Genomic DNA, 71,888 nt, shown 5'->3' with positions numbered 1-71,888 from the left:
AACTGAGATCTAGACTCTAGAGATTTGAAATCAAAGTTGATCTCTAAGTAAATGACTCATCTGCATTCACAAATCAACAAAGTTCCAACAGGAGCTATACGATCATTTAAGGATCGAAGTGAAACAAGATAAGCAATGAATGATCGATTGTTACTCAGCAAATAGCAGTAAGGGTGTCAATGGAGTGATTTATATAAGGAAACGAATACAAATGACTGAAAACAATGGATACTATGCTTCTAAGAAAGATCATTCAGATCAAAAGGAAAAAAAAATCAAGTGAATCTAATTACCCCAGAAAACAAAACGACATTTTAACTCCGAAACAAGCCTTCTGTTTTGTGCTAAAAATAGAAGCTCAACAAACTTAAACTATCCCAACACACCGTCTCCAACAAAGTAAATTAACTATCGCTCAGTAACAATATGCTTCGCATGACTAGTTGATAACATAGCCTTCTTCTCATCTTGCTAGTTGTTACTACATACACTCTACAGCAAGCAGCCGGTTCAATAGATACTAACATACTTGCCTATTAAGCAAGTAGAGGTACAAGTGACAGGACTCCTTTAGAGAGACGTCCTCATTCCAAAATCTCTCGCAAATCAAATATACGACATTGTAACTCAAAAAGAATATTGATAAAAGAGAAACAACTGAGACCTAGATTTCAGGCCTTACCATTCCACAACCAGGGTTATTTCTTTTCCCAAAGGCAAACCGTCCAAAGACAACTCGTCTCGTATTTTATTTGTTACTCTGATACAAATTGTTTAACTTGACATTTCTTCAAAGCAATCCAAGTACATCATCTAATTCATGAATCTTAAATTGAATTCACCATGTAACAAACAAGAAGAATTTCACGAGATGCCAAAGATTTCCTATTTAATTCAAAACAAGCATGTTCAGCAGTTAACCTCGAAAGACAAGCATTTTGACTTTCCAAGGGAACTTATCGGCAAATTCAAGAACAGTAGAAGAAGTCTTGATCTATGCATGCACACGCTCCTAGATGGGACTGATGTAATTCACAAATCTACCTGTTGCCCATGGGAAAATAGAACCATCAGGTAACTCCAATAACACCTATTAAATTTGTAAAAGAAGAAGTCCGAAAATTCAGCACATAAATCAGGTATCGTGGCTATCTCATTCTTTCCTCTTTTTTTATCATTTGGTTTTGACAACTGATGCTTGATAGCATAAACCACATAAATTTCAAACTTTTGAACAACAATACTTGTAAGTTGTAACATATTCATTATTCACCAAAGACATTTCTGACAAGTGCAAGTACATCCCACCTCTGCGAAAGATGTAGTCAGTAAATGCAGTGAATATAACAATACTACTAGGGAAGTGATTTCAGCACATCCCTTTTGGCTTTCTCTCCCCCTGCAGCCCCATGTTTATTTCTAGCATTTCGATTGAAGAAATGAAACGATAATCAAAGGACATAAGCAAACAATGGTGTGCAGAAGAAGAAAAGGGGTGTGTGGAAATCATTTCCCTACTGCAAACATTTACCCATTTGGCCAATTTAACGAATCAATGGTAAACGGTGCTAATTTATGATTATTGTATCCATAGAAATTTAACATGGTTAGAGCTTACCTTCTTAATCTATCAACTAACATTAGCATTTATAACGAAATAAAGGACAATAAAAGTGGCAAAAGTAAACAGATGAACATCATACTATATAACAAACCTATAGAACATTGAATAGCAATTAACAAACAACACGCCGGTAAAACGATAGGAAGACGTAAACATTGATGAAACAACACCAAATTAAGAGAAAATGAGGAGCGGTAGGAACCTTCGGAGGAGGTGGCCAGGGCGGGGAGCTTGGAGATAAGGCAAGCGGACGCAATGGCAGTGTGGAGCGGTTGAAGAGAGCTCAATTCACGCCGCAACAGCCTTCCAATGCAAGTATAAACAAGATTATTACATTCATATACATTTGAAAAGTAAGTATATTGCATCTATATCAAAGAAAGAAACTACCTTGAGGAAGGGGAGCGACGAGCCATGAAATTGGACGGAATCGAAGGGCATGGCGCTGCTGAAATTCTTGTTCTTGCTGTTGACGTCGCTGCTCGGAAAAACGCGCGCAGAATTGTCGATCTTCCAGCGATCGAAGCTGACATTTTTCTTATCTCTGTTAATCTCTGAATTTCGATTCCAAACCCTAAAACCTCTGTAAAACCCCCATTTCAGTCGCGGAGAGAGTGATGGGGACACAGCTCTAATTCACGTCCGGCTTCGTATTGGGTTGGGCTAGATGAAATGGTATCGTATACGGGCCCAATATATTTTGGGCTTTTAGCCTGAACTTTCAACCAACATGCCGAGTGGGTAGTTGTTGAAATATATTTCTTTTACAGAGCGATGTTCGATTATTCTGGTGAGGGGCTTTTAGATCACGGTCCAAAAAGTGTAGGTTGTTTTTTCTGACTAGGTAGAGTTATTTAATTACATATTTTTGTTTCAATTATTCAATTTTATATTTTTAGAAAGAAAAAAATCTTAATTCATTACCTTTTGTGATAAAGTATATATATAAAAAAAAATGCAATGCAATTAATCTGTGTTATAGGTAGACTAACATTAAAAACCTATGGCATAGGTAGACAATTAAATATATATTCTATCCATAAGCAAGATATGAAACATAACTACAAAATACAAAAATATAATACCTACAAGTAAGATACAACTATACATGTTTATTATAAATATAAATCTTTCATATAGTAGATAAATACAATCAACCTGTGATATAGGTTGATTATAAAAAAAAAATTTAAAAAATTATAAATGGGGTTTGGACAGAAGAACAAAAAATAACAAAAAAAATGAAATAATTAAAGAGATTACTAAAAAGAAATTAATTTTTATAATAAATCTTATCAACAAATAATACTTATTGATAATAAAATGATCCTAAATTTAAAAATTTGGACTTATTTTAAGAAACTGGATTATTTCTAATATTGGTTAAAAAATTGGACTTACATCAAGTTTTCCCTCCTAGTAATACGAGAGTATTGAGGGATTTGAATTCGATTGAAAGGTAGCAAGAGTGAGAGCACATTATTCAGATCAACTAAATTGTCATTTATCTATGTTGTATGGATATTATGTGTTATCTGTTGCACCATTTGATATGTTATAATCTACTCGTGAAACGGTGAAAAGGTTTTGTATAGCATTAGAGTAGGGAACTCTCCAACAAAAAAAATTGGGTAAATTGCATAAAACTATCTCAACTATTGGGCCATTAACAGTTTCATGCCTCGTTTTAAAAAGTTTCAATGTCATACCTTATCTTCGAATTTGTTGCAATGTCATACATTTCGTCAGTTGGCTTTCAATTACTCTGTTAAATGCTAACGTAGCATGAGGCAGGGCCTACTTTCTATTAAAAAAATTAATTAAATATTAAATAGTATAAAAAAACCTAGATCCCCTAACCCCCCTCCCCCGCGAAACACCATCCCATTCCCATCTTCCCCATCAGTCTCCCCCCCCCCCCCGACCGGCAGCCAAAACCTTCCTTCCAAACCCAAAACCCCACCCCCACCTCCCCTACAACCCCCCCCCCCCCCCAGTTCTCCCTCTCGAGCCTCCCAACCACCTCCCTCTCCTCCACTCTCTTCACCTCCCCTCCCATTCAAAACTTATAAAAAATTAAATTAAATTAAAAAAAGAAAAAAAAACAATCAGAAACAAATCTAAACCCGGATTGTCCAGATCTTCGCACCCCACCCAACCATTACTTCCCGTCGAAGTTGGACCACCTCATCCTTCCCGTCGAAGTTGGACCACCTCAACTGGTTGTTTTTTATTTTTTTTAAGTTTTGAATGGGAGAGGAGGTGAAGAGAGTTGAGGAGAGGGAGGTGGTTGGGAGGCTCAGGAGGGAGAAGAGGGGTGGGGGGGCTGCGGGGGAGGTGGGGGTGGGGTTCTGGGTTTGGAAGGAAGGTTTTGGGGGGCGGGGGAAGAGATCTGGGTTTTTTTTTTAATATTTAGTTAATATTTAATTAATTTTTTAATAGAAAGTGGGGCCCGTCTCATGCCACGTCAGCATTTAACAGAGCAATTGACAGACAACTGATGGAATGTATGACATTACAACAAATTCGAAGATAAGGTATGACATTGAAACTTTTTAAAGATAAGGTATGAAACTGTTAATGACCCAATAGTTGAGGTAGTTTTATGTAATTTACCTAAAAAAATTTAGCATGCGACTTGCTCATCTGTGAATTTGACATCATAATGCTCAAATCTTACTATTTTATAACCATCTAGTTTATTAGCATGTGCTTAAAATACCAATTGGCTTTCTCGTGTGTGCAGTCTCTGAATCGTTATTGGTGTTTTGTTTAATTTTACTACCTTTACCTTTAGAAATTTTGTATTGGATTCTTTTTAGGGAGTTTTAACGAAAATTGCTTGGCACTATTCATTCTTAATCAAAATGACATTTTGTGTATAAAAAGTCCATAATGGATCAGACTCTTTTCTTTATTTACTCTTATGTCATTACAGCGGGGTCCACAATGATTTTGATATTTATGTTTGGGAATACATCATCTTACATTATGCTATTAAACTTATGCTAATTTACAGCTAGCTCTTCAGGTTTCCATCATGTTGTCGATGTTATGCAGATCTTCTTCTGTCAAATTATTCCAATAATGTTCATCGCCTTCTACTAGCTCTACATCTCTTTCTCTATCTTCTTTCACCTTGTAATATATTTCTAATGTTTCTTCTTTGAAATTTTGGGACTTCCAGTAAGGCTGATGACTGATTCTTGTCTTGCTGTAAATATACATCTCTTCTTCTTCTGCTACTAGTACCATGTCATACCTAAAAATCTTCAAACTCATCTAAAGCAAACATTTGGATCCTTCTAAATTTTAAAATTTCTTTGTATGAAAGAGTCCACCTATGTGAGGAGATAGGGGATAGTCAAAATGACTCTTCATTAATCATGGCTATATGCTTAGCTTTCTCCTTATGCATATGTACATACCAGTCTGGATGACTACTAATAAAGCTTATGCAAATTTCTTTCCACTTTTCCAGGTAATCTTCTGCTACTTTTATAAGTTTTTCAGGAAATGATTCTAGTTGGGAAATACGGTTAATGAATATTTTATCAAGATAATCAAACTCTAATAGTAAGGCAGGGGTAACTTCTACCACGTTATGCTTTTTTTTATGCTCATAACTAAAATGTCATGGTTTACAAATCTATCATGTTAATCCTGGCCACAGCTATGCCAACCTCTGGTTTACAAATACAATTTTCTGTACTATCATAAAGACATGGTGGATAAATTTTTGTAATAATATCAATCCCTGATTTTGGATCAAAGATGGACTCATACAAAGCACATTGTAATTGTAATTGTAACTCCTTCATGGACTGTGATGCTCTACTCAGGATCTCATTTTGCTTATCTGGTGGCATTATTCTTAATTTTGCTTTTGAAATTTCTTCTAATAAAACATCATCTAATATTAAGTCTGAAGATATATTCATAAGAAAACTTTCATATTTTTCTTGTTTTTCTTTGTCACTCAGAACCTGATGCTGCTCATTATTTTGATGTTGTTCCATTTCAACATCTTCTTCTAAGAGCTCAATCTTAATTTCTTTTATGGGCTTATTAGCCTCTTGTTCTATAGGTTCAATAACCTATTTTCCTTTATTCTTATGCTGATCAATTTCTAAACCTATTTTCAACTCTCTTTTCAAGGTGTCACTTGCCTTTTGCTGCATTATAAGATATTGGAGTTCTTAGTTCATTTTGGTAAACTTATCAAGTAATGACTCATGGTCCCTAGAGATGACTTGAAGGTTGTGCTCAAGAGAATGAATATGCTGCTGGTTTTGGTGAAAATTAAAATTAAAGCTATCAAACTCTTGTTCCAAGGCTCTAATTAATTTTTCATGACCTAACCTCATACTTGGCTGCTTAATTTGGATATTCCAAAAATTATCTAACAGAACCTACTGCCTATCAGAAAGCTCTGGTATCCTTTACCTGTATCTCAAAGTTGGATTTCTGATTCCTTCAACAATATTGTCATTAAAGTTAAACGTAGATACTGGTGGTGATGCTAGTCTGCTCATGCTATTTTGAAATCCACTGAATGTTGGAGGTTAATGGTGCATCATCATGTCATTGAAAGAAACTCTTCTGCCTTACGGCCTTATGCTATTTGCTGATAATGGTCCACGATATTCCATACATGTTCAACAAATTAATCTTGATAAGATATCAGCTAATGTATTGTCATTACCTTTTATATGTTCAAAAATTTGTTTAAAACCATTTCCTGTAATTGAATCAACAAAATTAACCCATCTTCGGGCTGCCTGTTTATTAGTATGTATCTTGTTATAATGAAAAACTATATTTTGACAATCTGTCCTAATCGTAAATACTTCATTATATAAAAATAAAGAAAATGCTTCAAATGAATTAATTATCCCTAAAATTTCTAAATCTGTTGATGGTAATCTTGACTGTACATCACTAAACTTTCCTAAGGAATATCTACAAACTTGTTCGTCAGACTTTGGAGACTCCCTATGCTTTTTCTGGTATAGTATACATGCCCATCCTAATGATGAAGCATCTGTTTCAACTATCTTGTAATTATCATCTAATGGTAATGTTAATGGATTAAGTTTAGTAATTTCTTCTTTTATTTTTTGAACTCATTTAATATCTTCACTATTAAAATATTTTTGTCCTGTTTTGCTAGTTTTACTATGTAATACTGCTATTTTTCTTCCTAAATCAGGGATAAAATTTCTTGCATAATTTAGCAATCCTAAAAATGCTTGTAACTGTTTCTTATCTTCTAATTTGTCTGGAAATTCTAACACCTTTTTAGCTATATGATCTTGTAACTGTACCTGACTTGATATACATTCCTAAAAATTCTATATCTTGCTTTTCTAATGCTATTTTATTTTTGCTAATCACAATTCCATTATTGAAAAAATTCTTGTAATACTATCTCTACATGCTTCCTATGTTCATTTTTATTTTTACTATGTACTAAAATATCATCTACATAAACACTACAAAAATTATCATATTTCTTGAAAATTTGGTCCATCTTTCTTTGAAAGATCGATGGAGCATTTTTAAGTCCAAATGGCATAACGAGCCACTCAAAATGTCGTTCTGGACAAGTAAAAATTGTCCACTCAATTGATTCTTCTGCTAATCTTATTTGCCAAAAACCTGATTTACAATCAAATTTGCTAAAATATTTACTCTCTTGAATTTTATTTATAAGCTCATCCTTATTTGGTAATTTATTACTATCTTCATATGTATTGTCATTTAATCTCTTGTAATTATAAATTATTCTAGCCTTACCTCTCTTTAGTTCTGAATGTTTTCTTACAATAAATGTTGCTGATCTATGTCTAGACTTAAAGGGTCTAATTACTTTTAAATTTAACAACTCTTTTATTTGCTGCTCAAACTCTTGTTTATCTATTAGACTACAAGGCATATGAGCCGTCTTAATGGTTAAATCTGGGTTAATTATATCTAATTTTGCTAGTATTTTATTTTCACTCCAATGTAACTATGGGTCTTCTCCTATAATCCTAGTTTGTTCTACTAATTGTAACAATTCTTCTAAACTCTTTGGTCTATCTAACTGTAATATTTATATACAGGTTCCTTCTTCTAAAATCGGGTATTCATGTTCAAATATGTCTTCATCAAACTCTTCTATGTTATTATGCTCATCATTTTTTTTTTTTTGAGTTTTATAAATGATAACTATTTTGGCCACTAGACTCTTCTGTATTTATGCTTTTGTATGCTTCAACAGTATTACTTTGGTCAGTTATTGTAATGTCTCTTTTGAAAAATGTTATGTTAGGGTTCATAAATAAAAAACCTTGTAAACTTTTCAAAAAGTTTAAACCTAAAATGAATGGATATGATCCTACTGGTGAAACAAATGTTAATGGTAAATTAAATTGTTATTTTTCTACTTTAATAAACTCATCATTTATACAATGTGTTAAGTAAACTGATCTCTCATCAAATTGTGTTATTCTCACTTGTTTTGCTAATTTTTGTCTATATTTTTCTGCTACTAACTCTTCTCTTATGACACTCTTTGTACTCCCTGTATCTATCATAGATGTTGTTTGTATCTTACGTTCTTTTGCTAATTCTATTTCACAATTTATGGTAATTAAAGAACTATTTTTTGGTTTTTCTATACTATGAACAATATTTCTTAATATTTCAGTATTTTCTTGTGATTCTGCTGAATTAACTTCTAATTACCTATTACTATAACACTTTTCACATAATATTGAATATGTATTATAATATTTATTTGCAACTAATTTACCACACTTATGACATTTTTCTGGCCAACCTAAATTAATGTATTTCTTCATGCTGTTCTTCTATGAATGCATCCATATACTCTTCTATATCACTATTTGTGCTACTTGAATCATCCGAATCTGAATTTATCATGTTAATATTTTCTATACTATAAATACTCTCATTATCACTGAAATCATCTAAACTATATATTGATTGAATATCTTCATCTTCTTCTAACTTAAACAACTCCATCAAATGTATTTTTTCTTTCAACTGTTTACCTAATTTTGGACATTTAGGTCTAATATGTCTAGCTTCTCCACATGAATAACATTTACAACTACTCTTATCTTTTGGTGCTTTATATTTTCTAATCCAAGGTCTGCCACTTCTTTTTCTAAATTGTTTTGGAATATATTTTCTTTTCCTATATGTTCTTGAAGGTCTTATACTAAAATTCTTATGCTGTTTATAGGGTTTATATGACTTATATTTCTTTTTGTATATTTTCTTATGCTTATTTTTCTTATGGCAACCATATTGTTATGGTAAATATATATTTTTACAACTCATGTAAAATTATTTCCTAATTTGTCTTTTAGCTTTTATTTGACTACACTTGACACACCCCGACCAGGAATGTTTACTAGGACTCCAAATCAAGCTATGTTGGCCGACACCTGGAAGGTGACGAAGCCATAAAGTGTGATGATGTGAAAATATAATACTAGAGTGCATTGGTGAGCGGGAACGAACCCACTTCACACGTGATGTTAGAGCATAAGCAAGTACAAAAGAGTGAATTAAGAATTGTATCTTCGAAATAATCTCCAATACTAAGAATCGCCACAATTCCTCAACAATAAGAAAGCTCGACTAAGAAGACCTGGAGGGTGAAGACAAGATAAATGTGAGTGGCCTAGTAATTAAAATTTTAATAGAAACCATATAAATTTCTATAACCCCTCGCTACAACACCTGTAAAATTTCCAAAATTAGAATATAAAAATATACATCTACACACACACACACACACACACACACACACATATATATATATATATATGTCAATTCAAGTCATGCTTCACATATTTATAATCATATGCTAACTTATCGCATATTCATCACGTCTACTAGCTCATCACGTATTCACCACATATGCTAACTTATCACATATATTCATTATATATGCTAGCATTTCATCACATATCCCATCATAAATATATATGCTAGCATTTCATCACATATAGGCTAGCACCTAAGTCGGAGTCACCTCTAGTGACCTATACAACGTATTCATATCTCATCACGTATCTCATCAATCATGGCTAGCATATAAGTCGGAGTCACCTCTAGTGATCTATACTACATATTCGTATCTCATCACGTATCTCATTAATCATGGCTAGCATATAAGTCGAAGTCACCTTTAGTGACCTATATGACATATTCATATTTCATCACGTATCTCATTAATCATGGCTAGAATATAAGTCGGAGTCACCTCTAGTGACCTGTACGACTAAATCATAGCTCATCAATCATTGCTAGCAGATAAGCTAGGGTCACCTCTAGTGACATATACGACATATTCATATCTCATCACATATCACATCACATATTCATATACGACATATAAGTCGGAGTCACCTCTAGTGACCTTTACGATTGAATCATAGCTCATCAATCATTGCTAGCACATAAGCCGGAGTAACCTCTAGTGACCTATACGACACTACACTGCACACAAGTCGAAACCACTGAAAAGGTCTGTACGACAAGATTGGGTGTAATATAGTTATGATCAATGCTACGCATATCAAGATAGCCATGCGATAAATCTCTAGTCACCTCCGAGTCGGAACCACTTATAGTGGTCTATACGACAAGACTGTGCACCTAAATTGGATCCAATGTGAGCATAAGGTGTGGGAGGTGACATTATATACAAGCCTGTATCATATCTTTGGCTAAATCACAATCACTCAGGGTGTAGGTTTATGAGCTCTAAATGCATCTAATACAACATGTATGACTCATAAGCAACTTATATGATAATGCCGAAGTTGCCTACTGTAGCAACCTGTACGACAGTGTCGGAGTTACTAAAAGCGTAAATGTAGTCATATCATAACCCCATAAATTCAACTAATACTGTATACTTGAACTTACCTAAACTTACATGAACTTACATGAATGTCCTGCGTTCACCTTTGCACTTCAGAGCATTCACAGCACCACAATTATATATATATATATATATATATATATATATATATATATGCAAACAATTCATCTCATCGTTTAAGCATTATTTAATAGGCATGGCATTTTTAGAGCATAAATCATTTAATTGCATTTTCTGGGAAAACATCAAGCGTATACATATATACTTAAAAGCAAAAGCTCACACACATTGCTCGATTCCTTAAATAAGGCTATGGTCACGATTATTTAATCTCATTTCTTATATGGCTGCATATAATGTTTCATTAGACTACCTACGTACCCTAAACATGGATCAAGTCATTTGTAGTTCACAATAATCATTTATAGTAATACACATATGGATAGATCACGATGAAATCTAACTCAACCATGTCATAGTATTTTATAACATATAAATATATATGTCATGGCATAAGTTCCTAGTTTTATTTAAAAGCATTTATAGAATTATCAATCATGAAACATAAGATGAACAAGGAAAGATCCAATCACCTGGAGTCCATGCTACAACTTCCTAGCACAACCATCGGGGCGTCCCGAGCGATCGGCGCCTGCGGCCAATTATCAACCATATCTCAGAATCCTCATCAATAGAATCCATAATTCACATAAAACACATCCTCAAGGACATTCTAAAATAGTTTGAAACCCATTGACCATAAGTCAATCGTCAATCAAAGATCGACGGTAGGGTCTACAACCCTGTATAACTCGATCCGGAAGATCCGCATATTATATTTTCAATCTGCAACTTCCAAAGATCTACATTATACTCCTAGAATAACATACTAAAATTTCATTGCGATCCAACGGTCGGATCTCCGCCAATTGCCAAAACCAAGTGGCGGTTAACATTTATTTTATAAACTTACATATCCAATTCGCGAAGATCCATATGTCGGATTCCTGATCTGTAAGTTTCTATGGTCCTCAAATATTACGTACTATAATGTATTAAAATGTGGTGACGATCCAAAGGTCAAATCATCGATTACTATTCTAATCAAGTGGTGGACCTTAATGGGACTTTGCCTGATTCTGCAGTTTTTGCAGATTTCCTGGGCGATCTTTGGAACTCCATATCTCACTTGTTGCTCAACCCAATTCAACCCATAATATACCAAATCAAAGCTAGAGAAATTTAGAACAAGATTGTACTAGTTTGGAGTCCAAATGGTGGCCGGAGGTGGCCGAAAAATGGTCTGAAAGACGGCTGTCCGCAGGAAAACTGGTAACTCGCTAGAATTTCTGGGCAACCTTTCAACGTCCATAACTTTGTCAATACTCAACGAAAACAAGTGATTCAAAAACGAAAATCATAGTTCTCAATGAGACAAAGAAATTGGTACCTTACATGATGGATATTTCTCTGTGATTTGGCCGGAAAACGCTTTGAAAGTGGCGGAGGTTGCCGAAAACTGGGCAAATTTTAAATCGTTATAACTTTCTCTTTTCTCCACCAAATCACACGATCCAAACATTAAAATTTATCTACACAACATGAGGAATCGATTTATACCTGTGACCCAGGCCAAATAGGCCGGGAAGAGCTTCAATTTTTTTAAACCCGTCGGTAACCCTATACTTGGGTGAACTTCGATTCTTCTTCCTCGGTGCTCCAACGGGGTCAAGGCTGGTCGTGATATTCTCCTAGGTGTTGATTATTGGCTCAAACAATATTCAAAAGTGAAACACTACTTTCGGCTACTTTTGTGGTAGTGGTTGTTGGTTGGCATGCTGCATGTGGGAGACAAACAAAAGTAGATGCACTTATGCCTAATTCTTTTGACTTGATGGGAGGCCTTTGACCATTGGTCTCTTTGAGGAGCCACTTTCTTTGGCTTTAAAATGAGAAGCAGGAGCAGCCCGTAGGATAAGAGAGGAAGAAGAGTAAGAAGCCATTTGGCAGAGAGAAGAATTTTCTCAAATTGTTTTGCTTTGTATTTTTGGTTTTTCCCTTCCTATTGTAAGTGTGTGAGCTTGGGTTATTTGGGTCTTTGGGAAATTGAGTGATAAACACTATTGTATGTTCTCATTGATTATAATGGAATACTCCGTTGTCTCCAAACTGGATGTAGGCATTGCCGAACCAGTATAAATCTTGGTATTCTTGTTGATACGTTTCATTTATCTTTTGTCAGTTATTGTGGTTTATTTTTCACTCACATTTGTTGACGCTTCCGTACAATAAGTGGTATCAGAGCCCAGTTCGTGAACAGTGAACTGCTACAGTATCTGTGAACGGTATTGTACCTATGAATAGTGTCGTATTTGTGAAGAGTGCCGAGTAGATGGCTGGAGATAAAGATGAATCTGTGAAGAATAAGGAGTCAGGATCGTCTTCATGGGCACCTACATCCAATAGACATCCAACTACTACTACAAGGTTAGAGGTTGATAAATTCAATGACTCTAATAATTTTGGTATGTGGAAATGTGAAGTTATGGATGTGTTGTATCAACAAGAGTTGGATATGGTACTAGAAGATAAACCAGAAGATATTGATGACAAGCAATGGACACGAATTAATCTTCATGCTTGTGATGTTATTTGATCGTTCCTTGATAAGAAGTTTAAATACCCGTATATGAAGGAAACTTCTGCTAAGGAGTTATGGACGAAATTGGAGGAGAAGTATATGACCAAGAGCGCAGAAAATCGTCTCTTCTTGAAGAAGCGACTCTTCTGATTTCAATATCGTTCAGGTATTTCTATGCACGAACACCTCAATGATTATAATAAAATACTTGCTGATTTAGCAAACCTTGATGTGATAATTCCTGACGAGGATAAGGCATTATGTTTGTTAAATTCATTGCCTAATGATTATGATCATTTGACAACTACTCTGTTGTATGGAAAATTCGAGGTGAAACTTGATGAGGTGTATGCGACATTGGTGAATCATGAGTGTCGTAAGAAGGAACTGAAGACTCACAATTCACAAACCGAGGCACTTATTGCAAGGGTTCGAATAGAGGAAAGAAAATCTAGGAAGCGGGGAAAATCTCGTTCAAAGTCACGAAGGAAGTTTCCTGCTAAAGACGAATGTGCTTTTTGTCGCCAAAAGGGTCATTGGAAGAAAGACTGCCCCAAATTGAAGAACAAAGAGAAAGAGAAAACGGGTTCTGAAGCAAATATTGAAAAATCTGGAGATGATGATTTCGAGTTTGCTTTGGCTAGTTCATATACTGATGGTCACTCCAAGGAGTGGATTTTGGATTCAAGTTGCATCTATCATATGTGTCCCATTCGGGAATGGTTTTCTAGTTTCGAGGAGCTGGATGGTGGAGTTGTTTTAATGGGTAATAATAATGCCTGCAAAACACAAGGGATAGGCAAAATCTGTTTGAAGATACATGATGGAACAGTCAGAGAATTAAGTGATGTTTGGTATGTACCGGATATGAAGAAAAATCTTATCTCACTGGGTACATTGGAATCCAAGAGTCTCAAGATCACCATGGAGGGTGGAGTTCTTAAAGCTGTGTATGGGGCACTGGTGGTGATGAAAGGTACAAGATGAAATAACTTGTATTTCTTGCAGGGGAGTACAGTTATTGGTGGAGCAACTGTCACCGAAACTGCTGACGCAGATAGCATAGACACCACGAGGTTATGGCATATGCATCTTGGGCATGCTGGTGAAAAAGCGTAGCAACGATTGGTGAAGCAAGGCTTATTGAAAGGTGCAAAGGCATGCAAATTGGAATTTTGTGAGCATTGTGTGTTGGGTAAGCAAACAAGAGTAAAATTTGGCACTGCTATTCACCACATTAAAGGCATTCTTGATTATGTTCACTCTGATGTTTGGGTACCTTCCAAGAATGCATCTTGGGGAGGTAGCCATTATTTTGTCTGCTTTGTTGATGATTTCTCTAGAAGAATATGGGTGTACACCATGAAGCGTAAAGATGAAGTCTTGAAGATATTCCTGAAGTGGAAAAAGATGATTGAAACGCAAAGCGGTCGAAAGATCAAGACTCTCAGATCAGACAATGGGGTGAATATAAGTCTAATCTTTTCTTGAAAGTTTGTCAAGATGAGGGTATTGTGAGACACTTCACGGTTAAGGAGACACCGTAACAGAATGGAGTGGCGGAGCGCATGAACCGTACTTTGCTTGAGAAAGTTTGGTGTATGTTGTCTAATGCTGGTTTAGGAAGGCATTTTGGGCTGAGGCAATTACTTATGCAAGCCATCTCATTAATCGATTGCCAACTGCTGCAAATGAGGGCAAAATGCCCATGGAGGTATGGTCTGGTAAACCTTGTACTGATTACAACTTTACACATATTTGGTTGTCCTGCTTACTATTATGTCAGAGAAAGCAAGTTGGATCCAAGAGCAAAGAAAGCTCTATTTATTGGCTTTAGCACTGGCGTGAAGGGATACCGACTCTAGTGTCCAGATGAGAAGAAATTTGTTGTAAGCAGAGATGTGACTTTTGATGAGGCTGCTATGGTTAATCAGAACAAGCATGAAGGTGAAACTGAAGCGACCGAGACCATGAGTAGCTCAAAGCAGGTGGAGTTACTGAAAACTCCAGTTGTTCCAGTAAGTTCTGATGTTACAAACACTAGTCCTACAGTTAATTCTGATGATGAGGACGAGGATGATGAAGAGGAAGCACCTACCCAAGAGCCTCCACATCAACAAGACTATATTGCAACCAGAAGATCGATAAGGGAAATTCGAAAGCCTGCTCGATTTACTGATATTGTGGCATATGCACTTCCCGTTATTGAAGATGATATTCCATCCGCCTACAAAGAAGCTGTCATGAGTTCAGAGTGTGGGTTGTGGAAGAAATCTATGGATGAGGAGATGAAATCTCTTTATAAAGATTAGACTTGGAAGCTGGTTCAGTTACCAAAGGGGAAGAAAGCAATTGGTTGTAAATGGGTGTATGCCAAAAAGATGGAATCTTTGGGAAAAGACAATGTAAGATTCAAAGCCAGATTGGTAGCTAAAGGCTACGCTCAGAAGGAAGGCATTGACTACAATGAGGTATTTTCTCTTGTAGTAAAACATTCTTCTATTCGTATTCTGTTGGCTTTGGTCGTACAGTTTGACCTTGAGTTGGCCCAACTTGATGTCAAGATAGCATTTTTACATGGTGAATTGGAGGAAGAGATTTATATGTCTCAGCCAGAAGGTTTTAAGGTTGCTGGAAAGGAAAATTAGGTTTGCAAATTGGAAAAATCATTGTATAGCTTGAAGCAGTCTCCAAGATAATGGTACAAGCGATTTGATCGATTTATGATCGGGCAAAAGTACACAAGAAGTCACTATGACCATTGTGTATACTTTCACAAACTACAAGATGGAACCTTCATTTATCTGCTTTTATATGTTGATGATATGCTTATAGCATGTAAGAGCAAAGTGGAGATTGAAAGGTTGAAGACTCAACTGAGTAATGAATTTGAGATGAAGGACTTGGGAGAAGCTCAGAAGATACTAGGTATGGAAATTGAAAGAGATAGAGCAAAGGGCAAGATTAGTCTGTGTCAGAAGCAGTATTTGAAGAAGGTATTACAACGTTTCAAGATGAATGAAAATTCAAAACCGGTTAGTACACCTCTTACCCCTCATTTCAAACTTAGCGCGTCTATGTCTCCTTGAAGAGAGTCAGTACATGGCTCAAATTCCTTATGCAAATGCTGTTGGTAGTTTAATGTATGCTATGGTGTGTACTAGGCCTGATATTTCACAAGCTGGTAGTATTGTCAGTAGATATATGCATAATCCAGGAAAGGGCATTGGCAAGCTGTGAAATGGATTCTACGGTATATTCTGGGTGTTGTGGATGTTGGTTTATTGTTCCAGCAGGATAAAGTTACCGGCCAATGTGTTGTTGGATATATGGATTCTGATTACGCAAGTGATTTGGACAAGCATAGGTCCACTACTGGTTTTGTATTCACTATTGTTGGAGGTTCAGTAAGTTGGAGGTCGATTTTGCAATCTACAATTGCTTTGTCGACTACTAAGGCAGAATACATGGCTGTAACAGAAGCTATAAAAGAGGCCATCTGGCTTCAAGGGTTGCTTGATGACTTAGGGGTTCAACAAGACCATGTGGATGTTCATTGCGACAGTCAGAGTGCTATTCATTTAGAAAATAATCAAGTTCATCATGCATTTACGAAACACATTGACGTGAGGTTCCATTTTGTTTGTGAGATTATTGACGAGGGAGATATTCTTCTTTAGAAGATTGGGACCGCTGACAATCCTACAGATATGTTGACAAAGCCAGTTTCATTGCTCAAGTTTAAGCACTGCTTAAACTTGATTGGCATTTGTAAAATTTGTTGATTGCCCTATGAGGAATTGGGAGACGACTATTAGGAGTTTTACTTAGAGGGTTTGAGCCAAGGTGGAGATTGTTGATTATTGGCTCAAACAATAGTCAAAAGTGAAACAATACTTTCGGCTACTTTTGTGGCAGTGGTTGTTAGTTGGCATGCTGCATGTGGGAGACAAACAAAAGTGGATGCGCTTATGCCTAATTATTTTGACTTGATGGGAGGCCTTTGACCATTGGTCTCTTTGATGAGCCACTTTCTTTGGCTTTAAAATGAGAAGCAGGAGCAGCCCGTAGGTTAAGAGAGGAAGAAGAGCAAGAAGCCATTCGGCAGAGAGAAGAATTTTCTCAAATTGTTTTGCTTTGTATTTTTGGTTTTTCCTTTCCTATTGTAAGTGTGTGAGCTTGGGTTATTCGGGTCTTTGGGAAATTAAGTGATAAACACTATTGTATGTTCTCATTGATTATAGTGGAATACTCTGTTGTCTTCAAACTGGATGTAGGCATTGCCAAACCAGTATAAATCTTGGTATTCTTGTTGATACGTTTCATTTACCTTTTGTCAGTTATTGTGGTTTATTTTTCACTCACACTTGTTGACGCTTCCGCACAACACTGGGATGATGGGCTACAAAGCCCAAGTGGTGTTGTCAGCCATTGCTTTGCTGATTCGTCGGAAAAATGAAAAGGGTGGTCGGAACACCATTGGTTTTCATCAGGTTTTGTGGCCTTGAACCACCACGTACAGGGGTTAAACAAGGTGGTTCTTGGGTGGGTTTTGTAGAGGAGAATGAGAGCTTCAAGATGTTGGTGGTGGCTTAAAAAAACTACGCCAGAGTTGGCCGGAATCAGCCTTGGAAAATGGGTGGTCGTGAGCGGAAAAACCCACAGGAAAGCTCCAGCTTTCCCTTCTTTTTTTTGTTTCTCATTGGCTGGAGGCTTTGTCCTCCTTTTATGTGATTGGTTCCCTTTTCTCTTTGCTTAAAGGCTGATTGGTTAGTCTTCCCACAAGATGGGAGTTCAAATAATTTAACTACCTTTAAATAACTAACTTCAAACGTTCGTAACTATACTGTTATAATTCGGACTCGTAAACGACTTTCGCCTATGCGTTCGTAGTGACGAGTACTACGAGGATATGCTAAAAGAATAAGTCATACGCCACTCTAACCGATGATCCGTGAAAGTCAAAGTCCTTGCCTCTAGGGCATTTTTGTAAATTCACACTTCTAAAATTAATAAAAACATAAAATTTGGGACGGGCTGTCACAACACTCTTGTCTAAGTATATCATATACATGTTGAATTCTAGGTCCTATTGCAATATCATTCTTCTTTGGATGCTTTTGCCATTCATTTCAAATCTTTTCACCTATTGTTCCTTTTATTTTTGTCATATAAGTATCTAATGAATTAATATCACAATTCTACCTGTTCTTCCTAAATATTTAAAGAAATCTGTGATATACTCAGCTATATATTGCAAATCGCAAATTTGTAATTGTTCTAAATTTCTAGTTGCTCTTATTTGTTCTTGTTCGCTTCTGCCATCTAACCTATTATGATCTAAAAACTCTTGTTTAATCAAGGTAACAAAACCATCAATATTAAAATGTGTTTTAGCTGCCTGATGTTGTTCTGGATTTTGGACTTTCCATGATTGGAAATAATCAAAAACTAAATCATCCAAAGTATGCTCAAAGTAATCTAACATATTTTGTGAATTACTAAAATCTAACAATAATGTTGCATGTACGCGGCCTTTTCCCATCTCTCAATCGTTCTTTCCCAATCTTGTGGATCTACATTATCTAAATTTAATATATTACCAGCTATATTAATTTGTTCTAACCCTCTCAAATATGAAATCCTATTTTTTCTAGGTTTTATCATACTTTCTTCCATATAGTCTACTTTTGCTTTTTCATTATATTGTTCATTTGTTGGTCTCAAAAATTGTTGATCAGTTCTACTTACGTGTCCTGGATTTTCTACTCCTAATGTACTACTTTCTTCTGCTGGATTACATTCTGCTTTCAAATCTAATAAATTATTATATTCTTTTGATCCTAAAATATGTTCTACTCCTATTTCTAAGATTAAAATTTTCATTTCTTCGTTTGAAATTTTATGTAGTCCTAAATCATATGTCTTATATTTTTTCAAATATTTTTCTTCATCTAAATGATCAATATCTTCTATAAGTTTATCTACAATATGATCAAAATTTTGTTCAACTAAATTAATATCTAAATTATCAAAATTCATATGTATACTCTCATTTGTTATCTCACTCTCATCCTCTTCTATTTTTTTCTAGTTGCTTATAATTACTAAACCTAATTGTTGCTTGACCTATATTAGTTTCATATATTTGTACTTTATATGGTTGTCTATTTGGTGCTATTTGTAAATTAGGCAATGTCCACTGAGTTCCTTCTAAAAAGCTATTATCTACGGATTTTGCTTCTATTATATTTACATGTTTACTGCCAAATGTTTGAACTAAATTTTGAAACTCTAAATTAAACTTATGATTATATGTATCAGACACTTTACCTATATACATTAAGCTAATACACAAATTTTTATACTCTTCTTTCTTATTATAATTTTTTGTTCTTATGCTCACTTTAATATATTTACTAAATTCATTAATCGTCATAACATAATTTAGAATGCAACCTATGACTGCTAAGTTTAAACTTAAGTCTACTTCAGCTGTTGTTATTGCTGCTTGTTGGTGATTATCTCATCTATCATCATATATGTATACTAATGCTTTTGTGCCTACTTGTGCTCTGGTTAATCCTACTATTCCAATTAATATTGTTCCTATATGAATCTGACTAAAATGTGATTTTCTCAAATGAGCAACTGTTTCTTTACTAATTAGATTAAGTGTGACTTCTTTATCAATACAGCTAACTTCATGTTGACTGATGCTACTTACAATTCTATTTCTGTTTTCAAATAAACCTAATTGATACAAGTTATATTTATTTTTCTGTGTTCTCTCAAAACCTCTTCGAATAAATTCTTGTACTTCTTCTTCATTTGGATAAATATCTTCAGCTCTAACTACTTCTTTTCCTTTTTTTCCTAAAGAGTTCTATTTTCTATTATCAAAATGATTTAGCTTAGGTCTTCTATTATTATTTGCACTTAAAGTCAAATTTTCTAATTTATCTAGCAAAGATGGTGGAAGTGATGAAAATGCATTATGTAAAACTTGTATTGAAAAATCCGTTAAACCTACTGGTTCTTTATCTAACTTACTAATTTCTTTCAAAGCTTGGATATATTTTCTGCTAGTTCTAGAATCTGTCATTAAACTAATAATTTATCTATTTTATTATGCAACTTATCTACTTGTTCACTTAACTCCTTTTGTACTAATTGAATTTTTTTGAACTTCGAATTTTAGTTATTCAACTATTTCTAATGACCTAAGTTCTACTTGATTCGGCTTACTATCTATGAGGTCAACAAGCTCTTTTATCTCTCTTTTGCTAGGAAACCTTTGAATATTTTTATTATTATCTTCTAACTGAGATGTAATATAATCTAAATTTTGTCTAATTATTTTTATGGAATTTTTCTGAAAATGCTCTAACAACTGTTTTAACAAATGATTATGCTTATTATTTTCTAATTTTATATTTTCTGCTTGACTAATAATAAGATCTATAATACTATTGGCTTGTGGATTTTCTTCACTATGCAAAATATGATTATGTTTTCTCAATGAAAAATAGCAAACTAAACTATTTTAGTCTAAAGTTATTTTTCTTTTTTGAGGTTCATTAATTTCTAAATTAAGATAATCTATCATAAATTATAGTCTTCCTTTCTCTAGAGTTACGGCTAACTGGTTTCTTAGAAACTCTCTTTCTTCTCTCAATGTCTTTAAAACTTGATTTGTTGCTCTTTTTGCTTCTAAAACTTTATGTTGCACTTCTGTGTTATTATATTTACGAATAAATGAAGGATGTTCAAGATAGTCAAGATAAAACTTTTGCTTCTTCAAAGTACTGATAATTCTTTTAAATATATATGCTAATCTTCTCTTTATGCTATTTATAGTTGGGTGTCTGGGATAATAAATACCTGGTGGTTGTGGTTGACAAGGTATACAAGGACAATAATATCTATTATTCATATAAAATAAACAAGTGTGATATTAGTTGTGTTAATGACTTCCGTTCTCAAGGTACTTTACTATTATAATTATACTATTAAAATGCGAAACTAGGCTCTGATACCAAATTCAGAAAACGCATGCTCGATTAAATAATCGGATGACCATTATAACAACTAGACATAGAACCTTGCACATGGAACTCGACATGTTTCAGCATGACGATCACTCACAGTACAAGTATAAGGCCTTAATGGCTGAACTCAGAGGTACAAAGAACTTAGAGGTACCCTGGTTAATGTCCAGTTATTTGTATGGCAAGCATTCAACTATAACAGAGTGCTCGAACAAAGTATGATCGTCAGTTTAGCAGGTTAATAATATAACTACAATAGTGTTTCCCTGTTTTGGACTAGAAGTCTAATTAAACAAACACACTAAAGAAGGAAAGAAAACTTACTTAAGACTTGGAGATTGCTTGAATATGTACACTTGAACTTTTATTGATATGTGGAATGTTTACAAAGATAATTGTTTACAAGAAAGTGTTTACAAAGATGCTATGAAGACTACGAATGCTTGAGAGTATGAAGATGGTGTGAGTGAGTAGGGTGTTCAGGTGTTGAATGGTTAAGATAGTGGTGGTCTGTATGGGAAGAAAAACTCCCTTATATACAAATCCTAGAGTAGAATAACGTTCCAATATTTACAACTTTTTGAATAGTGACAACACTCTGTCTGTCATGTCACGTGAATTTATGTTGTCTTGATTGCTGCAATGTTTGCCACATTTTCTTTTGCATGTGAATAGTGTTTGCCACATTTTCTTTTGCATGTGAATCTGCTGCATGATTTGTCTCCTGGTGCACAATTTTTTGCATGTGATATCTCTGAAATGTTTTCTCCCTTAAAATACTCTCTCCCTTGTCTTCTTTTACATGCCCATTTTGGGTAATTGAAATGTTTTGTCCTTATGGTTAAATTGAAAGTTTTTGGGGGGGTTTTGATTAGTTTTCCATTCTTTTTTTCCTTTATTAGAAAAGTTTTGAAAGTTTCACCAAACTCTCCTAGTTTAGATACTTTAGTATGTGTACAAAACAGCAGGAATTGAAATATATCAGCTTCCATGGAGTAGAATTTAACCTCCTTTTCTCATGATCTAAGCAGCCTGTCAAAACTAAGAAGATCAATATACTTATGTACTTGTTACTAGATGAATCATTTCCAATTTAGTTAATATCCTTACAAATTCTCTCATCTAAAACTCTTCGTCGTCGAGTGTTGATCTGGTGATGGGGGTTGCCCATCTCCCCATATGAGCGGTATAGTTTATGCACCGAATAACTCCTCTTCCATTAGGACCGTCAGGAAAGTCGATGACACTGATGCTTCCTGCATCAAGATGAAATGATCCCAACCATTCTTTTGTCAGATTCAGGCAGTGGCCCATCAGTGCTATGTGCAATGCAGGATGGCCAACTGCTACAACAACTCTTTCTGGTTCGGCTTCAGCAGCTAGTTCGTTTATGAGATACTGCCAGGCCTTCTCAGATTGGTCCCACACATCTCCCATCACACTGTCCTCGTATCCATTCAACCAACCAGGCCGAATAGGTAGAATCTTTGTTCCACCCTTCAGAAAGAAAACAGTCACTCAATAAAACACACTGAAAAACAAACTGAAAAACAACGTTACACGACTTAGCTTGTTTACCTTGGCGCATGGACTCTATTACAACAAATACGAAAGAAAAAAGAGGCGACAACATGAATGTTTGATGCTAGTGCTGTACTGTTTTATTGTGTTGGGCTCAATCACTCAGTTATCTATCTCAGTTTAGGTTAGTAAGTGAGATTATTTTCCACGATGTAAACAAGAAGCAAGAACTTCTGTTATCAAGTTCAGATGTCTTGCCTTAGATGAGCGCTGAAGGATGTCTTCAACATCAAGGTTCTCCATCTGTTTCATTTCCACGTCGCGCGGCACACAATCAACACCCAAGCAATCTGCAGCTTCTTGCACCTACAATTGCTTTAGCACGTAATTAACTATGGAACAAAACTTAATACACTTTTAAACAGAAGATTTAAATCTCCAATTCTTTCACAACCCCCACCCACCAAACCGCCCAAAAGAAAAAGAAATTTTAGTTTCAAACAAGGAAGAGTAAAGGAGAGAATACTTTATTTTACAAATGGCCGTGGAAGATCTAGGATGAGCTTACTTTGGAGATGGTAATTGCTGTTTCAACACAAGCTTTCTTCGGACTGCTAACTATAGAACTCACTTTCAAATCAAGAAGTAGCTCTGCAGTTTTCTGGGACTGTAATGCATCCCCGAAAAGTACATTCAAATTCAGATCATAAGACAATGTTATGAAAATGTAAAAAGAGACAAAAAGTGGATGCCACACCTTTATAACCCCAAGCATGTCCATTGGTTGATCCCCGGTTGAAGGAAAACCAGTCTGTTTAACATTGAAGGTGACAATTTATAAACAAAACATCTGAGGAACATTCAGCTTGGTGAATTCCCTTGACAGTCCAACCATAAATTTATACTCAACAAAAACAAGTGACAAAATATCAACCAAAAAATCGTGAGTCACTTTCAAATTATCACCTCATACCTCTGTGTCGCTCTGTGTGGATCCATGACAAACAAGTACAATGCGCTTACTTGCTTTCCTTCCTCCTGAACTTCCACTAGCAACCGGTGAACTTGGGGTCTGCATTAATATTGCAATACCATTTAGAGGACAGCATATCCAGTTACACTACCTACATAACAATGATACCTCCATGAACCTCACAAATAATTCAAACACAGAGAGAGAGAGAGAGAGGGTGGTTTGACGATCTTTTTCTCCATACTTCCTAGTAAATAACAGAACGGAGAAATTAATCTATTTCTTCTTTATCAGTAAAGATGCCCTATACCTGGTTTAGGCGATTGAGGCAAATAAATGGTGATCCACCCTCAGCTCGTGGGATGAAATCCAGCACACTTACACCACAATTGCTCTGAACTAAAACCCTAAAGTACTCCGTTCCCAATCCTGAATTTTCAAAAGGAAAGTTATAAAAAGTCATTAATGAAATGGATAAAAGTATGTTAAGAAAGAAATTTCGTATATCTGAGAAGGGAAAAGTACCAATAGCAGTTGCAATGAGAGCTTGATTAACAGCATTGTGAGCAACCACAAGAACAGACCTGCTTTCATGCAACAGTATTCGATTCCAGCAGCTCCTAGCACGCGCCCATAACTCTCTCACAGGATAATGACCATCAATAATAAAGTTTGCAGCATCTACCTGCCATTGATGAAAAGCTTCACCAAATTTTGCTTTTCCCTCATGCTTCAAGAGGCCCTAAAATCAGAAACTATATTAGCAATCATTGGACTATCTTCACATCTTTTTGTTTAGTTTAACTCCTGCTGATGCAAAATTTGAAAAGTAAAATAGTTAAGGAACATAGAAAATAGAACTCACTTGGAATGCATACAAGTCAATTTCCCTCAAATCAGAGTCCATAATCATTTCCTCTTCGCGAGGGCCCCATATAATTTCAGCTGTTCTCTTTGACCTCGTCAGGGGACTGCAGCATACAATGCAAATTTTAGCAGGGACGAAATGCAAAAGAAGAAATCTTGAACAAGGACAGTTAACGATAGTCAACAAAACTAAAATATCACGAAGATGGTTTTATATTGGCCAGGCTCAGTCATTAGATTTGATATATGCTAAAATGTGGTTGGTGGGAATGCTCAAGATGGTTGAAGCTATTACGTTGTCTTTGCTTATCGGAACAACACTCCCCTCACTTATGGTTTTGTGGCCTCTTGCATCACTGGAGATCCCAGCATGTGAAATTGGCAAATTGCACAACTGAAAGGTTGTGTTTCGTATCAAGAATTTGAATTCCAGAATTATAGGTTAAGGTTTTCTTTGAGTTACCACTATTTGTAAAAACTTAAGCTGTAAAAGGTGGAACAATTATTCATACTCAAATAGGAGAAAGTTGGACAAGGAAAGGCTGTAACGATTAAAAAGACAGCTACCTTGGCTCCGACTACTCTACAACTAGTACAAAGTCTATGTTTTGATTGGATTTATAGAGGCCTGAGTCCTGACATAACAGATTGATTGGATACCCCCACCAAATGCTCCCTTTTTCCTATTGGATTTTCAGAATCATGGGAAAGGTATTACGCAACGAACATTACTTGGCTCCTGCAAATCATAGTTCACACATATGCAAAAGAAACTCATTTAAAATCACACCAAAGAGAAATGCAGAGATGTAAGGCTGTGATTTGTCTGCAAGTAGGAATGACTCCTTGCATCGACGCAGCCCGTCTTTTACTTAGGTAATTTAATTAATGCTTATAATCTCATAAATATTTTTCCATGTGAAACCTAAAACCCCAATCATATCCTCAAAAATTAACAGCATTAACAATTGCTTAAAACAATGAGACCACATTCCCAACAATTCAATTATTTCTCGAGCATTACATAAGCTACAAAACAAATCGAAATGCAAAGATCCGAACCTGGTGAAGCAGACATCGAAGGCATCATCGATGAGCATCAGGCGGGAAGTCTCAGCCTGAGCCTCGCCTTTCTTGGTGAGCACAGAGAAATTGGAGCTCCCCTGGATCCGGCCTTCCTCGTTCCACGTGCTCTGCCCGTGCCTCACCAGCACCACCCTCTTTGCCCCCTTCACCGCCGGGAATGGCACCGACGAGTAGAGCTCGGAGCTCAGCTTCCTCTCCTCGGAGGACTTGGGCGCCTCCTGCAAGCCCGAGCCAGCCGAAGAGCATCGGATCCTGAAGGGGCTGGTGCTACTGCTAGGGTGCACCCTTGTCGGGTTTGGGATCGGGAAGAGGACGACGACAGCGGAGATTGTGCGGTGGACGAGAGAGGGAGTGGGAGTGAGTGAGATCATAATCTGGAATTTGGATTTGGAAGCGTTTGTTTCTCTTTGTTTTGGGTTGTTTGGCGCTGAAGAGCTCGAAAAATCAGTTGGAGGGGGTTTTGTATGGTTACCGTTGCTTCTGTGGGTCAGGGTGAGGAGGGGGAAGGTAATATAGTGACACGTTGACTCTTGAAGATTTTTTTATTAAATTAAATTTTTCTTGTCAAACGATAAGTTTTAAATGTTAAATTAATTATCGACGGAATTCGAACCTCCGCCATCTTGAAGTTATCTAGCTTCATCTTCAAGAGAAATTTTTTTAAATATATGGGATACAATATGATATTCTACGTGTCATAATATAAGTGGAAGAACATGAAAATTTGACTTAACGCAATCCCCAGGCAAAAATAACTAACTTTTGGAGCATAAATTCAAAAACCTACATATAGCATATCTTGTTATAAATGTTTACAGCAAATCTGGGACTCAACAAACATAATTTAGATTAAATCAGTAGCTACAATTCATGAAAGGAAATCGGGATCCAAAACTTCAATCCACACAAACAACCGTCTTGCTATTTGATGGAACCGTGGACGCAAAAGAGACATAAAACCATGGCTGCAACAATAAAATTACTCCTCCATGGCAACGTTTTTGTCGAGTTGCGGTTGGGAAACCTTGACGAGTGAAGGCTCTTGCTGTAGCGCACTCGGAGCTTTGACCAAAATGGTGCTCTGATCAATCTCTTTAATTGCCTCATTGTGCTCCTTGGCACTCTTGCCCTTCATCCTGCACAAGTTTTTCAACAAGTTCCGTAAGATGAAGAAACCCAAAAACAGGTTTACCATTTCTACAAAAGGTTAAAAGGGAAGAGGAAGAAAGTACCTATTCTTGTGGTGTCTGGCCTCTCTCTCCACTCTGACTTTATCGATCTTCTTAATTGCCTTCAAAGTGTTTTCTGTAAGACTCCTGTCGTATCTCTCGGGCCTATTTCGCTTTCTCTCAAACTCAAAGGTTGAGTCCTACAGGGAAGAAAGCAAAGAGTAACATAACTAACAGTATATTACCCCCAAGCACTTCAACAATCTTACTAAAATGTTTGAAACAATAAAATGACCAAGATTGGACTAAGAGAGATCAATGTTTGTTTACCTGTGTCATATCCTTTCCACGCAACCGCCTATAAGCCTTAGTCCATTTCACTTTACGAGGATTCCTCTTCATTTTAAAGTTCTTGTGGCATTTGGATCTACAGAATCGAAAAATCTAGAGGAGGAATGGTGTCAGGTAATCTAGTCCCACATCATATATGTGAATGTAATCAGTAACCATCATCCATTTAACAGTGAAACCATAAGGAGTACAGAAAATGCAAACTATTCGTGGAGTAAATCTGAACTAAAAGATCAAGAAATTAACTCGACTTGAGGACTTCAATCCAAAACAAAACCCCCAAAAAAAGCCCAACTTGAGTGCCATATAAATTGACTCATTCTAACGTCAACTATGAATGGAATGAGCATACATAGCATCCTTGACATAACCATGTAAACAAATCTAATCTAGGCTGACTTATACTTCCCTATCAACCCAACCAACAGTAAATCAGGCAGCAGTTGAATATAGTATAGACTGGAAAACCATACAGGTTCAGCTGTTCGGGGCTAAAGTGAGTACCATTTTCAAACTTTTACATGTAGTCAAAGGTAAATTCAAGTTTAACGACCAGGACAAAGTATCTGAAGTTAAAATATCTTATTTAGAGTTCACGAGTGCATCACTGTATAGCTATACCATGGTCCATGTTGAGAATACTACAATATGAATACAACAACTTCTGTGCTTTAGTAGGGAGTATATAACAACTTTACCTTTGCATCGTTGCGAACAAACTGAATCCCATGTCCAGGGTATACGGTAGAGGAACAAAACCAGCATTTTTCCAACCTCATTGCGCCCTGTGATTATATAGTACTACTTTCTGGAAAAAAACAATAAGGACACTGTCATTAAGAATACACAAACAACCACATCAATTATTACAAAAGTACATGGAACCCTTTTATTCATCTATCCAAATCCATCCATCAATTACAACCTAAATGATTCCAAAGATCCCGCCAAGCAGCATCACAATATATACCCTCCATTCACATTAACCTACCAGGCATTAGATCGGTTGATTTATAAAAAAGCACACATTCTCAAATCTCAAAGTTAGCTCTAACAGTCATCTTCTAAAGAACCACGGCTACGAAAAAGTTATCGAAAGTAACATAGTGGCCAAAAAATAAAATCCCAAGTCCCACCTATGACACAAAATGGGTACAAGTATGGCGATACAATACAACACGATAAGCATTTTGGGAAAACTCAAAAATTCAGGATACAGGTACGGCATAGATACGTCAATCAGAAATATTACTTACAAATTGTAACCTACAATATCTCAAAATTAAAGAAAATAACTGAATCCATATTAATTTGGGTATTATTGTTTTTATTCTAAAATCAGGATGCAATTTGTGGCCAGTTTTCAATCTTTTTCCCCAAAAAAAATATGAGGGGTAGAAAAAGGAAAATATTTCGACATGAATCTGAACATACAGGTTGGGATTTAGCCTATCAACAAATATCAAGCAGTGGACGCCATTTCCAACATCAGAATCACGAAAGAAAAACATAGCAAAATTTAGAAGTGAAATTAAAGAATCGATTGAGATTACCTATTGAGAGAGAGAGAGAGAGAGAGAGAGAGAGAGAGAGAGAACTCACCGACTGAAAAGAGAGAGAGAGAGAGGAAGACGAGGGTGGGAGAGGGTGGGAGAGGGTGAAGCGCCTGCAAGAGGCGTCGCAGGAGACGAGAGGAGGGGGGAAAGAAGAGAGAAGTCGGGTTTAGGGTTTTAGTAATAGTTGGGCCGGACAATTCCGGGTTTACACAATAATGGAGCAGTTTTGTTTTTTATTGTGAGGTATGATTTTTCGTGTCATAGCGTCTTTATTACAATTTAAACAGAATCCTTTTTAAAAGATATGGTAGAATCCTATTAGATATCTTAGGATTTAAACAATTACATTCTTAACTAAATTAGGCTGCAACACTCCTTTTTGAGCATGTAAATACTTCAAGTAAATGTTGCATCAGGTCTTCAACGATGGAGTAAGTTCAGTTGATGAAGTCGTCGACATAATAAGCGAATACGAGTCTCAAATCAATAAAAGAATGCATAAGAAGGTAAAACTCATAAAACCTCGCTATGATAAAATAAAGTATGTGTTGCGAAAATTAGATAACCAAAATTAATCTTATTAAGTATCGAATTTTAGTGCTCACAATTATACGAATCATATGAGAATATAGCATATAAGCACGTATATCATCCCACAAAGTTCGAATTGATTCTAAAAATCTTACTAACTAAATTGTAACAAATTATACTTGAAAAGTTTTAAAGAAAAAAATAGGAGATTTTGAATTAAATTGAAATAAAATAAAGTTTGAAAATAAAATGCATGTAAATAATAAAATGAAAACATAAGAAAAGAAAACCTAGGGCATCCGAATTCACCGTAACCAATTATACTTACTTCCCTTGATATGTTATGCTCAAGTAGTTCTCCAATATTGATGATTGATTTTCCCCAATTATTCAATGGATATGGCATCTGGTTGCATCAAAAGTATCTTTATGTGTTAACTCTCTATGGCATCTAGATGAATTTAAACAAGTAAGAACTCATTAAACTCTATGGAAATCGTTGAAAAATCACATAAACCCTAACTGCATGGCATTTACAAATAGGTGTTTATGGTATTAATTGCAAGAAGCTAAACCCAAGTGAAGTATAGCATCTACTCTAACTTGCATCAAATCAACTTAGTTTAAACATAGATGGTGATCAAACATCTAAATAAAAATCAAGCGCATTACAAAAAGTAAAAGATACTCAATAAGGAAGAAAAACTTGAAATATAACAATGCCACAAGACAATTGAGTATTCATAATCAGACTACCTTATAGCCCTAGTAAAGAAAAACCCCAAACTCTTCTCCTTTTTCACCTCTTGTTGCAACCTTATGTCTGATAAGTGTTCGGGCTAGATCTATCCCTCGCACAACTCCCCTGGGTCTTGCCTGTCGGGCAAGGTTTGCTGCTTGGTGTATTGCAATATGAGTTTGTTATTAGTTTGTATGGTGCCTTTGTGGGGCCTTTGTTAGGCCTTAAGACTCCCAATCAAAACTAATATGGGTCTGAGCGTGTCACCGTTACCTTTGTATAACAGATTGTTCTTTTTTGTTTATTAAATGGGTTGATTACTTGCACCACAATTTATCTAGACTTCTTAGTTCGATTGGATTGTTTACAGATGGGTTAAGTCTGTATAAGATTCTTTTTTCTTGCCTTGTAAACAAGGACTTTTACTCATAATATCATATGTCCAACTAAAGGGAGTTCAGGGCCCTTCAAACTACTTCATTGGTTACGGTTAACAATAAAGAGCAAGGTCAATTAGTTTAGCAATATTAATCATAGATGAAACTTTAAATGAAAAGCAGTCGAAAAATGATATAGGATCCAACGAAAGATGCATAGAACAATAGATCTACTTTATGTAAGTACAAACAAAAGTGACTCGGGCAAAATTATGATCTTGTCAAGTAAGGTTTGTTTTCTTGCAACCACTTCTCTTTATGTTTTACAAGGGTTGTAATGTTTGGACAATGAAATATAAATCGGGTTTACTAAAGAAATTTGATACTACAACACAAGGGAAAGGTAGCAAAGCTTCTAAGACTTGACAAAAGATGGCTTTCTATGGTGGACCTACAACTAAAAGGGTAAAGTTTGAACAAACTAAAGCTTTCTAGTTTCTCGCTTGTTGGAGTGCAAAATTGGATGTCTTTTGATTAATTAGTTGAGTGTCCTTTTTCCTTGTGGCATTCGCTGCTTTTATTGATTCTCTAACCCGACTGTCCAAACCTCCCCTTTTGGTGATAGACTCAGAGTATGGTGAGTCACCATTTATTTACTTATCCATGCCCTTGAAAAGTACTTTTTACTTGGGGTGAGCTGCCCTTTGAGTACTTCTCACATAGGCTTGTAGCCTATTCCTTGGCAAAAATGATTTTTAATTCTTCCTTGGCTGTCGACTTGTCCGAGCCCAATCCTCCTCCTACTTTTTGCGTTCTTGGGCCTCCAATCACATTAAGCCCATCATTAAATATCCACTCAAACAGTGCCCCCTTTAATCATTGTTAAGTCTGCTAATCAAGACATTTATAATGATTAAAATCAATTGCATGCCCGAAACTATGTATTAGTAACTAGGTATTAGTGCCTCTTAATTAGCCGTTTTAAGTAAACCTTTGCACTAACCCACGTTTTCCAACATTAACTACCTGCTAGTTAAATAATTTCCATTTCACTCTTTTGGCCCATCTCCTTCAACAAACTTGATTCTCTAAACTCCCAAATTTCTTGATTTTTCAGCCCTTTCTTGCTTCAATTTCTAGCCATTTTTCCATTCTTTTCTATTGAATTTAACAATGGCTCCCAAATCGTGCCCTGCATACGAGTCTGGAAAAAGGATTGTCACTCTGTGTCGTCGACTCAACGGCCTTCATCATCTTCAGGCTAACCTTAATTTGTTCATTTTCTTCGAGGAAAAACCGCCTAGAAGGAACAACTTTCTACTCTGAAGGCCGAGTAAAGTTATACAAGAAGATTGATGAGGTGAAGAAAGTAAACCATGAAGTTGATGAGTCTAAAGCCCAGCTAGCTAGTAGCAATATAGCTTTAGAAGAGCCGGGTCGCATTTTTACCATCATGCAGACTTATCATTCTAGGATAGTTGCCTTAGCTAAAGATGTAAACTTGTTAATATAGGGTTTTTGTACCTCCCCAATTATTGAACGAAAAGATCTCTCATTGTTTCACTATTTTACTTACTTACTTTTTGATAGAAACAACTGATTTAGACATACAAAATGGCCCTCACCCTTTCTCTAAATCACTATACTTCATTAATATAACAATCTCTAACATCCCAAAGAGTTGGGTGGTACTTCTTTAGAAATTTAGCATTGATTTGATGTTTCTGTAAGTCTCTAAATTTGCCAAGTAATACCCCCATTTGTCTAATACTTTGGTAATTGTAAAAGGGTATTCCCAAGTAGGACTCTATTTCCTAAAACCTCTAACTTGAGCTCCCAAGGGCAAAACCGCATTCTATACCAATTCTCCTTCTTTAGAATTCTTCGGTTTTATTCTCTTATTGTACGCTAGGGCAACATCCTTTTTCCCTTCTTGGATTTTGTTTAGAGCTTTAATAGATCCTTAATTCCTTGACACATGGCCTGAATAAATTCATCACTATGTAGGCCAAATTGGTTCTAAAGCCTTACAAAACTCACATTAATCTTCATAGGAAACACTGCATCTTGCCCGAATGTCAATGCATAAGGAGTAGTCCAAGTTCCTACTATTTTTGAAGTTCTATAAGCTCAAATAGAATCTCCCAACTTCTTATGCCACCTTTATGGGCTATCTGCCATCATTCTTTTAATGATGTTCACCAATATCTTGTTGCTAGCTTCTGCTTGACCATTAGATTGGGGATAATAGGGGCTAGATTGGATCATCTTTATCTTGAACTAAACTGCAAACTCTTCTACTTCTTTTGAAATAAAAGATGGCCCTATGTCTGTAACAATTGTTTTAGGCACACTATATTTGTGTAGTATTTTGGTCTCAATGAACTTCTTCACAACAGTTGAATTAATGGTCCTCACAGCTGAAGCCTTAACCTATTTAGTAAAGTAATAAGTTGCCATAATTATACAGGTATGTCATTTGCTGGAAGCTAGGTATATTTGCCTGATAAAGTCCATGGCCCACCCTCTGAAAGACCATGGCTTTATTATTGTATTCAAGGGTACTGATGGTGTGTTTTGGAGAGGTTCATGCCTTTGACATTCCTCACATCCTCTAGCATAGGCTTTACAATCTTTCTCCATGTCGAGCCAAAAGTAGCCATATATTCTCAACAACCATCTCATTTTTGTTCTTGCTTGGTAGGCTCCACAAATGCCTTAATGTACCTCAACCATCACCCTCATTGATTCTTCTAGACCCAAGCATTTTAATAAAAGCCTATATGGAGTCTTTCTCAGCAAAGTTTTATCCCACATAACAAACTTAGTTGCATGTCGTCTGATCTTCTTACTAGTGGGAATAGAAGGGTCCTTCAAATACTGAATGATAGATGTTATTCAATCATCTATCTCGGGCTTTTTAGTCATTACATCCAGGCTAAATCCTCTTTCAAAGATATATGGGTGACTTCTCCTTCGTATCTTTACTTTCATCTCTGGTCATCTCTATTGAACTTGTGTCATTTCATTGGCAATCAAATTTGCTTATTTGGGAATATGGCTAATTGTTGCTTAATTACCCCAATATTCTAATAATTGAGTAGCTGCCAGCTAATACTCTGTTATTGTGATATGTCTACACTTGTACTTTCTATTTAATTGATTAATCACTGACTCAGAATCACCATATACTTCTATTTTAGCTGCTCCCAACTCTTTAGAATTTATAAGCCAATAATCAGTGCTTCATACTCTGCCCTGCTGTTGGTAGTATCCTTGTAATCCAGAAGAAATAAGTAGCAATGCTGGATTCAATTTGGATCAATGATGACAATTCCAACTCCTACAGCATGTTGTGTGCTGATCCATTGAAATATAATCTCCAATGAGTGATCCATAGGCTGGTTATTCTTTTTACTTCTTGTTGTATCTATTCCTTTTTACCCAAATGAGCCTCACTAGGTGGGATTCATAGGTTAGCCATTTCCAGAGTTATGACGAGTTCCTATTTGGATTCTTGGATCTTGCCCGTAAGATTGACAATGAATCTCCTCAAAAAGTTAATCTTCCCTAGCAACCTCTGCAATTGCACTTTGTTAGAGGGGCATGTGACTCCATTATAGCCCTAGCCTTGTTCTTGTCCACTTCCACACCTCTTTGATGGACCAATAACCCCACAAAGTTACCCGATCTAACCCTGGATGCACATTTTCTAGGATTCATTTTCAACTTGTGGGTTTTCATTCTCAGCAAGGCTCGTCTAAGGTCTTCTAGGTGCTAGTCTTCAATTCTAGACTTCATCACAATGTCATCAATGTATACTTCCATGCTATGCTAAATTAAATCATGAAAATAGCATTCATTGCCCTTTGATAAGTATGACCAACATTTTTCAGCCTGATGGGCATGACTATTTATTCATAAGCTCTTATATGTCATGGGCATTTGAATGTTGTCTTATGTATGCCTTCTTTAGCCATTTTTATCTTATTATATCCAGCATTTCCATCCATAAAAGATAATACTTTATGTTTTGCAACTGCATCAATGTCAGCCATAGGCATAGGGTATTCATCATTGGAAGTTGATTCGTTAATGTTTCTATAATCGACACAACATCGAATGACATTAGTTATAGCTTTCAATACAGGTACAATGTTGGCTAACCACTCTACATATTTTGTAGGCCTAATAAAGCTTGGCTTTACTAGTTTTTCAATTTCTTCATTGACTTTTTCTTCTATTTCTTTTGACATCCTCCTTAGTGCTTGCTTTACAGGTTTGTACTCTTTTTTAATAGGCATTCTATGCTCTAATAAGCTAGAGTATAATCCTGGCATTTCTGTGTAGTGTCATGCAAAACAATATTTGAATTCGTGCAAAAGATTAACTATCTTTGCTCGATCTACATTTTCCAGCACAACTCCCCTTGGTTTTTCTTGTTGGGCAAGGTTTGCTGCTTGGTATACTGCAATATAAGTTTGTTATTAGTTTGAATGATGCATTTGTGGGGCCTTTGTTAGATTTTGAGGCTCTCAATCAAAACTAATATGGGTCTGAGCGTGCCATCGTTACCTTTGTATAACAGATTGTTCTTTTTGTTTATTAAATGGGTTGATTACTTGCACCACAAATTATTTAGACTTCTTAGTTCGATTGGATTGTTTACAGATGGTTTAAGTCTGTATAAGGTTATTTTTTCTTACCTTGTGAACAATGACTTTTACTCATAATATCATATGTCTAACTAGAGGGAGTTCAAGGCCCTTCAAACTACTTCATTGGTTACGGTTAACAATAAAGAAGCAATGTCAATTAGTTTAGCAATATTAATCATAGATGAAACTTTGAATGAAAAGCAGTCGAAAATGATATAGGATCTAATGAAAGATGCATAAAACAGCAGATGTACTTTATGTAAGTACAAACAAAAGAGACTCGGGCAAGATTATGACATTCTCAGGTAAGGTACCACTTCTCTTTGTGTTTTACAGGGGTTGTAATCTTTGGAGAATGAAATATAAATCGGGTTTACTAAAGGATTTGATACTACAACACAAGGGAAAGGTAGTATAGCTTCTAAGACTTTACAAAATATGACTTTCTATGGTAGACCTACGACTAAAATGGTAAAGTTTGAACAAACTAAAGCTTTCTGGTTTCTCACTTGTTGGAGTGCAAAGTTGGATGTCTTTTAATTGATTGGTTGAGTGTCATTCTTCCTTGTGGCCTTCGTTTCTTTTATTGACTCTCTAGCTCGATTGTCTAAGCCTCCCCTTTTGGTGATGACCTCAGAGCATGGTGAGTCACCATTTATTTACCTATCAATGCCCTTGAAAAGTACTTTTTGCTGGGGGTGAGCTGTCCTTTGAGTGTCACTTCTCACATAGGCTTGTTGCCTATTCCTTGGCAAAAATGATTTTTAATTCATCATGGGCTATCGACTTGTCCGAGCCCAATCATCCTTCTACTTTTTGCGTTCTTAGGCCTCAATCACAGTAAGCCCATTATTAAATATCCACTCAAACAATGAGATGTGTTTTTTGGTTGTTTGGTAGCTGACCTCCTTCACAAGAGAATGATTCTCCTTATATAAAAGCTAAACCCATGGCAAGAAAATCAATCCTCGTAAAAATCTAATTAAAATCCCACTAAAACCCTAACTAATGCATTTTTTTTCTTTTAAATAAAAATAAAATAAACAGAAATAATAGAAACAAATAATTATATCTCTCCTAAAATCCATTGAATAGCATTTTCATGTCCATTTGATCTCCAAAACCGCTCGGTTTTCTCTTCTTGTTGTAATGCATATGTCTTGGTGTAGTTAATTAGCCTCTTGCTCTACCGAAATTACTCTAGACACCCAAAAATCTCATTTTCCACTTCTTTTTTTGCATAACTCCGGTATTGATTGCCTAAAGATAAAATAAATATAAATTAGTGATTTAACGCATTCAAATATACAAAGTCGAAAAGAAATAGATGATACAAACATATATGAATATGACCACATGAGTATGAAAGAAAAAAACCGGACTAAGGAGAAACGTGAGAAGTTTGTATTAAGTCAAAACTAAACATTTTCTGGACACAAGTAGAAAAGCTCACAAGGGTATGACCAACCTAGGATAAGTGCCTCATTAAAACCTAGTTAGATAGCAAAAACCTAGTGGGAAAAATACTCCTAATCATATGAAAAGAGTACATTAAGATTAAGTGAGTATACTTCTGGATACTCCCCTTGAGGTTGACAAAACTATACTCCCCTTGAGGTTGACAAAACTTCCAAATGAGAATTAAAAACATTGCATATGAGATAGTTAGGCAATACTAATTCCTCGGACAAGCTTATGGAAGGTAAACTTTGGCAACGACGTCGTAAAGAGGTCGGCAAGGTTGTCTAGAATCAGATTGATTGACTTCAATCTCCTAATGCTTTGCTGATGTGATGTAGACTCAATATGCTTATCGATGACTTCATTGATGCATTATGTCTTGGCTTGGTCGATACATGTGACATAGTCTTCATGGCGTTATTGGGACTCAATGATGGATGAAAAACCATAGGTACTTTGAATATACTCAACAAAAGCTCTCAACCATGTCTCACATGTGCATAGTGAAGAGTGGTGGTATTTGTTAAGGTAAATCATATTTTACAACCTCAATTTTGGGTCACATAACAAACACGTATCTCATTTTTTGAACATTGCAATGTCATACAACAATTTACAAATTCGTTGCAATGTCATATCTTCATTGAGTGCATTCTTGCACACCATCATTTAGTACGGTGTATGCTCACCATCCTATTTATCACCGTTAGATAAGTTTGAATTTTGAGATTTGTGACTATCCACTACACGAATCTTGAAATTCAAACCCATCTAACTGTGATAAATAAGGTGGTGAACATACACTACATTAAATGGTGGTGAACAAAAATGCTTCCATCTTCATTAGTCAATTTGTTAAATTAGCCATTAAGTGATAATGTAGAAAATACAGGGCCTATATTTTGTCGATGTGGTAGTTACGTTTAACGGATTGCCTAAAAAAGTTTAATATTGCACCAAATTTATAAATTAAGGTATAATAGTGCATGTGTTAAAATATAAGGTATAAGTTTGTTATATTACTCAAAATTGAGGTGGTAATTAACCTAATTGTTAAGTCATCCTTCAAACTCTCTTGTCGTTTCTTACTCTCTCTCTCTCTCCCTCTTCTGTCTCTCTCTCCTCTCTCACTTCACTCCCTTCTGCACTACTCTCACTCCAAAACCCTCCACCGTTCTCTCTCTGGGTTTTATTGGAGTTGTACTTCGTGTATTTCTCAGAAAGCCCTAACCTTGGCGTACAACACCAGATTGCGCTGACATTCTTTCAATTCAAGCTATGCTCCACTAGTTCACTCACCCCCCAATGTCAAACTCCGACCCGAAAACCCGACCCCGTCCGGGTCCATGGCCTCCGGTCTCGGAGTCCTCCCCAATGCCCCCTTCTTCCTGGGCTAAGAAAACCGGGTTCCGCCCCAAGTTCTCCGGCGAGACCAATGCCAGTGATTCTGGCCAGATATCGCAGCCGCCGCCCCGGCCCCGTGAGCCGGAAGCCCAGCCCGATCTCGAGGCTGGTCGGGCCCGCCCCCAACCGATGCCAAATGGTGTGCCCGAGCTAGCGGCAGCGGCACCTTTGGATAAGGATAATAAGGCGAAGAGGAGGAAGGAGTCTGATGGAGGGTCGAAGAGTGCGGCTAATGGGCCCAATGGGGCTAATGGGCAGGCTGCGGCTGGGACTACGGAGCCCAATTCGCAACCGCGGAGGGCGGCCAGGAGTGAGGAGGTGGTTGATGTTTTGCCACACGGGATTGACGATGATGGGTATGTGTCTAGACACTCTCATATGATGTATGAGCTCAGAGATACTCCTGGACTGGGTGAGTGTATTTTCTCATACAAATGTGCTATCTTTCAATAAATTTAATTCGTAAATTTTGAGCTCGGTGTGTTTGTACAATCATTGATTGTCTAATTTGATTTGGTTATTCGATAATTCAAAATGTATTATGTTTGTTTGTGATTGTTCGGCGGTATACTTTTGTATTTGCCTTGATTAAGCATTGTAAATGTAATGGATTTTGCTTTTGTAATGTCAAATTTTCATGTGATTGATATGGTTTGTGTTTGTTGGTACAATTTTGCAGTTCCCATTGGTCTCTACGGGTTTCAGCATTATCTTTCCATGTTGGGTTCGATAATTCTAATTCCACTCGTCATAGTTCCGGCAATGGGTGGTACTTATGTGAGTAGTTATGCACTTATATTTATTTTATGTTACGCATTTGTTTACTGGAGGGTACAGTGTTGGATGGTTTGAATTGACTGGATTTAGTGTATGTAGGAGGATACTGCAAATGTTGTCTCCACAGTGCTTTTTGTTTCGGGAGTGACCACTCTCTTGCAGACATCGTTTGGATCCAGATTGCCCTTGATACAGGGCCCATCATTTGTTTACCTAGCTCCTGCATTGGCGATAATCAACTCCCCAGAATTTCAAGGACTCAATGGAAATGTATGTTTCTGTTCTTGCTTTTGTTTAGTGAATATCTTTTTGTGTTTATCACAGGCCCATCAACAGCTAGGTGTTCAGCCAAAACAAAGTGAATTTTTGTAGTGTTGTCCTACAAAATTTCTGAATGCTTTAAGTACTGGTTTGGTACTGAGGTGCTTTTATAAAAAGTGGGCATAAAAAAAAGCTAAGCTCAAAAAGGTGTTTAGTAAACACTTAAAAACAGTTTATTTTCACAATTTTGGATGAAAAAAAGCTGAAAACGTGAAGCAGCAAAAATGAGCTTTGAAAAAAAGTTGAAAACGTGAAGTAGCATAAATGTTGGATTATATGTTGAATGTTGGATTATGATTTCTTGTTAAACGTTGAATTATATGTTTAAGATAAAGTTTATAAATATTTTTCTTTTAAAAATAAAGTATATTTAGTAATTTGCCTTTATTTGTTAAGAAAATTAAATTAATGACACATCTAGTATTATACCCTTTTTGGTCATTTCACAGTCACATCTGTTTTACATAAAAGTTTACCAAACACTATAATATTGCTTTTTTTCTTTCCAAAAGCACTTTTACAAAAAAGTTTACCAAACACTATGCTCCTTTATTTCATAGCTACTATTCTCACAGCACAACATAAGCAGTTTTTTTTTCAAAGCACATCAATACCAAACCAGCCAGTGCACATCTTAGTGATTGCTACAGGCGTGATGTTTGCCATGTAATAATGTTGTTTGCTTTTCTTACTTTCTGTTCTTTGTTGGTTAGCTTGTATGGTTAAATTTATTAAAAGTTGCGTTTTGTTGCTTCAGTATAAAATTTGCATTTTACTAGGGTTCATGGAAGTTATCAGGATTACTTTACATGCAAGGAAGAAATTCTATTGCATTGTCTATTTTGTATATTATATGAACTGTTACTTATTTCTGAAGAAGAAAGACTCACTGATTAGAAAGCTGTCTTTCAGTGGATCATATCAGTTGTATCTTTATTTTCACCTCTACTTTATTGAAATGCCTTTTTATTCTTGTGGGTTAATTCATTCAGATTGTTTGCGAAAATTAATGTTCATCTTAAACTGTAAATAAAGATGTGCACACATTTATGTACGTTTGTATAAATTATTAATCTCCTTTCCTTCCACTCTCCTCCAGCCTGCTTGCTTTTAATACTTGACTAGCAATTCTAAGGAATAAAATCAGCCACCAGCAGAATTACATAAAGAATAGAACAGATAACAATACCAAAATGTTAAGACACTACATTCCAGTAAGATAGTTTAACAGAGAAAGAATAGTCCCTGAACTCTGGAGAAACCGAAGCCCATGCTTGAAATTGGACTCGTTCTCATAAATTGTTGACCTTCTGCCCCCTAATGTCATCAATTTTCCTTCTATTTCTATCCTCCCAAACTATTAAAAAACCAGCCATCGCAGCACAACTCCCCATTACCACTCCCTTCTTATCTCTAAAAAACAGAAACCTCTCCCATAACATAGAAGCACATGAGACTGGAATCACCCAACTCAGGCCAACCCTAAACAGGGACCACAAAGACAACACAATTGGACGGTAAAGAAGCAAATACTCCAAGCTCCCACCTTTACACATAGCACACCAATGAGGAGATGGACAACAAGAATATCGGCTCCTCTAGACCATGTCACAAGTATTCAACGACCCATGAACTTATTTTTGCACCCGTACATTACCTAGGCAGTTCTTGAGACTTCAAATTACATGCCATGTGCTAAATGAAGAGAAGATTTTGTAAAGTTTCTTAATCGGTGCCAAGGCAAAGAGTGCTGAATGTACATTGGGTAGTCCTTTGTTTATAAAGCACAATTATGCACTTAAAGAAATGTCTTTCCAACTCAAAAAATAATTGACATATATTTAGCTTGAATAATCTCAATCTTGAAATAGAGATTTTCCTAAATCTTGGAAGGAAATCTTGACATTTCAAAATAAATGTTGGGAAATTTGTCCAGCCACTAGTTGATATATATATATATATATATTTCATGATATTCAGTGACTGCAATTAAGTAGTAAACTACAGGTCATTTTCACATACAAACATCAGTTATCCGTTATGTGTAATAAACTCTGCTATTACCATCTATGAGTGCCTCAGAGTTGCTGTTTTCTTTATTTTATTAGTTTCATTCAACTTTTACATTCCCTTTGAAATTGAATAGCTATTTAACTACTGATGAAGTCTTATCCACAACTGATGGTAATCCTTTGTCATGGCAGAATTTTAAGCATATCATGAAGGAGCTACAGGGGGCTGTAATAATAGGTTCAGCTTTTCAAGCAATACTTGGATATAGTGGACTAATGTCAGTATTTTTGAGGTTTGATTCTAGCATCTTTACCACATCCCCCTCATGTGTGGTTATTTATATTATTTCGTTTTTTTTTTTGGGTGCTAATTGGGAAAAACCGAGCGCAATGATGTTCTAGGATTCATATAGCCGACCCCACTTAGTGGGATAAAGCTTTGTTGTTGTTGTTGTGCTAATTGGGAAAAATCAGAATGACTAGTATTTGATCGTTTACTTTCAAATACTTGCCTTACCTACCAACCGGGATTGCCTAATCAGAGCTTGAGTTGATAAATATTAGTTTCATTTGCTGTAGTGGTAGTGGTTTTGAATGTTTGTTGGTGTTTATGCTGATAGCTGACATGTTTATTTAATCATATGTTACTAATGTAATGATCTTTAGTACTAGTAAATAGCAGCTTCATCGTTGTATGTGAGATCTGTGGCTTGTAAGTTGTAATAATTACTTTTCAATTCTGACAAGCTAGGTAACGGGTTCTCGAATATGGAAAAAACTGTTGAAAACAGACAATTTTATGAGTGTAAGGGGAAAAAAGTGATACAGAATGCTTCCTGGAAACCACCGATTAGATTTTCAAGTCTCGATTTATTCAGACTGGGTATTTGGGATTGAATCATTTGATGCAGCTTAGTTGGCAGTGATCCACTATTCCATGGGGTTTGGTCTTGGCTGTGGTTGATTTGATATGCCATCATTATTATGCATGAAAAGGAGGAGTGAACTGTGGGACAATTATATGATAATAGTATATACTGAGTTTTTAATATATTGGAGGGGATCAAGTATTTGTGAAGAGTGCAGGTAAGCAATCACATGAATAATGTAGAGTGCATGGTGATATTGTAAACTAGCCTAACGTTTAAACCAATGGATAGATAATTAATATGTTAGAAATATTAATCCTGGTTGTTGCTGGAGCTGATTAAATTAAAGGCTTATTTTTTGCTATGCCCCCTGTACTCTAGAAAAAAAAATCACTTTACCAGTTTACCCCTACACTCTATTCTGTTTCACTTTACCCCCTGCACTCACTTTTTATGCCCCATATTACCCTATTTTGTCAACTGGGTTGAGAGAAGCATTAGTTTTGCTGATGTGGTTGTGTTTCTTTGGCGTTTTCAGCCGTGAATTATAGGGATAGGTTAAGAAATTGTGAGTTTTAAAGGAAGTTTTGGGAAATTGAGTCATTTTAGGGTTGCCAAGGAAAGAAATTGGGGTGTTTTTTGTGAGTGTTTTGGTTTTTTGTTCTTTGTGCCAGGGTATTTTTGTTGTTTCAGATATTCTAAATGTGTAAACGAGCTGAAAAGACCAAAGATCATTTTCCACATCACCGAAATTAAGCCTCGTTTAGCCAGTTAACGAAATAGGGTAAAGTATAGAGTGCAGGGGGTTAAGTGAGATTTTGTGTGGAGGATAGGGGAGTAGCAAAAATTGCCTAAATTAATTTAAGACTTGACTCATCTAGTGGACGCTGGCATATATGCTCAATAATTTAGTCAGCTTATTGGTCTGAAATGGTTAGGGGGAAGAGCAACAATCTTAATCACATATGCAACACATTGCAGAGTGACTTCTGCATCTTCCTATATTTGAGAATAACCTAGATTATAAATCATCACCCTAAACTAAGAAAGTGCAACAGTACTCTGTCAATCAACCTCAAGTGAGTGCCTTGAAAAGACGTGAAGGAGATTGAGTACTGTGTAGTGGGAGATAGAAAAAAGTTAGGAGCACTGAGATGTATTTTTGAACTTAGGTTTCTTGTGGTCTCTGAGTCAGACTTGGTGTGTTGGAGCTCATGGATCAGTGTATGGAAAATGTTTTTGGCTTGTATGTCTATGGAATTTAGTGAAAATGGTTCCTGCCACTTCTGAGCATGTCATATTCGTTGTACCAGCATACTGCTACCACCAACCTATGTGATTTGGCCCTTTTTTTGCCACTTATAAGGAGCTATTGTTGTTACTAAGACCAAGGTATTGTGAGGACACCACCCACACCACTTTGGTGAATGGTGTTTGCAATGTTCATGAGATGTGGCGAAAGAAATCTCTTGTGCTAATTCACCTATTGTAATTGGTGATTAATTAAGTCATCTCTAGTTTATTCTTGGTGTAATGAATGAGTGAGAGGTTTTTAGAGTGATACTAAGAGTTGATCTTGTTATGCTCAAGGCTATAATAATTGTATCCACAAGTATTTGGGTGTACTTTTTCCTAATTTTCCATGTCATGCCACAAAAGACGAATCCAGATGCATATGTATTTTCCGGACAAGTCAGTTTTCTTTTTGGTCTTGGGGGTTGCAGGAGTGAGGAGAAGGGTTTGTTCTGTACAATAATTGGGTCATGTACTGCAAAATCATAACTCAATGTCAGTTCGGTTGCCTTTCAGGTTGATCAATCCAGTGGTTGTGTCACCAACGATTGCTGCTGTTGGACTTTCTTTCTATAGTTATGGTTTCCCGTTAGTTGGTAATTGTCTCGAGATTGGTGCAGTGCAGATATTAGTTGTCATTCTTTTTTCTCTTGTAAGTATATGAAGCTACCCTTTAATTTGTATTTGGCCATTTCTTTTATAGGTAATTTATAGATTATTTCATGTGAGCTGTTTATATTTTCTGTGCCAAAACACCTAACACACTATTATTTTAATTTCTGCAGTACCTACGAAAGATATCTGTTTTTGGTCATCGTGTATTTCTGATATATGCGGTAAGTTCCTCCATGTAACAAAATAAAAAAGATATATTCAGTAAGTTAGAAAGATTCATAATTGTATCAGATTCATACTGTTTAAGATGATTAATCTCAGCAGGTATGTAACACTTGTATGCATGCCTTCCGTAAATTGATGTGGCTCTGTCTGAATTGCCAGGTTCCGTTGGGTCTGGCAATCACATGGTCGGCTGCTTTCCTACTAACTGAAGCTGGAGCATATAGCTATAAAGGTTGTGATATAAATGTACCTGCATCAAACATAGTATCTGAACATTGCAGAAAGCATGTTTTGAGGATGAAGAGCTGTCGAGTTGATACTTCTCATGCACTAAGGTCTTCCCCCTGGTTTAGGTTTCCCTATCCGTTGCAATGGGGTACTCCTGTCTTCCACTGGAAAATGGCCCTTGTCATGTGTGTGGTATCAATTATCGCGTCTGTTGATTCGGTTAGTTTTCTTGTCATTCATTTTGGCTATAAACTTCTTGGAGTTATAGTCCTTTATAACATAATTATAACATAAAATCTTATATTTTCGTTTTTTTTTCTAGTTCCACTGTTAAGCACATACTGGACTCGTGATTTTAATGGACACGGAAATTGTATTTGTATGAGAGTTCCAAATTTATATATGTTATTAGAAGTCTAATTCCATTAAATAGACGAGTATGAAATGAATGAGTTGGCTTTAACCCAGTTTGATAAGTTAGTCCTTAACGCGTTCCTGATTGGAAGGTTTGACATCCTGGACTAATGCTTGATAATTTTTTTCTCTTCATTTGTCTTGATCCCATAGAACTTTTTTGATTAGGATAATAAACTGAGAGCAACTCATAATTTCTTTGTTGCTAGGTGAAAAAACTATTGTCTCATGGTCCTAATTGTTCACTTTAGAAAAACACCAGTCTGATTACGTTGTATTGGTCTTTAACGATCCCGGTTACATCAGTGCAAGAGATGGCCACCTGAGAATGCCCTCTATACTTGCGTCATGGAAATATTAAAAAATTACCAAACTACTGGTTACAATGAAAACTATTTACAACATTAGGTATTATTCTTCTTTTTCTCTCTCATTAAGCTGCTAGTTTAATTTGTCATGTCAGACGGTCTGATTAGTTTGGTTTCTGACCTTTGCTTTGTGTATGAACTTCCTAGATTGGCTCATATCATGCATCGTCATTATTGGTGGCATCCAGACCTCCTACTCCTGGTGTTCTTAGTCGAGGGATTGGTCTGGAAGGTCTTTCTAGTGTCTTGGCTGGTCTATGGGGTACTGGAACAGGGTCCACGAGCTTAACTGAAAATGTGCACACAATAGCCGTCACTAAGATGGGAAGCCGTAGAGCTGTTGGATTGGGTGCATGCATTTTGATCGTCTTATCCCTTGTCGGTAAGTGTGTGTTAAACTTCTGTTTTGAATTGTAACAATGAGACTACTTGAACAAGAATTTGTATGACTACTAGTCAGTTTCTCTTTTGGTTGGGCATTGCAGCATTTAAATAATAGTTTGAATATCTTTAATAGCAGGTTATGTATTTGGTTTTGTTAGTGGATTATAATTGCTCATTTGATATGTTTGTGGCCCGCTTGGTTACACATTTTTCTCAATCTTCTTTATGCACATTTTGGGATTACCATTTGCTTATTCTGCAGTTATTTCACCACCACAATTAAATTGTTAGCGTATTGTTGTGCAATATGAGAGGTCGCACTTGGTGCGATGGCAAGTGCCTTCGCTCATGAGCGGTAGGTCTCGGGTTCGAGACTTGGGAGCAGCCTCTCCATAAAATGGGGGTAAGGCTAGCCGATATTCACCTCGCCCAGACCCTGCGTAAAGCGGGAGCCTTGTGCACTGGGTACGACCTTTATTGTTGTGCAATATGTTTGTATTTTTTTATCTTGGACCGAACAGATCTTTCTGCTGTAGAAATTGGCTATTTGATCCTGAACATCGTTATCCATATTAGAAACTCATAATCAACATTTGTTTTGAGTGTTTCCTCTGTTTCTCATGTCCTCATATCACCACATCATGGTGATTTGATATCCATTACCCCTGGTACAACTCAAAAGATGCAAATTAGATGTAGAGTCGAGGGCATGTTTCTCATTGCAACTAATCACAGATATTATACTTGCAGGTAAAGTTGGAGGCTTTCTAGCATCTATTCCCCAAGTCATGGTTGCCGCACTGCTGTGCTTCATGTGGGCGATGCTTGCTGCATTAGGCCTGTCAAATCTACGTTATAGTGAGGCTGGAAGCTCTAGGAATATTATCATAGTCGGGTTATCTTTGTTTTTCTCGCTTTCAATACCGGCCTACTTTCAGCAATATGGCATCTCTCCAAACTCCAACTTATCTGTTCCAAGTTATTTTCAGCCATACATTATAGCTTCTCATGGGCCCTTCCGCAGCAAATATGGAGGGGTATGCTTCTACTTGACCTTCTGCTATAAGAATGTGTTCTGTGTTTGTTTGTGTTTCCATGTTAAATAACTGCCATACTACAAAAGAATCCATGTCCTTTGCGCATAACAGTACATAAGATAATAAGCTGCCTTTCTTTGTTCATTCTACTGTTTTAAATAGAGTTCATACAATCCCATGAACATTGGAAAAGTCAAAACAAGTTAAGCTACTCATATTCCAAAACTATTTGAATACGGTGGTGGAATCATCTTATACTGATTCAATGTCCCACTTATACTCGACTACTTCTAGTGGACTGATCAAGACTTGAGACTCATACTACAATTTTTGCCCCTAACATGTTACTTATCTAAGACACGATGCTCATACATAAATTTCTCCCTTAACATACCATAACACTTAGAAATTACCATGTTGATACTTACCTCCTTTTCCCTTTTTACCCTTCTGTGTGTTAGTTGTGGCGCATACATAAGTCATCAATTCATTGAATCCTGAATCCCTGATTCTACCTTGTTTTCCCAGACAAAGCACTTGGTGGTTGGGAAATAGAACCAACCACCTTACTTAAATTACTTGGGACATTTTTAGATACTTATAACCATTTTGGTAACTGGTCCTTTTCTACTTTATTCATTGTATTTTCTGCCTTCTTGTTGGACAATTTTTAGAATTCTGTTCAGTGATTGTCATTTTTTGTGAAGATGAAAGCGGTATGTGTGTTGGATAGCATGGGTGGCATAGTCGATCTACTGTATCAATACACATGCTGGGCCTGCATACATGATAAGCTCTACTTAAGATGTTCTCTTTGCAGGTGCACTATGTGCTGCTGAACACTGGATATATCAGTGGCATAGTTAGTCTAATGTTTCATTAACATGCTGGGCCTGCATGCGTAGTTGAACTTTCAAACCAAGAAACTCTACTTGAGATTTTATTTTTGCAGGTGAACTATGTGCTGAACACGTTATTCTCATTACACATGGTGGTTGCATTCCTTGTGGCTGTTATCCTGGATAACACTGTCCCTGGCAGTCGTCAAGAACGTGGGGTGTATGTGTGGTCTGAATCTGAAGTTGCTAAGAGGGAGCCTGCTGTTGCCAAGGACTATCAGCTGCCCTTCAGAATTAGCCGGGTTTTCAGATGGGTGAAATGGGTTGGCATTTGACAGAATTTTGTGGTTGGTGTCGGCATTGCTCAGAAGTTCAAGCTTTCCCAGCGGCCATTTTCAGGGGACGATTGTACTCTACTGCGATTCTAAATGTAAGTTCGGGGCACATACTCTTAATTATTGGTCTGGAAACTCTTTTTTCCTGCACGAACGGAGTTGCAACTTGTTAGGCTCGTAGGTCTTATAGAGACATTGGTGTACATTTGAGGAACCAGAGGACCTGGTTTTGTTGTAATCTTAGATTAATGTATGTAGTTTTGAGTCATTGGAAACATCAGGTGGACCTTTTTCATGCTGTCTAGTGAGCTTCATGTATATGTTATTTCGTTTGTTGTTTCGCTTTTGTTTTCCTTGATCAGCTAGACAGCTACTTCCACGAATGTCGGATTCTCAATGGAGACGAAAATATTCACAGCGAGTGAGATTTGGACGGTGGAATGTTTTACTTTCTTCTATGGTTCTGTTCATGCTGAACTACGTTTCTGATTGATTTAAGGGTTTATTTTTAGCTATGCCCCCTAAAACTCAACTTTAATCTCAATTTGCTCTATGTAACTCAAAAGTCACAACTTTACTTTATGAAACTCAAAGTTCGCTTCATTTTGCTCCATGGAACTCGATTTTAACTTCATTTTGACTACTGAAACTTAAAAGTCAACTACTAAATAAAGACATAACGAGCACGGTGAATCTTGATGGATACATATAATGAGAGCTAATGGAATAGAAAAGTACAAATTCTTGTACCAAAGTCGAAACTTTCTACAATATCTCAAAGTATACCTTGGAATATGTGAAACTCCAGAACACTATTCCCCTCTTGGATCCCTTTCCGATTGACAATTGGGATTCATCCGAAAATAGGAAACCTAACTCGTATCCTAAAAATTCTCATAAAAACATAGAGAGAGATTTAAGAGGGAAACTTCAATATCGATGTACTAAAAAAAAAAAAAGTGGAAAACTTTGATTTGACATGTGGCAAAATCCCATTTGAATGTTTTCCTATCGTCGTTGGGATGAAGGATGCCGTGCTAACTTGGGAAACAATTAATCTATAGAAAAAGGGCAACCTGGAAACCCTAACCCACTAACCCTTCAAATATAAATACAATACCGCGTCTTCTCTTTTGGGTACCCACCACTTCCCTCCACCAATTTAGAAGAAGATTCAGAGGAAGAAGACGACGTGTATATATACATATATACGTGCAGATGATATACGAATCATCATGGGGAAGAACAAGATCGACATCAAGAAAATAACCAACAAGAACTACCTCAAGGCCACATTCTCAAAGCGGCGCAAGGGTTTGTTCCGAAAGGCCACTGATCTTTGCTGCTTGACTGGCGCCACCCTTGCGGTTATTGCCTTTTCGCCCGGTAACAATCCTTTCCTCTTCGGCCACCCCTCCGCGGAATCTGTCATTGATCGATTTCTTGGTGAACAAGCGAGGTGTGCATCCGATGATGGCGGAGAGGAGGTTCTTGGGTCAGCTAGTGCCGGCAATGAGCACCAAGATTTGGAATCGAGTCGAGAGGAAGTGAAAGAAGGTTCCGATGTAATGGACGAGGAGAAGGGGAGTTTGTGGTGGGAGAAGCCGATTGAAGAAGGATTGGAACTGCCGGAGCTTAAAAAGTACAAGTCTTTGTTAGAACGTTTGAGGGAGAATGCGGCTATCAAGTTGGATGAGATGAATAGGAGAGAACTTTGTACCAAGGATTATTTGGGTTTGAATTTCGAGATTGGTTCGAGCTCTTCTACTCCTGCCGACGAAAGAGATGTATGAGATTAATGGTTCTGTTGGCAATTTTGGGTTTTAGTTTTAGGGGCGGTGATGGTGGCGGTGCCTCCTTTCCCCGGAGGACTCATGGGTCGAGAGAGCGGTGGGCAACCGCCGGCCTCCCTGGAGTGGAGCGTCATTCTCTAATCGGAGTGTGATTTTGTTTGTTTGTTTTAGTTATGGATAAGTAGGGAATTTGTAGCTCTTCAGCAAGATTTTGTTTTAATGCATTTGTGACTTTTTCTTGAATCTTTCTTTCTTTCTTGCAATATTTTTGTACTTGAATCTAAATTTCCAGAATTCTGGATGTCTCAGTAATTTTGTTGTTCGTCCAATTAATTACAAGTGCGAAACTCTCTGTGCCGGACGTTCGATCTTTCTCAAGTTTCGGGCGCGGTGCCAATCGATTGGCCAGTAATTACTAATGATTGGGCATGAAATTGCTGTGAGTTGAATTCATCTGCAGGAGGTTTTAGGAAGGCTAACTTCAGATGCAGACTTAAAAGTTTAGTCAGAGTCATTTTTGGTCTTTGGACTTGGGTTCATGGCTAGGTGTCACTGGCATTCACTAATCTAGTGGTAGGTGGTGTTGACGAGAGAATCTCTCATGTAACGCTCCGCTTGTGTTAACTACATTGCAATGTTTTGGAATTGAAGAGAAAATCAAGAAGAAAGATGAACACAGAGTTTTAGAGAGAGATTTAGAGAGAGAAATATGCTTTTGTATTGAACTCAATGAACTGAACTTTACTATCTGTTTACAATAGCTATATATAGCTAACTAGAGGAGTAGCTAATAAGCTTTTTAGTAACAAAACTCTAACTAACTCTTTTAACTAACTATTACATCATCACCCAATCCTTTTCACAATTGTTTTGATGAGCTGGCAGTGATATATTCAACAGCTTGTTCGAGTCCACCCAATATGGTTGTTCTTGTTTTGTTGGTGCCTCGAGTGCGTTTCAAGAACAGAGAGAGGCTTGAGTTTTAAGATGGTATAAAAGTTTAAATTTTGGATAATTTTGTCTTTACATGTCCATATGGATTTGGTTTTCTTTTTACTAGTTGAACAGGATTTTTTTTATTTTTTTATAGGAAAACAAACGAAAAATAAACTTGGAATTTGTATAAAAGTCAGAATTTATAAATTGACATATACCAATTCCTTTGTTTGGATTCATAAACATACAAATTTAGAATTTTAGCGTGGAAAAAAACTTGGAATTTGGGATCTCCAATTCTCAAGTTTAAATTCCATGTGAATAGGTGTCATTTCCCAATTTCTATGATTGAGAGTTTAAAAATAACAAATTCCATATTCATTTAGGTTAACCAAACAAAAAAATTCACAAATTCTAGAAAATAAAATCCTATCATTTCAATCACCGTCATTTTAAAATTTCTTAGTAATCTTAAATTTCTTCATCCAAACATAATGTAAAAGTGAACAGTACTAGGAGTGTTTCGTTAAAACTCCATTTTTTTTATGCGTTCCAATATCTTAGTGAATAGGGTTTGAAATTCGTCATAAGTTATTGTACTAGTTTCGAACTCTCTCTCCCTTAATCATAGTAAAATCTAAAATAATTTTTTTCTTTTCTAATTCCTTCATTCTATTTAGGTTTGATGCCTACTAGCTTAGAGTTGTAATTTAATTCATAGATTTTCTTGTTTTTGGGTGAGTTTCTAAATACTGATGAATTTATGTTTATGTTTTTTAGATCCATACGGTTTTCAATCATTCTATCTCGTTTCCTGCTGCATCACTTTAAGTTTGGTGGGCCGGTATGGATATAACTTGTAGTATTGAACTTGACTGGATTCATATCCATTGTTTGGTACCCACTAAGCCAGCAGGACTGGACTGAATAAGGCTTGACTGGATTCACATCCGTTGTTTGGTACTCACTAAGCCAACATAACTGGACTTTGGTTATCTTTTTTTAAATAATTAAACTTTGAAAAAAAATTAAATCGGAGATCGTCAAAATTTTCTCAAAACTGAGAGAAACGCCATAATTGAAGAGTTTCATATTTTTGGGAGAGAGATGAGTTGGACATTGTGACTAGCATTTTCATAGCTTGCTTCAACAAAGAAGAAGAAGCTCGCCAAGTTGATAGGATTCATAACCTGTGTGTCGAGTCGGGATTGAAATCCCATTGAATTATGGACTCATATCCAAGATGGGTAATCAATCCGAGAAATAATTTACACTCACCAAACAAACGTTGGGATTAATATTCATTTTAATTGTCCATATCTTATCCCCATCCAGCACACCAAACGGGCCGCTAGGGCGAGATTGGTTGTGTGCAGTCAGTCGACCGATTCGGTCATGTCATGACTCATGATGATTGGTCGCGTATTCAGTCCTATAACTCATGCTTATGGTTGGAACCACTCGTCGGTCGGGTTGATGGGCCTTTTGTTGGCACTTGTGACGGGTTTGAAGTCGTCCTCACCAAGCTTTTCTTGGGCTCCTTGGGGTGGGGTTGGATTGTCATGGGTATGAACAGTCCACCCTCCATATATACTACCCTGTCAGAAGCATTAGCATGAGATGTCACAAAATAGTATGTCCAGGTACACGAGCAGGGTATTAAATAAACCAGCTTAGGAAGTAATAATTATTCTAATTAATTTTGGAGATAATTTTTTTTTCTATTTCTTCTTGAATTTTGGTTAAGAGCTATTTAGAGAGCCCATTCAAAATGCTCACTGCACTGCACCAGTAGTTACAAAAATACAGCATGCTTAGTTCACCAAGTAGAGGAAAGCGAGTTGATGTGCGAATTCTCATCCACTCTTTTTTAAAAAAAAAAGAATAAAAAGGAAAGTAAAAAATAGTAATATAAATATAAAGATTACCAAAGCTCCAATCTCGCCATTTAGTGGATGACAAGTTCATCATTTAGTAGGAGATCTTAGGTAAAATTTTGTAATTAACAAATTTAATATCATTTTCTGAACATAAATAATATCGTTATAATAATAAAAAAAATTTAGATGTTGTGAAATTAAGGATATGTTGTATGCAGTGGAATAAAGTAAGTGAGACACTATTTACGAGGTTCAGCAAGTGTGCCCACATCCTCGGAGCAGCAATATTACTTTATTTCATTATCTGAAATAATAGGATTACAAAAAAAACTCTCACTATTTTCTCTATTCTCTCTAACCTGGCTCACTGATGTTTTCTTCTGCATACCTCTTCTTTCTTTTCTTTCCTCCTTTCCTCTGTATGTTTCTCATCTCTCGTCTTTCCTTTATTCTTTAGTCTTTTATGGCAAAATGTCTAACAAACTTACCAAACCTACCAAGACTTTTTCTTTAACAACAAAGTATGGCTATATTTGGTTATGCATGTTTTTCAACCTAACAATCTTATCATGACATTTTCTCTAACAACATTGTAGAGCTACGGTTATATTTAGTTATTACTATAGGCATTCACAGCTCCATTTACAGCACTAGAGACTTTTAAGCATTTTTTTTAAGCGAGCGTCAACTCATCTTCGCATAACACATCGTAGAAGACCAGAAGTACATTATCTTTAGATAACATTTAGACTTGACTAGATAGTCCTGAGTCATCTTTCTCCTCCCAAAGGCCAACGATTTTGCAGTGCAAGTGGGTTAGAAACCATAAACAAATCTCCTTCCATGTCCTACCATTTTCAACTTGATCGTTTTGGTACATGATTACAAGGCCATATGAATTCTACTCCACCAAATAAAACTATATGCCATAACACTACGTTTTACATGTTCACGCAGACTTACCAAACAGATTTGCAGCACTTAACATGTCTCTCTACTAGTACCGATAAAACTTAATTAATTTGCTGAAAGTGGTAGCTAGAAGCTGGCCTTGCCGAATTTCACTATACTTATTTGACGTTCTACAACAATCACAGAGCGAGTATTCTTTGGTTTACATTCTCCAAGTTTTTTTTTTATTGATAATCATTTCATTTTCAGTTTTTTAATTTTTAATTTTTAGTTTTTGGTTTTTATTTTTTTTAAAACAGAAAACAAAAATTTTGTTTGGTAACTACTTTTAGTTAAAAAAAAAATAAAAAATAAAAACCAAAAAGTGACTCAAGGCCAAAATTTGAAAACTCAAGAAAGAGAGTAGTTTTCAATTTTCATAGCAATACATTTTAATGTATGTTATGGCTTAAGTAATTTTGTTGAGGAAAAACAGGAAATTCAAAATAGTTACCAAACAAGGTTTCAGTTTTTAAATTTAAAAAAAGTTTTCAGATTTCAAAAAAGTAAATAAAAAGATTGAAAATTGAAAACGAAATGGTTATCTAACAACCCATAGAATTTTATATTTAAGCAAAACTAATGAAACGTTAAAAAAAATTAGTTTTAATGAAAAATGACAAATAAAGGTGTAAGTGAATAGTTCCAAGAAAGGTAAAAATGTGGTTTTTCGTTAAAAATGAAGAGTACCGGAAGTTTCGTTAAAACTCCCTTTTATTTATTGTAAACTACAATGAGAATTCCAAAAGAATAAGAAATCTGGAAATACTGTCTCACTCGGGAAGAAACTGTTTGCTCGAATGAGCTGGGAATTTAATTGAGCGCCCACTGCTAGACTTTTCTTTTCTTTTCTTTTCTTTTTTTTTTGCCCCTTATCGAATCCTTTCGTACCCAAATTATTGATGTGTAACCCTTGAGCTAATATCTTGGAGCTAAAGTTACAAATTTTGATTTTCCTTTTATGTGTTTATCTTTCTGATGTAATCTGAGCCATTGGATCATAGTCCAAGTGGTCTCTTCTCTAGCATAGGATCTAAGTGATAGAATAAGACAAGTGACATCATTTCATAGGATGATAGCAATGAATGGTTGAGATTGTGTTGTGTATTGGTGAGTGAAGGATCTCCCTTCCTCTACATACATAACGATTACAAAATGTATTTTGGTCTTACAGAGTGAAATCCAAGAGACATATTCAATCATCTTCTCTCCGAACACCATTGCTGTTTTGTTCTTCAAACTCTAACACAGAGAACTCCATTGAAATACAAATAAAACACAAACTCTAATATGGCCTCAGAGCCGGGTTCGGTTATCTAAACTGGGCGTAAATCTGTGAAAAGAAAACTGGAATTGATTCGAGCTGCAATCGAGCTCATACGACGATCGAGGTGGTGTGATTTCTTGAATCCGATGTCTAACATGGCAGGATCGGGCACTGCTGAGCTTCGCACGCCAGTTTTCAATGGAGAAAATTATGAGTTCTGGAGTATTCGAATGAAAACCATTCTGAAATCTCATGGGTTATGGGATCTCGTTGAAAATGGGTTCGATGCTTCAGATCCAAAGAAGGAGAAGAAGAAGATAGAAGAGATCGAGGTCACTGAAGTGGAGAAGCCGACGTTAGCTGAAATCCTGATGAAGGATGCTCGTGCACTTGGGTTGATCCAAGGTGCTGTCTCAGACCAAATTTTCCCCAGAATTGTGAACGAAGAGACTTCAAAGGGTGCTTGGGACATTCTGAAGCAAGAGTTCAGAGGAGATAAGCAAGTAAGGAGCGTAAAATTGCAAGGTTTGCGTCAAGAATTTGAATATACTCGCATGAAAGATAGTGAATCCTTATCTGTATATCTTACTAGATTGTTTGATATAATGAATCAAATGAAGAGTTATGGTGAGGATCTGTCTAGAGAGAGAGTTGTGCAAAAATTGTTGATTAGTTTGCCTAGATCATATGATCCTATTTGTTCCGTAATTGAACACTCTAAGGACCTTGAAACTCTTGAGGTTCAAGAGGTAGTTGCTTCTCTGAAAAGTTTTGAACTCAGATTGGATAGACATGCTGAAAATTCTACTGAACGAGCTTTTGCTAGTCTAAATGTTGGAGGTAAAAACCCTAAGGGAGTAGGTTATTCTGGAAATCAAAAGTTTCAGAAAAACTGGAAATCCAAAGGAAAGAAGTGGGATAATAAGCCAAATTTTGTTCAGAAACCAAATGTCTCTAATGATGGAAACAAGATAGCTTGTAGACACTGTGATAAATTGCATTATGGCAAATGTTGGTTTGAAGGGAAGCCTAAATGCACAAGTTGTGGGAAACTTGGGCATGTGATCAGAGACTGCCATGGAAACAAAAATATACAGAAGGTGAACTATGTAAACCAGGTTGAAGAAACTGGTACCCTGTTTTATGCATGTAATGCTATGACAGATGTAAAGGTGAATCACTCATGGTACATTGATAGTGGTTGTAGTAACCACATGACAGGTGATGAAAGATTACTAATCAATATTCAAAGGAATCTGACTTCCAGGGTGAAGATGGGAACTGGAGAAATTGTTCAGGTTGCAGGAAAGGGGACTCTTGTTATAGAGACCAAATTGGGAAGAAAGCACATTCAAGAAGTGATGCTTGTTCCTAGACTTGAAGAGAATCTGCTAAGTGTTGGACAGATGATGGAGCACGGGTACTATCTATTGTTTGGAGGAAATATTGTGAATATCTTCGATGGTTGGTCACTGGATAATCTTGTTGTTAGAGTGCAGATGACAAACAACAGGTGTTTTCCTCTTACAATGATTCCCGCAAATCAGTTAGCTTTGAAAGCAAGTGTGACATATTGTATGCAGATATGGCATAAGCGTTTGGGGCATCTAAATAACAGAAGCATCAAAATGCTTGAAGATCAAGAAATGGTTCATGGATTGCCTTATTTGGAGAAAACCTCTGTTGTGTGTGAAGGCTGCATGTTAGGAAAGCAACACAGAGAGTCTTTTCCATCAAAATCAGCTTGGAGAGCTAAACTTCCATTGGAATTGGTTCACACAGATATCTGTGGACCAATGCAAACTGAATCTATCTTTGGAAATAAGTACTTTCTGTTGTTCACTGATGATTGTACTAGGATGTCTTGGGTATATTTTCTCAGAAACAAGTCAAGTGCATTTGATTGTTTCAAGAAGTTTAAAGCAATGACAGAGTTGCAGTGTGGATATAAGGTGAAATGTCTAAGGAGTGATCGGGGTGGAGAGTTCTTATCAACCGAATTTGACAATTACTGCAATGAGCTTGGAATTCAAAGGCAATTAACCATGGCATATTCTCCTCAACAGAATGGAGTAGCTGAGAGAAAGAATAGGACTGTGGTGGAAATGGCAAAGTCTATGATGCATGAAAAAGGTCTTTCTTATGCATTTTGGGCAGAGGCTGTAAACACTGCAGTCTACATACTTAATAGATGTCCCTCAAAGTCTCTCAAGAAGATAACTCCATTTGAAACATACACTGGTAGAAAACCAGGTATTGCACACTTGAAGATTTTTGGGTCACTATGCTATGTGCACATTCCCTCAACACTAAGGCATAAGCTTGAAGAAAATAGTCACAAGTGTATTTTTGTAGGCTATGGAATTTGTGAAAAAGGGTACAGAGTGTTTGATCCGAGTTCCAGTAAGATCATCCTGTCTAGAGATGTACACTTTGATGAGAATGCTTCATGGGAGTGGGAGAACACTGATAAGAGTGAAATACAAGTTCCCATGATTGCTGAGAATCAAATGGCAGATTGTAGTAAAGGACAAAAGCAAGTGGAAATATGTGAACCAAGTCAATTCTTGGATACATCAACTCAAGTGGAAGATGTTATTACACCACTAAGTGAGAATGTTTTCGAAAGCTCTCAAACAACTGACTACACACCACAGAAATGGAGAAGTGTCAATGAGATCATGGTTCAGTGTAACATGTGCATTGTAGAACCTGAAAACTATGAAGAAGCTATTCTAGATGAGTCATGGGAAAATGCAATGAAATATGAGCTTGAAATGATTGAGAAGAACAACACATGGGAGCTAGTTGATAGACCATTTGACAAGCCAATCATTGGTGTTAAGTGGGTCTATAAAACCAAGTTGAACCTTGATGGATCCGTGCAGAAGAATAAGGCCAGACTGGTGGCAAAAGGTTATTCCCAAAAGCCTGGGATAGACTACAATGAAACATTCGCTCCGGTTGCAAGATTGGATACTATTAGGACCTTGATAGCACTTGCTGCACAGAAAGAATGGAATCTATATCAGTTGGATGTAAAATCTGCTTTTCTGAATGGAACTTTGAAAGAGGAGGTTTATGTTGAGCAGCCACAAAGTTTCGTGAAGGAGAGTGAAGAAACCAAGGTGTATAAGTTGAACAAGGCTCTGTATGGGTTGAAGCAAGCTCCAAGAGCTTGGTATGATGAGATAGATTCCTATTTTAGCAAGGCAGGTTTCAAAAAGAGCTCTAGTGAAGCAACACTTTATGTCAAAACTAGTGAAGCTACATGTATCATTATTGTTTCTCTCTATGTGGATGATATTGTATATACTGGAAGTTGTCCAAAACTACTTGAAGAGTTCAAAAATGACATGATGCAGCATTATGAGATGACTGATCTAGGGTTACTTCATCATTTTCTTGGCATGGGAGTAGTACAAACAGATAAAAGCATTTTTATCCACCAGAAGAAATATGCAATGAAGCTTATTGAGAAATTTGGGATGAAAGATTGCAAATCAGTGGCAACACCACTAGCTGTGAATGAGAAGTTATGCAAGACAGATGGTAGTAAAGCAGCAAATGAAAGTGAATATAGACAAGTTGTAGGTAGCTTGTTATACTTGACTGCTACAAGGCCGGATATAATGTTTGCTTCTAGTTTACTTGCTAGATTCATGCATAACCCCACAAAGAAACACATGGGAACATCCAAAAGGGTGTTGAGATATATTCAGGGCACTCTTGATTTTGGAATTGAATTTGTGAAAGGGAAGACAACTACTCTAATAGGGTACTGTGATAGTGACTGGGCAGGAAGTGAGGATGACATGAGAAGCACCTCAGGATATGCATTTACACTTGGATCCGGTATGTTTTCATGGGCATCAATCAAACAAAACACAGTGGCACTGTCCACTGCAGAAGCAGAATATGTCAGTGCTGCAGAAGCAACATCACATGCTAAATGGCTAAGGTTTGTGCTTGAAGATTTTGGAGAGGAGCAAGTGGAAGGCACACCAATTCTGTGTGATAACACTTCAGCCATAACAATGGCAAAGAATCCAGTTCTTCACCAGAGAACTAGGCACATCAGTAGGAAATTTCATTTTATCAGGGAAGCTATCCAAACAAAGGAGATTGAACTCATCTACTGCAAAACAGAAGACCAGATTGCAGATATACTAACCAAGGCTCTGTCAAAGGATCGATTTGTTTACCTAAGAGATCTACTTGGTGTGAAATCAGCTAAAGGGTTAGAAGGGAGTGTTGATGTGTAACCCTTGAGCTAATATCTTGGAGCTAAAGTTACAAATTTTGATTTTCCTTTTATGTGTTTTATCTTTCTGATGTAATCTGAGCCATTGGATCATAGTCCAAGTGGTCTCTTCTCTAGCATAGGATCTAAGTGATAGAATAAGACAAGTGGCATCATCTCATAGGATGATAGCAATGAATGGTTGAGATTGTGTTGTGTATTGGTGAGTGAAGGATCTCCCTTCCTCTACATACATAACGATTACAAAATGTATTTTGGTCTAACAGAGTGAAATCCAAGAGACATATTCAATCATCTTCTCTCTAAACACCATTGCTGTTTTGTTCTTCAAACTCTAACACAGAGAACTCCATTGAAATACAAATAAAACACAAACTCTAATACAAATCTATCCCGAAAATAATATCGAGCCAAACAGAACAATTAGATGCGCCTTGAATATATAGTTGAATTGTAATTATTTTTTTTATCATGTCCTAGAGTTTTAGTTTTGGATTAAAGAGGGACCTCTTAATTCTAAGAATGCTAAATGGTGACAAATTCCCCTCTTAAATTCTGCATGTGTGGAACATCGATCATGAGTTTCCAACTGAGAAGCTTGTCGAGATCTTGATCTTGCATAAGTGATGATTACTGCGTATTGTTGATTACATATGTGGAATGTTGATCATGCACTAAGCGCGCAACACTTGATATAAATATATCTGTATCTCCGACAACGCATACGCGGTGCCAATTCCTACCATATTATTTGCTGCTATCACTAAATATCACTCTGAGATATTAAGTTTGTACGTGCATATGTCTCCTTATTTAATCTCTCTCCAACTCACTATATTTCAGTTTCAAATTCTACTTTTTCTGAGAAGAACTTATATAATACGGGTACACTGTCACACTAGTATCTTGTGTTAACATTACTACAAAATTGGACTTTCATGACACTTGTAAATTTTTTAATGACATTCTTTTATTAAGAATGTTATTTATGTAGTATTATGACGCAACAAAAAGAAATATGCGGAAGATGTTTCTTTTGTTCAATAAAAATATGCGGAAGATTCTGAAAGGAAAAGGGAAAGACTTATCCCTTAAATCTCTCAAATCTTACGACTCCAACACCACTACGTACCAGCAAAATCCCAGACACATTAATGGAACATCAGCAAACTCCTAGTTTTTTTTGTTTTTTGTTTTTTTTGCCGCAAATCCCTCAAATATTCTTCACCCGTACTCACTCTTTCTCTATCTCCCTCTGTTTCTCTCTCCTTGGGACGCCTACAATTTGTTCAACCACACCCGACTCGTTTTACACCGATGGCGGCCTCACGTGCACGTTTTTGTCAACATGTTATTGTTTTACTAGCATGAGATTTCATGTGACGGTGTATTCGTGTCATATAAGTTTTTCACTTTCTTTCTGTAATATAGTTTAGAATAGTATTATCGCTTGTAATTAAAAACAAATAAATCCCTTGCTCTCTCAGTCACACAGCATAACCAGACTTTCATATTTAGCTGATAGGTGAGGTGATCAAATTGGAGTTCAAGCTAAGCCCAAACTAAGAATATTTAGAAGGAAGTTGAGGTTCACATAAAATTAATTAAAAATATGGAAAATAACTCAATTACTTGTATGCATATGAAAGGTCTCTTTTTTCTCTGACATGAGATTCATACTCTCAACATGTCTCTTAACGTGTGACAAGTTTTCAAACTAGATACATGGACAACATAAATTAGGTGGCATGGAGCAAGTGTGACATTTGGGCTTCATATAGGAAAGAACCTGCTCTGATATCAACAAGAAAGTTGAGGTTCCACCACAAAACTAAGTATCAATATGGGGAGTAGCTCAACCTTTTATAAGCCCTTGCAATGTTTTCTCTTTTAACCATTGTGAGACTCTTTTACCTTCACATCCTCATACATCCTCACACATCCACTCAATTGTGGCGAATTTTTAAGTCTAATACTTGGATAACACAATTAGATGACATGAAGTATGTGTGGACATTGCATTTACAAGTATGTATGTGGACACTGCTTTTTATAAGTATGTGTGGACATTGCATTTTACACGTGAATCAACCTTAATATCATAGAGAAAATTGAAGTAGATCAACCTATTTTGATACTATAAAGAAAATTAAGGTAAAAATTTATGTAGCGAAATGTAATTAAAAATGTACAAATAACTTTTGTTTCGTATTACAATTTGTTTTCTGCAACGAAAATTGCAGACAGCCAAGGGCAATATCTTACGGTTCAAGTAATTAATTCTGGGTCGCGGCCCGGTGGTTCCTAGACGGCATTGACATGATTTGGTCCTATTTATGAACTTAATTTCTCATCTAACTATATTAATTTCCGAGATTTTAAGCTTTGACACGCGGAAGTTGGACTGTCATTGCATGTTTTTTTTTTCCCTCGTCAAAAGTAAAATAAAACTGATTGTCAATTCTTGCTCATGGTGTAAATCCCAAATTGATACTTGCATGTGAGTTTGAGCTTAAAATATTCAATTTTTCTTGAATAGTTTGAATTACACAATAATACGGAAAATGAACAATCAAGATTGAATTGAGAAAATAATATTTTTACTATTTACAAGTTTAATGGATATAAAGTCGGACCATTGAAGTTTACCGATGATATCTTCAATTAAATTTATATTTTGATGATCAACATGTATTCTTAAAATAAGTTTTGTGATGTCAAATTCAATTTTTAATATTGGAACAATATAATGAGATTTTCCCTAAGTACTACAGTCTAATGCAATTCTTTTCATTTGTAAGTGAACGGTTTTATGTTTGATTCTCGTCAAAGACGAATTCCAACCGAATTATTATGACTAGTCCTTTGTGAAACTTAGGCCGCTCCCCATCACCATAGTATAAATTTACTGGAATATACTGCACATCATTTCATTATATTTTTCTCATAATTACAAGAATTGCATAATATTCTTTATGAGTCATGCACCTTCGTCAAATGCTGCGCTACAATATGTTTATAAAAAAATCCAGAAAAGTCAGTGATAACATGACCAACCTATATAAAAAATCACACACACACAGTTATATTAATTATAAATGAGTCTGCATGTTCGTGCTTTCAACTAGATTATGTTATGTTCTAACAAAATCATTTTTTCGTTAAATTGGAAGTTAGTTTTTTAGGTATATTATATTTTGAATACATTCAAAATAGGTCAAAATTGTTTTTACATACTTATATTCTTTTGCATATAAGATATAGAGGGAAACAATTATATATATACACTTACAAATATATTATATTAGGCCCTTAATGCAAAGGGATCCTCATTTTGTTTTTAAAAAAATGGGGATTAGGTGTGCGGTTCACTTCACATCGAACTTCAACGATCCGAACAGTCTATTTTATAAGTCTCGATTCATAGATCATCCTTGCAAAAATTCAACTCAATCGGACACCATTTGCCTATTTAATTATCAAGATAAAAGTTCATTGTTTCTTATTTAACAAAGTATTCGTTAATTTCTTTGAACTAATTAGATGTCTTAAACATTTCCGATTTGGCTACTATTTTGCAAGGATGAATTATGAGGTACAACTTGAAAAATAGACGATTCGGATCGTTAAAGTTCGATGGAGTGTGAACCCCACAACTAATCCTCATTTTTATTAAAAAAAAAATGGAGATCCCTTCCCTTAAAGATTTCCTATATTATACATACAACTTTTGCACACGAAATGTATCTAAGTTGAATCTCCCGACACAAACGTCAGTTTAACTATATTGGGTAGAGCATTTGTGCGTCTCTTTATGCATCCAAATGTAAAATTTTCTCTCTACATTTTAGATGAGTTCAAAGTAGAATATTGTTTTCTTATCGTTTAAAGAAGTAGACTATTGTTGTATGAAAGAAAACCATACGACCAAAGTGAAAGATTTGAAGTTAGAATTTCATTTAAATATATGAAATTCATCTATATATCATTTGGACTCTATTTATTACCACCTCTGAATTTCAAGCAATCTTCCAAAAACGTCCTAGCACCACAAGCAATCACATGAGATCAACTATACTGAAGCTAACTCATTTTCAAGGACTTTTCTTGGGCTTAAATTAATTTTTTTTTTGACAAACAATAGTGTTAATGGGTTAAATTGTTAGTTGTTAGGTAGGAGGGGGATCAGTGGGAATCTAACCCACACTATGCATAGATATCATTGCTTTCTGCCACCGCGGTAAAACATCATCTATCTTTGCTTGGGCTTATTAGGTGAAGATTCTTTAAGCATTTCCTAAACTTGAGTTAAATAAAGTAAATTAAGACTTGAAAGTATGATGTCCTTATTTGTTAAGTTGACGTCTCGTTTATCACTCGTTTCTAATTTTATACATAAGCAAAATATATGCCTCAATTGTACCTTAAGGAATACTTAGTAATTTAACATAAGAGACATTGTAATATTTATTGTAACATTTTTATATTTAGTTTACATGAATTTTTTTTTAGACTGAGCTCTTTCATAATATGTATCTGTAATGTCATTTTTTTTAGTGAATAAAATACCGTACTCTTCTAAAAACAACTGTACAAACTGGGAATTTTTTTTTTTTTGGAGGAACTGGGATTTTTTTTTTGGACAAAGTTCTGTGATCTGAAACAATACATGGTTCAAAAAAAAAAAATGTAAGCACATATAACACGTTTTAGTTGTTTAAATTATATAGTTTTGTTCTACTAGCCGTCCACGATATAGAGAACAACAGAATCCAGCAGTATTATCATTTAATATATAAGGACAAAAAATGAAGCAAGGAAAGAAGATTGTGAAATGTATGGGTGCGTGTGTATTTTGGCTATTTGCACGTTTGCGAGATGCAATACGTATATGGTACGTAGCTTTTCATGTTGCAACACATGTCTTTCTATTTCTCTAAAAATATAAATTATTAGGAAGAAAACCGAACACATGTCTTCGTAATATTGTAGCAAATTAGAGTGCCAAAGCAGACATGATTATGATCTTGTTTGGGAAGTGTTATTAATTAAATGACTGAAAGCATTATGAGAAAAAATGTTTTTATGATTAATTCCTAATAAAGATGCAAGTTAGTCTTAGATAAGTACTTAAAGTGTTTTATGCAGCGAGCATATAACTGGTGCTTCATACAAGAAGCACTTCAAGTGATTTCGAAGTCCAAAAAATATTTTCTTTGAAAACACTTTCAGTCATTTAAAAACATTTCTCAAACGAATCCTATGTTGTCATCATCACATGGGCGAAGAATTGACAAGTGCACTGAAAATATTTTGTCTATTTTTCTCCTCACCTACTTCAATTGCGTGCTTTCAATTTTAATTGTCATGGTTTAGTGCTTTAAGATAAAATGTTTTTAAAACCAATTCCTAGTAAAATGCAAGTTAATTTTAAGAAAATATTTAAAGTGCTTCTTATAAAAAATCATATAACTGATGCTTCATGTAGGAAGCACATCAGATGGTTTTGAAGTCCAACAAATATTTTCTTTAAAAATATTTTTAATTATTTAAAAGCACTTTTGAAATGAACCTTATGCCACCGTCATCACATAGGCGAGGAGTTGACAAGTGCATGGTTGTAGTTGAAAATGTTTTGTTTATTATTTTCCTTACCTACTTCAATTGCCTTCAATTTTAATTGTCATGGTGCGAAGAGTTTCCACACTTTGTGTTCTATATTTCGTTCATAAACACATTAATGTGGGAAAGGGAATTGTAATTAACAAAGTTCGTATGGAGCAAGGTTCCTCCTAACTTCATTCGGGACGTTTTTCTCTAAGATTTAAGTTGTATTTGATCCTTAAGTTTTATGAAACCTCTCTTAAATTAAATAAGAAAAAGAGCAAGATGTGTATAATTTAAGTCCTGGATAAATGACCTTGATTTGTTTAGGTTTGAAAGCTTCTAGCTATCTAGTCATAGTCTACTAGGGAGTCGTTTGATAACCATTTCGTTTTCATTTGTATCAAAACTGATAACTAAAATCTCGTTTAATTACTACTTTCAACTTTCAGTTTTCAAAAAAGAATTTTATCACAAATGGACAAACTCATCAATTTGATCTTTTATGTTTTAAACTCATTAATTTTGTCCCTTATGTCTAACTTCACTCATCAATGTTGTCTTTGACATTTAACTCTGTTGAAAAACTATTAGTATGCTGACTTGGAACCATGTGGGGTTCACCCAATGAATCAAGTACTGCCACATTGATGAGTGAAGCTAGACATATATAAGGGACGAAATTGATGAGTTTGAAACATGAATGACTAATTGATGAGTTGGTAAAACATAAATGACAATTTGTGACAAAAACCCTTTAATAAAATGAAAACTGAAAACTGAAAACTAATTTATTGAGTTTTCACTTTTTGGTTTTCAGTTTTTATTTCTTTTAACTGAAATTAGATACCAGTAAGATTTCGATTTTTAAAAAAGTGAAAACGAATAACTGAAAACTGAAAACAAAATGGTTGTCAAACAAACAATAAGATTACCAAACGATAAGCTTGTTTGTTGGGGAAATTTCCCGTGGGGAATGCTTCATGTCCGACGAGCACACAGCTCCCCGAGAGGTTTGACCCCGGTTGATGCTTTTCTGTCGGGCTCCTGCTTTACTGGCGGGCTTGTCGGGCAAGGCTGAAAGAGAAGGACAAAGTTAACTTTGAAAGGTGCCTTCGTGAGGCCTTAGGTGTAGGCCTTGAGGCTCACAATCAAGATTAACTTATAAGTGTTTAGGTGTGCCACTGCCATCTTCAGTATGTCAGATGTAGAACGGATGTTTGAGTTTAATTATATATTCGAAAGACTATGTTAGTTATTGACATGTGCCTTTATGGGGCCTTAGGTATAGGCCTTGAGGCTTCCCATAAATAACTAACTTAGTATTTGAACATATAAGGTTCCTTTTCTTGGTTATGTAGATTTTATAACCATCATACTTTTGATTACCTGAATTTAAATAGCAGAATGGATCCAAATAGGTGCCTTTGCGGGGCCTTGAATAGGCCTTGAGGCTTCCCATTAGAACCCCTTCCATTCTCAATGTTCTTGCCCGAGAAACAGGATGAATCCAAATAGGTTCCTTTGTGGGGCCTTAGGTGTAGGCCTTGAGGCTTCCCATCAGAATTCATCTCGTCCCCGAACGTTATATGGTAATCATAATATCACAACAATAAAACTAAGTGACAGGTCAATTACTTGTGCCCCAAGTAACTTCGGACTTCTTGTTATCAAAGTTTGTAGTGGATGGGTTAAGTCCACATCAGGTTCTTTTTTATGCCTTGAGGCCAAGGACTTTTAGGGTGATCAAATCTTATATGCCCGCGGGCTTAGAACTTAGATCTGACTTGAACTGTGGCGACATATTCAAATCGGATCTAAGCACTGAGAGAATCTTTTGATAGCCATATTACTAGAAATAACTTGGATATAACTTGTAGTATACAACATATTGCTAGGCTAATGAATGCATAGACAAAAACAAAGAGGGTCGGGCAAGGTTTAACCTTGTCGGGCAAGGCTGATCGTCTTGCAAGAGGTTTGAAAGTTTAGAAAAAGGGTAGGGAGGTGAGTTTACAGGAGGAATCGATACTACAGCAAGAGTTGAGCAGGGTAGCAGAGCTATTACAAAAGGTTTATCCCGAAAGGGATGAAGGCTTGGGCTGACTACAACTTCGTTTTGAAGGCAAATTTGGCTTTGAGCAGAGTTTGTGCTTGTATTTGTTTGTTTGAGTGTCCTTGATTCTGACCTCTCCTGCTCCTTTTATAGACACCTTGGCTTGGCATCCTGTAGCAACAATCTTGCCCGAATGCAATTTGAAGGGTAGTGAATCATCAACTATTTTACTTGTACTGCCATCTAAAAGTACTTTTTGGGCTGTATAGCTGGTTGGTCTATACCACATGGCCTTTGGGTAGGTAAGCAAGTGGTCTGCATGGTCTGCACCTAGTCAGAAACGGGCTTCTCCTATCTTCTGGACTTCGGCTAACTTCGGGCTTTTCTTTCTCTTTTTGGGCCAACTTCCCCCAAGCCCAAAATTTAAGTTTTAACCTAAACAGTGCCCCCTTCAATCAATATTCAGATTGAAATTCCAGGTGCCAATGTTGATTGAATAGGTCCCTATTAATACCCACGTCTTTCATTCTCGGGGTTTGCACACTTTTTCAAAAGTAACCACCGCCTTTCTTCGGTTTAAGCCCATCACTTCCTGAATCTCCTGCATTCTTCTCATCTCTGTGGTCGAAAACTTCCTAACCCTCCAGCCGCTTCTTCCTTTCAAACTTCATCAAAAATGGCATCAAGATCCAGCCAAATCCATTTATCATATGAATCTGGCGAAGGTATCGCCACTTTGCGCCGTTTACTCAACGGCCTGCATCGCCCTCGGGCAGGTTTGTATTCTGAGCTTTTCTTTGAAGTTCATGGAGTACAATCGTTGGGTCCTGCATGGATTTCTCAGGTCCCTGTAGTGATAGAGGACAATATGCCCAAGGATAACTGGTTCTCTCCCAATCCCTATTTGGCTAAGTCGGGCATTTCCTCATCTAAGTGGTCGTCATATCGCTGAGGCTTTCCATTGATGAATGATCCGGCTTGGGTCCAATGGATTGACGAATTAGAGCCAATTTTCAAGAAAAAATGGATGAACAATGGCATTTATGAGTTGATAATGCTTTCAAAAACCACCATTATTCCCAAACCCGAACTGCTTGTTTCCTCTATTCTTTTCTGGAACTCGGGCACCAACACTTTTGACTTTCGCTTGGGTCCCATGTCTCCGACTATTCTAGATATGGCTCAAGTCTTCGGGCTAAGGCCATCGGGCAGGATAGTAGACGTTACTCAAGACTGGGCTCTCCGCTCGATTGCTGAAAGCTCAGGTTCATCCGCATCCTTCCTCTCCCTGGAATATAACTCTACAAATTTCAAGAGTTATGAGACCTCTTTCAAGGGATTCATCCCTTTTGGAAAAGAAAACTTTGGGGCAGATTCTTCCCGTGCTGATAGAGATCAAGAGCACATGTACTTCCTTCTGTACTGGCTCAACAAACACATATTCCCCAACAAATCTAAAGGGATGAAGGTTGAATGGATACCCTTGGTGGAAGCTCTTCATAACTTCGACGATGTGGCAACATGTCAATTCCTTCTCTCTCATCTTTACCATCTTCTTTTCGAAATGAATCAAGGTGAGCCATTTGAGACTAACCTGAATGGACCCATATGGATGATACAAACATGGCTCCAATGGTACTTTCCAGAGTTTCGGGCTGCCAACTTAGAGTTCCCAGAAGGTGTAGCCCCTGCTCGAATCCTAGCCGAAGCTGCTCTTACTGATCACTCCACCTTCACCTGTTTTTATTTCTTCAAGGTCTGTAGGACTCGATCAGACCTGGAATGGGGTGCATCAGTATTGAGAAGATATCCTTGGTTCTCTGACCAAGCCTTTCAAGATGCTCCTGGGGAAGATGCCACTTCTTCTTATAGGGAAAAATTTATTAGTTGCATTCAATTAAGAAATATGGCCTGGGGAGTTCGGGGCAATCAGTATGATCGAGGGCTGGAGGTGTATCATCCCAATTTTTGCAGCAGGCAATTAGGCTTTAGGCAAGCCATCCCTATCCCATTCTTTGACTCCGTTCATTGTGGCACTTCCTTCCATTTAGCATCTCCCTCTGAGGCGACCTTTAGAGCTACCCGACGCAGTCTTGAAGTCATGAGTCAGGCTGCCCGAAAGTCCATCATCCTCAATTTTGAATGTACTTCACTCTTCTCTTCTTGGTGGGAAGGCAAATGGACCAAGAAATATGGAGGAGACTTGAGAGAAACTCATGATCGCTTGTTTAGTCAACTTTCTCTTAAATCATACCCTAGTTCGGGCGAACTTGAAAATTGGAAGGAGATGATTCAAGAGAAGAATCGAGTTCTTCTGATAGGTATCCTTTTCTTCTTATCTTGATATATAATCCTTCCCTTAAACTCTTTTAACTTTTTCCCTTCTTAACCCTGCAGCCCAAATGGATGTGGAATCAGTTCCTACTGAGTCCGAGGATGACTCGGCTGATGCAGCAGTTCTTCATGGAGTTGCGGCAGAGGCTGAGAGGCAAGAAGCTGGAGAAGGTGGGGAAGTTTCAGAAGATTCAGGAGCTAAAAAAGAAGCGCCTGAAGCTACAATCCAAGTGTTCAAGCGAAGGAAATCAGTTGTGATTGAGAACTCAGATTCTGATCCTGCATCCCCCCAAGACTAAACGACGAATTCCTACTCCTACTAGAAAGAGTAAGAGAACCAGAACCGTTCAAACTATCAAGTCTTCAGACCCACCTGCTCCAATTGTTGAGGCGGGCAGAAAGAAGCAAAAATCTTCAAGTGAGCTGTGTTCCCTTCAGTTAGGCTGTCATCCTTCTTCTTTATCTAGTTACACATGTCTCTCTTGAACACAGGACCTCAAGCATCAAAGAAACCAACCATCGCCTCCAAGGATGAACCCTTAGGAGCTGCAATGTATAAAAAGGCTGAAGAATTGAGAAACCTCACCCTTAAAGAACTTGAGGTACAATCTACTTTTATGTCCGCATAGTTTTTCCTGCTTTCATAAAAACCCTGAGCATGGTTACTTGGGTCAGGCTGTAAGACACCAAAAGCTCCATCCACCCGAGGTCTCTTCATCACTTGCTCAAGAAACAAACCTTTCCATCCCCCGGGTTGATCATTCAGAGGTATAATCCCTTTCTTAAACCTTAAGTAACTTTATGATTTTCGGGAGTAATGCTTTGATCTTTTTCTTTCTTCTGCCTTCATCCAGGTCGGGGTATCTGCCCCCTTGCCTAGTCAAGGTTCTCATTTGATTTCTCCTTCTGTCCTGGAGGCAACTCCATCTTCTCAATTTGATCCATCCACGTGAGTGATGTTGCACTTCGTGGATGAAGATAGTGATTTGGTGAGCAACCACCCTTACAGTGAATTCCACACATTGTTTCGATATTCACTTCTGTTTATCTCTTCCTCAGCCTCATTCAATACAAAATCCATCAATGGCAACAAGAGTAAGTGACGAACCCATAGTCCCTGAGATTCCCGTCACTTCAGAAGTAACTACTCTACAGGTATTTGCCTGCCCGACAGTTACCCTTGATAAACCTCCTTCATCCCCTCAGGGTCGAACTTTGGTAAGGAGATATTCCTTTCCTGTAACTCTTACTATCTGGTTACTAACCATTATTGCCCTTCCTGTGTGCTTCCAGGGTATTAGTGAAGGTGTAGGCGTAATTTCTTCCTCCCCTGTCAGTGGTAGGGAATCTTCCCCTCAAGCAGGAATCAGTACTCTTCCTTGTGAGACTCCAAGCTTTAGTCAGGTACATTTCTTCCTCCCTAAACTTTCCTTCATTCCAAATTGTCTTTTTAACAACATGATTTCCTTTTTGGTCTTTGCAGCATGTTCCTGAAGAAACTTCTCCTTGTCATTTGGTTCGTAAACCAAAGCTCCCCCAACCTCATTTGGCTATTGGGAGTGCTGAGATGATTCATTCTGGTATGGAGAAGGCCGGAGAGCTAAGAATTGCCCCACCAGTAGGCGTTGCTTCATTAGAGAAAACTGGAGTGCAAAGTCCCCCTCCTGCTTCGCTGGCTTAAAAAACTGCTAAGTTGCCCGAACTGTTTGAAAAATTCGGGCAGCTTGAGACAAAGCTGAAATCCTCGAAGCATTCTTCACCTTCAGGTTTCCCAGAACAAAAGCGAGTTTTCCAAGAATGGGCAACAAAGGATTTCTCCGCTTCATTTAGCCTTAAGGCCCTTCATGATCTGGAAAAGGTTACAAGTGAGTTTTTCAAAGCCAGCCAACTGTCAAAAACCCAACATGATTCCTTCTTCTCATATTTTGAAAATCTGAGGGCTCTTCGGGATCAACATAAGAGGGCAGAAAGACAAGCCAATCGAGTAAGATGTTTTCAGGAGAAGGAATCAAGCACTTCTGCTCAGGTAGACAAGTTGATGAATGATGGTTCATTAACGAAAGAAAGAATTGGAGTGGTGACTGCTGAAATTCAAAAACCAGAAGAACAATTGGTTGTTCTCAAGGCTGAGCAAGCAACTCTTCTGGACACCCTCGAAAATCAAATCGAAGAAGTGAAGAAGACAAACTCGGAGTTAGAGCATTCTAGATCTCAGCTTGCAAATAGCCACACCATCCTGGCCGAACCTAATCGGATTTTTACAATTATGCAGACATATCACTCCCGAATAATCGCCCTGAGTGAAGATGTAAAATTATTAGATTAGGATGATCACTTGTAACTTTTTCATATTGAAATGAACATGTACTTGTCTTTTGGCCCCTATCCAAACTTTTTCGGGCAACTCTTTGCCCCCTTGTTTACTTTCTTCTTTATTTGAGCGAGAATGTTGCGACGACCCGAGATCCACTTTTCCTCTTTGTTGTACCCGCCGATGACACTGGCTTCTTCATCTAGATCAGATGGATCGCGTTGATAGGAGCTTCTGGGAAAGGATTTGTATCAACCATCATACTGGCTTGTGGATTGTCAAGTAACAATTTTCCCTTTACTATAAGGTCTTGTACCCAGTCTCTGAACTGGACACAATTAATTATAGAACGGTTGAAGGTATAGTGTAACTTGCAATACTTTTTTCCCCTCAACTCTTCTGGTTTGGGCATCTTCTTTGTACTATCGAGCACAATCACTCTTGCCCGTACCAGCTCCTCATAAATCTCAGGCGCTTTGGCCAGATCGAATGAATAGCTCTGATATTTGAGAGGTTTCATCGGGACAAAGCCCCCATCGTTCATCACGATCTTCTGGTCCCTGACAAGCTGAACTAATCCTTTTACCATCAGGGGTTTGAAAGGCGTAGTCATCTCAGCAGCACACATCTCGATCTCCTCTCTATAATGATCGTCCTCCTGCTCTGGCTCAAGTTCTCCCACCTCCACATGATGAATTGTAGCTTTGTTTTTGTAGAAGGGAGGAGTTTTGGACGTATGCTTCACTTGTTGTTCTTCTAGCAGCAGCCTTTCATATCTTGTGGCAGCAATGACTAACTCTTGTAGCTCATTAAATTGTGTATCATAAAACTTCTTTCTCAAAGGCAATTTCAGAGCTC

The 71,888-nt window shown here is 36.7% G+C and overlaps 6 protein-coding genes across 7 annotated transcripts; 3 read left to right on the top strand and 3 right to left on the bottom strand.

Annotated features, from left to right (window-relative positions):
- Positions 1-719: 719 nt before the first annotated feature.
- LOC103447983 (uncharacterized) lies at positions 720-2,354 on the bottom strand. The gene is made up of 3 exons (XM_008387212.4): positions 2,015-2,354; positions 1,827-1,927; positions 720-1,044 (listed from the first exon to the last, which is right to left on the bottom strand). Exons 1-3 carry the CDS (start codon positions 2,155-2,157, stop codon positions 1,013-1,015), a joined length of 276 nt encoding a protein of 91 aa, XP_008385434.1. The 5' UTR covers positions 2,158-2,354; the 3' UTR covers positions 720-1,012.
- A 19,912-nt stretch (positions 2,355-22,266) lies between these two features.
- Positions 22,267-26,147, bottom strand: LOC103447988 (probable 2-carboxy-D-arabinitol-1-phosphatase). The gene is made up of 9 exons (XM_008387219.4): positions 25,648-26,147; positions 24,584-24,689; positions 24,244-24,460; positions 24,029-24,147; positions 23,719-23,817; positions 23,503-23,556; positions 23,314-23,412; positions 23,004-23,111; positions 22,267-22,721 (listed from the first exon to the last, which is right to left on the bottom strand). Exons 1-9 carry the CDS (start codon positions 26,040-26,042, stop codon positions 22,347-22,349), a joined length of 1,572 nt encoding a protein of 523 aa, XP_008385441.1. The 5' UTR covers positions 26,043-26,147; the 3' UTR covers positions 22,267-22,346.
- Positions 26,148-26,445: 298 nt separating this feature from the next.
- LOC103447989 (probable ribosome biogenesis protein RLP24) lies at positions 26,446-28,992 on the bottom strand. 2 transcript variants are annotated; one of them, XM_008387220.4, is made up of 5 exons: positions 28,794-28,992; positions 27,890-27,999; positions 27,171-27,284; positions 26,904-27,040; positions 26,446-26,807 (listed from the first exon to the last, which is right to left on the bottom strand). In XM_008387220.4, the coding sequence occupies exons 2-5, from the start codon at positions 27,968-27,970 to the stop codon at positions 26,651-26,653; spliced, it is 489 nt and encodes a 162-aa protein (XP_008385442.1). In that variant the 5' UTR covers positions 27,971-27,999; positions 28,794-28,992; the 3' UTR covers positions 26,446-26,650. The 2 variants fall into 2 exon arrangements, with proteins under 2 accessions (XP_008385442.1, XP_017190902.1); XM_017335413.2 differs by having other exon boundaries at positions 28,745-28,896.
- Positions 28,993-37,818: 8,826 nt separating this feature from the next.
- Positions 37,819-47,634, top strand: LOC103447990 (nucleobase-ascorbate transporter 12-like). Its single transcript, NM_001329001.1, is given in 10 exon segments — positions 37,819-38,329; positions 38,597-38,694; positions 38,794-38,964; positions 41,220-41,320; positions 43,706-43,841; positions 43,975-44,025; positions 44,189-44,476; positions 45,187-45,421; positions 46,174-46,460; positions 47,413-47,634. Coding segments are annotated over 10 exon segments (2,100 nt in total).
- Positions 47,635-48,715: 1,081 nt separating this feature from the next.
- Positions 48,716-49,670, top strand: LOC103448075 (agamous-like MADS-box protein AGL61). The gene has a single exon (XM_008387317.3). The coding sequence runs from the start codon at positions 48,870-48,872 to the stop codon at positions 49,425-49,427; it is 558 nt and encodes a 185-aa protein (XP_008385539.1). The 5' UTR covers positions 48,716-48,869; the 3' UTR covers positions 49,428-49,670.
- A 17,679-nt stretch (positions 49,671-67,349) lies between these two features.
- Positions 67,350-69,018, top strand: LOC108174535 (uncharacterized). Its single transcript, XM_017335610.1, has 2 exons — positions 67,350-68,706; positions 68,783-69,018. The coding sequence occupies exons 1-2, from the start codon at positions 67,350-67,352 to the stop codon at positions 69,016-69,018; spliced, it is 1,593 nt and encodes a 530-aa protein (XP_017191099.1).
- The last annotated feature ends 2,870 nt before the right edge of the window (positions 69,019-71,888 follow it).

Source organism: Malus domestica, chromosome 11 (assembly GCF_042453785.1).
Source record: "Malus domestica chromosome 11, GDT2T_hap1".
Classification (NCBI taxonomy): domain Eukaryota; kingdom Viridiplantae; phylum Streptophyta; class Magnoliopsida; order Rosales; family Rosaceae; genus Malus; species Malus domestica.
The sequence above is the reverse complement of the archived record's forward strand: the minus strand, read 5'-3'. Positions and strand labels throughout refer to the sequence as shown.

What these genes read in the sequence shown, in the direction of transcription:
- LOC103447983 (XM_008387212.4), bottom strand. Translation starts at nt 2,157, where the DNA reads ATGTCAGCTTCGATCGCTGGAAGATCGACAATTCTGCGCGCGTTTTTC. An exon ending in CGTCGCTCCCCTTCCTCAAG is followed by an intron (nt 1,928 to 2,014) that starts GTAGTTTCTTTC and finishes TTGCATTGGAAG; the next exon opens with GCTGTTGCGGCGTGAATTGA. An exon ending in CCTGGCCACCTCCTCCGAAG is followed by an intron (nt 1,045 to 1,826) that starts GTTCCTACCGCT and finishes CATGGGCAACAG; the next exon opens with GTAGATTTGTGAATTACATC.
- LOC103447988 (XM_008387219.4), bottom strand. Translation starts at nt 26,042, where the DNA reads ATGATCTCACTCACTCCCACTCCCTCTCTCGTCCACCGCACAATCTCC. An exon ending in TTGACTTGTATGCATTCCAA is followed by an intron (nt 24,461 to 24,583) that starts GTGAGTTCTATT and finishes TTCTGATTTTAG; the next exon opens with GGCCTCTTGAAGCATGAGGG. An exon ending in TCTCATTGCAACTGCTATTG is followed by an intron (nt 24,148 to 24,243) that starts GTACTTTTCCCT and finishes TTGAAAATTCAG; the next exon opens with GATTGGGAACGGAGTACTTT.
- LOC103447989 (XM_008387220.4), bottom strand. Translation starts at nt 27,970, where the DNA reads ATGAGGTTGGAAAAATGCTGGTTTTGTTCCTCTACCGTATACCCTGGA. An exon ending in TTGTTCGCAACGATGCAAAG is followed by an intron (nt 27,285 to 27,889) that starts GTAAAGTTGTTA and finishes TTCCTCCTCTAG; the next exon opens with ATTTTTCGATTCTGTAGATC. An exon ending in GTGGAAAGGATATGACACAG is followed by an intron (nt 27,041 to 27,170) that starts GTAAACAAACAT and finishes TCTTCCCTGTAG; the next exon opens with GACTCAACCTTTGAGTTTGA.
- LOC103448075 (XM_008387317.3), top strand. Translation starts at nt 48,870, where the DNA reads ATGGGGAAGAACAAGATCGACATCAAGAAAATAACCAACAAGAACTAC.
- LOC108174535 (XM_017335610.1), top strand. Translation starts at nt 67,350, where the DNA reads ATGAATGATCCGGCTTGGGTCCAATGGATTGACGAATTAGAGCCAATT. An exon ending in GAATCGAGTTCTTCTGATAG is followed by an intron (nt 68,707 to 68,782) that starts GTATCCTTTTCT and finishes TTAACCCTGCAG; the next exon opens with CCCAAATGGATGTGGAATCA.